The sequence below is a fragment of the Thermobia domestica genome, chromosome 1, assembly GCF_964235325.1.
Source record: "Thermobia domestica chromosome 1, izTheDome1.hap1.1, whole genome shotgun sequence".
NCBI lineage: Eukaryota > Metazoa > Arthropoda > Insecta > Zygentoma > Lepismatidae > Thermobia > Thermobia domestica.
The window spans coordinates 71,897,948-71,970,036 of NC_137454.1; the positions used below are offsets into that span (position 1 = coordinate 71,897,948).

Below are 72,089 nucleotides of genomic sequence, written 5' to 3' on the forward strand. Positions count from 1 at the left end.
CAGCATTGCTTGGAAACTATTATGTACATACTGTATGATATCGGTTCCTACGGGCGGTGCATTGAATTGAACTTCGAGCATTCTGCCCTCAATGTTAAATCGTCTATAATGACGAGTGATTTCATTGCGAACAATAAAACCCGATTCGGCCATGTTAATAAAAGGAGAAAACAAACAAACAGGTACAATTACGGTAAAACAAATATGTAATGTGGGAAAAAAAGGAATTGAGCAGCTTGAATTTACTACAAAAGAAAAGAAGAAAGAAAAATCTTAATCACCTGATAAACAGGAAATCATAACATTCATGATAAATTCTTAACTAAGCAATTCATGTAAAGGTCCTGAGTTTGATTCCCTGCCGGTGACGTTCAGAATCTCATTATGAAAGCACATGTACTAGAAATCAAAGTTTTTTTAAAAAATAATTATGTTACTGAAATGAGTGTTTTATTGCTGTCAAACTCGAGAGCATTACATCAGCATGTAACTGACCTACCATTCTATAGTGATAAAAAGAATGCATGAAATGAATGAATGTTTCATCAGTACTGAGATGTTAGAAAGCACGCGTAAGCATTTTTTTCCCCACTCACAACGACCTTTAAATGATGCGTTTGCAAGTTGAAGAGATTCATCAAGCATTAACGATACACATACGTAATTGTCGAAACAAAATCTGTATAGCGTATTTTTTATTATTATTATTGTGACTAAGCGGTTAGCGTACATGGTTCGGACGTGGAAGGTCCTGGTTCAAGCCTCGGTGGTTTGCTTTTCCACGTCGGGGCATGTCAAGCCTTTTCTGTAATTTAATATTCTCACGCGTTATCATACATTCTTTTCAAAACTAAGCTAAATGGTTGACGTACACCTCATAATACATAAACGTACATAAATCGTCTATAATGACGAGTGATTTCATTGGGAACAGTAAAACCCGATTCGGCCATGATTAAAAATGAAAACAACAAACAGGTACGGTAAAACAAATATGTAATGGGAAAAAAGGAATTGAGCAGTGTGAATTTGAGTTGATTTTTTGATTTTTTAGTTTAGCGTCCCTTTCAGTAGCGAGGCTATATGAGACGTGGACCTACTGATTAACGTGGAATCCGAACCACATGAGCTCCCCGCCGGGAATCGAACCCTGGTCTCCCACGCCAAAGGCGCGTATGCTAACCGCTTAGCCCAGGAAATCATAACATTCATGATAAATTCTTAACTAAGCAATTCATGTAAAGGTCCTGAGTTTGATTCCCCTGGCGGTGACGTTCAGAATCTCATTATGAAAACACATGTACTAGAAATCAAAGTTTTTTTTTTAAATAATTATGTTACTGAAATGTGTGTTTTATTGCTGTCAAACTCGAAACCATTACATCAGCATGTAACTGACCTACCATTCTATAGTGATAAAAAGAATGCATGAATGAATGAATGTTTCAACAGTACTGAGATGTGATAAAGCACGCGTAAGCATTTTTTTCCACTCACAACGACCTTTAAATGATGCGTTTGCAAGTTGAAGAGATTCATCAACCATTAACGTTACACATACGTAATTGTCAAAACAAAATCTGTATAGCGTAAAAACTTTTAACCACATATTCATACACTCGTGGCTAAGCGGTTAGCGTACATGCTTTTAACGTGAAAGGCCCTGGTTCAATCCTCGGTGGGGTTTGCTTTCCCACATCGGATCGCTGTCAAGCCTTTTCTGAAATTTAATATTCTCACGCGTTATCATACATTCTTTTCAAAACTAAGCTAAATGATTGACGTACACGCCTCTGGCCCTGGTTCAATCCCGGGCGGTTGCTCGAATATCACGTTAAACTGAAGGGACGCTAATGCTTTCAAAGGGTATCGAACCATATTATTCTCAGGCATAGTTTTAGAAATTTTGTAATGCATTCTTTTCAAAACTAAGCGCACACATTTTTCTGGCCATGGTTCAATTCCCGACGGGTGCTCGCTGAAGGGACGCTAAACCATATCATTTATCGTGCTTAGTTTTAATGTGTGGGGTTCCTGATTCGTACTCCCACTTTCCCATTCCACTAATTTCTTCATAGTCTAAATATTTCGTACTAAAAGTAAAACAGTGTATTCGTGATCCACCCCCACAAATATAAAATAAAAATGATTTTGGAATCTTGGGTGACAAATAAAATCTCACTGAACTTACCTCAAATTCAATGAACAAAAAGTCGGTGCAATGAAGCTTCTTAAATAAAGACACTTTTAAAAGGAGATCTTCTTCACACGATAGTTGAGAGCGATGTAGGATTTGAAAAATGAAATTTAGATTTTTATTTAGGTCGTTGTGAAAACGACGTCATCATCAACCAATCAGAAACGAGGAAATTTATAAAATGACATCACAACGAACCAATCAAAACGCTCGCTGCTCTTGTCATGAATCACGAACCAAAACGATGTGTAACAATCGATCGTGACGTCATTCACGTTTCTCAATAGTTACAACATCTAGTATCACAGTTCTGATCCCAAATGCTTTCTGTCAGGATCATGTCACTACTTGTCGTAACTGTGACGACATTTCATTTTCCTCATATTCCATACGAGAATGTCAATGTTTGCTTTTTTTCCATGAATCATGCTGACACGTTCGTAGTAAAACTAAAGTAATGCGATTCGCTGCCGTTTGCATTTTTTCAATCATATGTACTTCTATGTCGTCACACAAAGAAGTCTATCAGCATTTTATTTTAATCCACGAACGGAAGCGTTACACTGTCAGATTTATTTTCTTAAAGTATATGTGTATCCTTTTCAAGAACCATGGTTCGAAACCCACCAAGCACGATTAAAACCGAATTCATTCATAGCTAAGCGGTTAGGATACACATCTTTGGTTTGAAAGACCTGAGTTCGATTCCTGGAGAAACATTTCTTAGGATTTTTCTAAAACTTGGTTTCAATTTCTAGTTCGAAAATTTTAAAAGTTTAGTTCGATAAAAAGTTTGATTTGAGAAGCGTTACACTGTCAGATTTATTTTCTTAAAGTATATGTGTATCCTTTTCAAGGACCATGGTTCGAAACCCACCAAGATCGATTAAAACCGAATTCATTTAAGCGGTTAGCATACACATCTTTGGTTTGAAAGACCTGAGTTCGATTCCTGGAGAAACATTTCTTAGGATTTTTCTAAAACTTGGTTTCAATTTCTAGTTCGAAAATTTTAAAAGTTTAGTTCGATAAAAAGTTTGATTTGAGAAGCGTTACACTGTCAGATTTATTTTCTTAAAGTATATGTGTATCCTTTTCAAGGACCATGGTTCGAAACCCACCAAGATCGATTAAAACCGAATTCATTTAAGCGGTTAGCATACACATCTTTGGTTTGAAAGACCTGAGTTCGATTCCTGAAAAAAACATTTCTTAGGATTTTTTCTTAAACTTGGTTTAAATTTCTAGTTCGAAAATTTAAAAAGTTTAGTTCGATAAAAAGTTTGATTTGAAAATTTTTAGATGTGATTTACATCTTTAGTTCGAAACTTTTGTTTTTAAAAATGTTTTAGTTCGACAAAATTTTGTTTCAATTTTTTAGTTCGAAATTTTTTTGGGTTCGAAAATTTTTTGTTTGAAACTTTTTTGTTTCAAAATTTTTTAGTTCGAAATTTTTTTTTGGGTTCGAAAATTTTTTGTTTGAAACTTTTTTGTTTCAAAATTTTTTGTTTGAAAATTTTTGTTTAAAATTTTTTTAGTTACAAAATTTTTTTAGTTCGAAAAATTTTTTAGTTTAAAATTTCTTGTACTCTGCGGAACCGTTTCGAAAAGAATCGGAGCAGTTTAGGTAGAAAAAAATCTGGCAACACTGTTTCCATTAATGAAGCGCTTACTGAGCGTTTAAAAAATCGCTTAAACTCACAACAATGTGTTATAAGAAATCTACAAGCGACACCTCTCTTTCACCATTGTTACTTCCAGAGACATAGGCTACTAATTCAAGGACATGATCTCCACCAAGGTAAAAAAGCTGGTAATCATCTTATCTGTCAAAGAGAACGATAATATTTAATGTAAACTTCAGTACAATATCATGATACCAAAAAAGGGTTATTTAAGGAGGAGGTTGAACCCTTCATGGGAACTTTAAGGATAACCATAAAAGGGAACAAAATTCTAAAATCCAGGATCACCGACATATCGCTCTATATTTCACTCATGGGGTGTGTGGCGGATCTAAGATCACGTGACCTCTGTCGGCCAATCAGCATCGAGGTACCAAAGGACTCATCTTACTCGTAAAAAAAAGGAAACGAATTTCAAAAGTCACAGGGCTTAAGATCACGTGACCTCTAGCATCGTGGTACCAAAGAATTCATCTTACCCGTAAAAGGGAACGAATTTCAAATATCGCAGGGTCTAAGATCATGTGACATTTGTCAACCAATCAGAATCACACATCTTACCCGTAAAAGGGAACAAATTTCAAAAATCCCGGTCATAAAAGAGAATGAGGGATTTCCCCGCAGGGTGACTCATGACGTCATACCACGTGACCTGAAAATTTGAATTTCCCGCGTGGGCGGGGCCTAACGTCACGTGACCTCTCTCAGCCAATCAGAATCGAGAAAATTTTTGCTGACTCGGCCGGCCATAACGGGACCACTACTACTACAGCACATCTGACATCTTGAGAAAAAATCACTGCAAGTTCAGAATGCTGTTTTCCATTATAGAAGGGATTCTCGGAAAACTCGATTCCCACAACTCGAAAACGCAAACATTTTAAAAGAATTTAGACTTCATTGGCGGCAAGAGCCTGACGACTAGCTGTTTAGTGAGATTTTTTGTTTTCAAATACGTATGTGAAAATACATTTTTGTTTGTTCCAATGAAGTGAATATACTGGATCGAATGTAGCGTGTACCCGCGTACTTCCTAAATTTTAGATGGGTATACGATAGTTTCCAAAACTTAGAGGTAGGTACACGCCGTATACCTGCATATACCCTCCATTACATCCCTGCGTACAGGATAAAATAATAATATTTGTGTGTAATTTTAGTTGCGTTTTCCATTTGATAGAATCAGTGGGGTATTTACGATTTTGTTTCGGTGTCGGAGGGCTTTGCTTGTTTCAGGAGGGGCTTTGCTAACTTTATTCCTGGAAATGTGATATATATATATATATATATATATATATATATATATATATATATATATATATATATATATATATATATATAAAATTGCGATAAAATTTCAGTGAGTGCTTAAGCCCCGAAGCCATCCCCTTATATATGTTACTACATAGAATACATTATTAAATATCTTGCGTTGATTCAAATGAAGTTCCTTTTGAACATTAACATTTCTAGTGAAGACATTATCACGTGGTGCATTAATTAAATACAGTATTGTATTCTAAAGTAAGAGATGCAAGCAACAAAAGCTTATCCAAGAAATTTGACAGCTAACTGTAAAAATGTACTTATTTTTCTCTCCCTCTATTGTCAAATACACAGGAAATTAAACCAGCAAGTGAGGAGGAAATTCCTCTCATCCCCCTGAAAATCCCAGACAGAAGAAAATATGACCTGCGCTTTAAAATATTTGTTGTGGAGCTAAATGGGAATATTAGTTTATCGGGCCTATCCTACTTGTCGGATTACGCTTCGCCACTGCACCTTTACAGGAACTTGGACTCCTCTCTGCAAATACATGAAACTCCAAACAATGCTACCAATTTCCTTGCTTCCCACTTACGCAAGGTGTGTGAGTTTAAGCTTCGTCCTGCTCATATTAAACTGACTCCCTCTACTGTAACCAAACCCAAACTGCAACTTAACTCAGTATGATGTCCTTATTCCGTAAAAAAAAAAAAAAAAAAAAAAAAAAAAACTCGATTTAAGGATCATTCAAAATTTTTGTGGTCTGTACTCCAAAAAAATCAAATATTTTTCATTCAATTAAACAGTTTCCTGAACGCCTCATGTCTCGAGAACTACACATTGAGTGACCAAACCCAAGCAATCTATTAACTCTGTGTGATGTGCTTATTCCGTAAAAAAAAAAAAAAAAGAAAACTCGGTTTAAGAACCGTTCAATAATTTTATGCCCGTGATCCAAAAATCCAATATATTTCATTCAAAGACAAATTTTGTTTTACGCCTCATATCAAGAGAACTAGATATAGTGTAACCACACCCAAACTTCCACTTAACTCAGTATCATGTGCTTATTCCGTAAAAGATATAAATACTCGATTTAGGGGCATTCAATATTTTTTCAGCCCCTAATAAAAATAAAAAAAAAAAAACAGTATATTTCATTCAATGGAACATTTTCCTGTACGCTTCATATCACGAGAACTACCTATAGAATAGCTTAACCCAAACAATCAATTAACTCACGAGGAAACCTTTTCTGGTGTCACACGAAATGTGGAACGAAACTATGGTCAATCGATTTGTGTTATTGAACACGAAAATCCATAGGTGGGAAAAACCCTCGATCGCAACCGTTTCGTACTTACGGGGGAAGAGTAGGGGCACTGCCAACACAACACGTTGTGGATAATGGGACGAAATATGGCGCGAGTTCGATGAAACTATGCATAGAAGCACAGTTAAACATATACTACAATGTGACATTATATTTGACATTACTCTGACAAGTGAGGACAGAGGTGTAGCACATAACGACAGAAGAGGGTACGGATAAGCGCAAGTAAAAATGGTCATATAATTGAGGAAAACGAAGAAGCAAGACGTCAGGGGAATTGTACACTAATAATACATGGTCAGGTAATCAGTCACAAATATAGACAGCCTGTTGGTCCTGTATTTTATTCAATTTTGTTTCTGCATCACCAATCCTACGTTTGAGGTTGCACATAAGATAACTTTGTAGTTGTAGCACATATGCCTTTAATGCTGGTGCACCTACCTACCTACCTATATGACCGATAATGGTCTGAAGACATGACAAGCATGGCGTATCCTTTGTCTGTGGCGTAGATTGTATATGGTTTATTATGGAATGTAGTTATATGTTCTAAATTAGCTACAGCAGAATTGAGTGAGATATAGACTATCGTGTGGTATAATGTCAATGAAAATATATGTATTATTTTAAATAGGGCTGAACTTAATCTTTATACATTTCATTTTAAGTTACTTTCTTACAAGGACGTGAAGCACGTGGTTGTTTGAAGGAAGAGATGTAGGGGTATTCGCAACGCGACTGATGGTAAGGAGGCAATAATATTAATGCAAACGGCAGACCAATAGATGGAAAAGAGGTACATGTTAAGCTTAAATACACCACAGATGTAATTCACAGATGAAACAACATAGGATAACCTTCCTTAGTTGATACGACATCTAAATTGAATGTTCAAAGCTGCCATATGAGTAATGACATAGTGATGAGCTAATTGCATATTTAGAAAGAAATCACTGGTAATAAAAGCAGAAAATTTAAGAGTTCCAAAGTTGGTCGTCCGTTTCTAGCAAATTTTTGAAAATTTACCGGGAAGAAATGAATGATTTGTTTTTGTGCTTGATAATGTATAATAAGAGCGAAAGTTGTGTTTATTTTGTTATAATCGGTTCCAAACGTGAACTATTTGGCAAGCGGAGGGAATTACTTGGCGCCAGGCTACTTCATGGTGGGAGTATGGGAATATAATGAGCGTTTGTTTCGTAAACATGGATGGTGATAATCACGATAATCTATTGAAAGTAAGTAAAGTCATATCTTAATATATCTAAAATAAATTAAAGATGTAATAAGCAAATAACTAAAGAAACGGAGAAAATAATACTTTTTAATATAATGGTAACAACCAACATGGCGCCAAGGTTCTAGCACACAAGTTCCCCTTCCAATTTAGCTGTAAAAAGGACAGAAAAGAACGTGCTTTGAGGGGCTCTAACCCATCTTCACTCGCTAACACTCGTTAGGCAATGCTATGTGAATTGAATATTAAACTTTGGTACAGAAAGGAACCAACTATTACACTTTTTGCCAATAACTAGGCGAACGCCTAACCGGAATAAATTTCCAAATTTAAAAACTAGGAAGTAATTCAAAGTCGAAAATTAATCTAAGCTTGTAAAGAGTGTTTTCAGAAGAAAAAATGTTCTGGTGGGACACACTATTTTCACACTGTGATATATTGTTTATGATTATATTATATTCGTATGATTTTGGTCTCCTTCGGGGGCCACTCTCAGAGCTTCTGAGGGAAGGGCAGTGCCCCCAAAAGAAATATGTCTGGAAGAAACACTGGCTGTAACACGGCAATAAGTAATCGTTCCTGCTTTTCTTTGTCAGAGATTTCTCCTAAAAATCAATTGAAACGCCCCTATCACACGAATGGGAGAACCCATTTCAGGATAATTTTGGAACTTGGGGAAGAAAATCAGGTAAAACCACCATGTTTACAGGAGAAATAAGTTGATGTTACGTAAGTGTAATTGCTAAGTACTAACATAACATAAGTTAGGCTAATCTAATTTAGGTTAAACGATCAAAAAAAAAAAAAAAAAGGGAGTTCGATATACAAATATACTAACCTAACCTACGTAAACCATAAAAAAATACGGAAAGTAATGCAAGAAAGCACGAAATTTAAGCAAGATATCTGACCTCCCTAAGTTCCAAAAATAAGCCAACTAACCCAGCCTAATGTAACCTAACCATCAAAAAATACAGAAGATATAACAAGAAATTACGAATTTTAAGCAAAAAAGTCTGCTCCCCCATGTCCAAAAAATATGCCCCGATTTTGATATATGTACGTTAGAAATTTGGGATAAACTTTACTACATATACTCCAGTTCTTCATCCACATCGCAAAGTTGTTTATATACAGTATTTCCGATATGTACTGCCATTAGTGTTGGGTGTCGGTCCCGAGATGGCTGGCGTTCTTTTTAGTGTCTTCACTTGGTTAAGTGTGTTTTAATTACGTGTAGTGCGAGTTCGTTGTTTTTGGGTGGGTTTCCTAAGATGATGTTCTTTTGTGTTTACACGTAACTATGTATTACTAGTTCTTGTGTTGTGATATAACCTAACTTGATTTTTTTTAGAAATAAATTATACAATAACGAGAAGGAGTTGTTGGAGTTTTTGGAATGTGAATGGTTTTATCAAATCGGAAACAAATAACCGTAAATGTGGGACAAGTTTGAAGGTTTCCAAGAATAGAAGCCAGTTTTGCAGTCGGCGGGTGAATGTGTTAAAATGGTTTCGGCGTGTGTATTCTTTACGTGGATATTTTCTTTCTTTCTATTGAAAAGTCAGATTTACGTGTACAGGAGATTGGTACTTATCCATATGCTTCTTAGTGTGCAAGAGATTGTCGCTGATTTATATACTTCTGAATTTTATAATGGTGGTAAATAATATTGCATATTTTATTACAATAAAGTTTTGGGACACTAGGGGACATGCGTCACTTGAGTGTAAAGTATGTATTCTTTGGTTTTTTTAATTAATTGAATAGAGTTCAAATTTGATAATGTGACCTTCGTTTGAAAAATAGTGTAAGGATTCTTAGTTACAGCATTGGGCTATAGGTGGAGCGGGCTTTGTAAACTTCAGTTCTGCGAATAAACTATATATACATGCTCCAGTTTAATCTTCATACGTATCGAGATATAGTAATTTTGTTGCTTGACTCTTTTCAAATATGGGATTTGTGTTGTGATATTTTATTTATTTCTTACGTACTGTGTTATTGAGATTCTTCTTTTGCTTTAAATATGTCAGTGTGTTTGGCTCGAAAATAATGCTAAGGCGAAAGAATACCATCTACAGTTTATTAAACTGGAGCGGGCTTTGTAAAGTTTACCAAAAATATGACTATAAGTGCATTAAAAAAAAAAAAATCTACATAATTCCGGCAAACCACTCATGCATTCCGCAACAAGTGACGTACATTACCCCTTGCCCATAAGGTCCCTGGATCGATTCCAAGTGGTCATACTCAATGTGTATGGGTTTGCTGAGAGTTTTCTCGTTCCACTTATGTTATTCCATCATGATCATTAATCTCAATTTCACCACCTTCCTTAGCGTCGGTACATAGTGTCCAATACTAGTGCTACTACGCAGATTTATATACTGTGTAGTAGCAGGTGATAACGTACATTTCATACTATATCACGAAACAACCATAATGTCGAAAAGCGTATATTATTGCAGAAGTGTGGTAAAACTACTGATTACGTGTCGACTATAAGAAAACACACTGTCGGGAAGTCTGCAGTTACTGGGATCGAAACATTTGTAGGGAACGGGGATACTAAGGTTTAAAGGTATTGTAGTGCATTTTCGAGCATTGAATATATTGTCAGGACAAAATTTCTTGTTCAGTTAGTGAAACAACACTGAAGATATACTTCTAAACCTAACTAAAAGAATAACAGGAGGAACCATCATTTCTGACTGACTAAACGATCAGGGTTATAAATACTAAAACTAATCCTTATATCGATTTATTTCTAAAACAAAGAGGTTGCCAAATGTATTACTGAAACAATTTAAGATTATACATAGTGTAAAGACGAAGAACAAGAGAAAAAGCTCACTATTCCTAAAAAAAGAAGTATGCTTACAATCACATTAGTAATATTAAAGTGTTGTACTTTTTTAATTGTTTGACTGTAAAATAGTGAACATGGACACCAATCTCGCATAATTACTTTCTTCACGGAAGTAGACTCGAACATATTTCTGCAGGCTACTGAAATATGTAGATTAAGAGTAAAGAGTTGCTTTCTTTTTTTTATTATTTATAGTTAAAATCTGTAGTTTACTAGTAAAAAGTGATACGTACGGAACTTTTATTATGTCGGCAGAGAAAAAATATCTTTAGAAAACAAACATTAGAAGTTGTTGTTCATTAGTATGTCATTATAATGTAAAGGTAGCTTGTAGTGATCACCTAGCATAGGCTGATGCCTGTTTAGTCTCTTACTATTCTTTTTTAGCGCGCATAACCACCATGGCTAACTTGCCTGTTGTATGAAATGCCTTCGTTTGGAACCTCAAGGTTAAGAATGGAAAGTCGTTCAGTGAATGTTTCTGGTTACCACATATTTAATCATTCCCAAGTGAAATATTGCCATACTGCTAAATGCGTATGATGAATATCACTGAATAAAATTTAATGATTGAACAGTTATTACTAGTGGTGTCTTTAAACTTAACTCCATGACAATTAGATCTATCCTTGGAATCAATAAACCCGGGTTATAATTTAATTGTGGTTCTAGTATTATTTTCCTCGCCGCTTTAATTTAGATCCAGAGAAAGATAATGAGTATAATTCCAGTTTCTTGAGACAAATATACTCTTTTTCCTTAGAAAATCTCAATCTTCGATTTTTGTATTTGTAATTTCCGAAGTACATTTTCGTCGCCAGTTGGATTTGCTCTACTGAAAGAAAAAGCCCCAATTTACGTCTTTTTCGATAGTTGGCATTGCTGAACTTGATCAAAAATACATCATGAGTATTTAGCCAATCTTCAGTTACAGTCTCTTTCAACGTACGATAACGTCATGTTTATGTGAAAGTTGCGATATTACTTGCATTATTTTTATATAAATTGCGTTATGACGAGAATGTGATAAGTCTTTCAGGTTAGGTATCGTTAGTTATACAAGGTTTTTCAAATTGATTTTCACTTTTTCTAAAGAATTATACGCACATGCTGTAAGAAATAATTCCACACATCAAGGTAAAAAAATGTTTATATGGAATTGTGCGAAAATGTGCATAATTTCAAGTTACGGCTGTCCAAAATCGTGTAAAAGATCAGTTTTAATCAGGCTATTTCGAATTCGAAAAATCGAAGAGTGCCAAACCGTATCAACTTATAGAAAGTAATACATATGCAAGGCAGTCCTATAATGGATACTTAATCAGTATATGACAAATGTTCAAAGGATTTTGTATAAAGTATAATTCCGAGATATCCACTTATTAGAATTCTGAGATATCGTCCGATTTTAAGCTGGGTCAAAGTAGGCAAACGGTAAGCCTTGAGAACATTCCTTGGTTCTTCGAGTTCGGAACAATGTGTACTGCGATGTATTTTGCCACGGCACGTTTCACATTTTTAAGTATAAATTTTAAACAAAACATTGCATCATGCGTTATTCCAAACATACAACGCAACAGGAATGGTTATCGTTTTATATATTTTAAGCTTCATATTCCTCGACAGAATTCACGACGACAGAAGAGTTTAAACTGAATAACAACACGAAAGCTTTCAGTCGACATTTAATTTGTTCCTGGACATAATTCTGGTCTGTTAATATTGACCCTCAATATTTGAAGGTATTCACTTTGTCAAGAAGTATAATTTTGACACGCCTATAATTTGCACTATTGCGATCCCGGCAAACTTTCCATGTGTTTAGTTTTCACTTGATTTACTACTGAACTCATGTCCCTACAAGTGCTTTATAAGACCTCTGCATTTCTTTTTATTCTTCTATCATCCCTTATCAGATGTATTTCATCAGCATAGTCATAATCCGATAACTACTATTCAGCTCTAGGTCCTAGTTGTTATCTTTTATTTTCCGTATAGCGTGCTCCAGAACAAAGTTGAATAATAATCGCAACGCGTCTCTGTTTCACACCATTCTCGACGAAAACTCAATCAATATTTTAATTGTTTAACTTCATTTGGGATTCATTTAAACCAAGAATGCAAATAAACATTTTACTAGCCAAAAAAAGCTACTAGCCCACATCCCACAATAGAAATCATTTACTTACCTTCGGTATAATATTAAATACTCGCCGGCACCGGTGAATTATTATCCTCGAGTAATTTGCATCTCTGTTTTAAATATATCTTAATTACTTTACCTATCTTTTTTTTTATCAATAATTTGGCTAACTCTTATCGTCATTCCAGATTCTGTAAGAATGTTGTACAATATTTTCCTGCTAATCATATTCATAGGCTTTTCTAAAATCAACAAATAATTGATGTATTGCGGTATTCCTTTTTCTTTTCGTGTATCTTTCAAATGTTGATTGATTTCGCCTATTTTCGCACTGATAATTTCCAATTTCATCTGTGTGTGGGGCTAATCTTGCTAATAGAATGTTTGAGAGGATTGATTGGGATCGTGATTAAAGATGCCTCGATAATTATTAGAATCAGTTTTGTCGTCTTGTCAATTATAATAATAATTGATTCTTTCCATACTTGTGGCAAATCCTCGTTGTTCTAGATAAGTGAGTTCGTGTCCACAATTTTTCCACTCCAGCTTGAATAACTGCCGGAATTTTGTTAATATTTTTTTTTTTAAATTTCTTTAAAGCGATTTTCTATTTCTAGCCAGGTACGCTGTGGGATATACGGTTCTACTGTGAGCATTTCCCTTTCTGCGCGAGCATTAGTTTTTGGATGCATGTTACATATGGTTTGTTCCTAAATATTTCCGCGTTCCTTTTTTTAAAGTTGAAATATTAATGTTATACTTGATTTTAATCCAATTATCTTCAACACTACTGCAATCCAAACCTTCTGAAACCAGGAATCTATTCGACATTCCAATGTGGTATTCCATCTCGCCTTTTTCTCTTTTTTAATTAAATTAAACTTGTCCGTTTTCAGATGTTGAATATTTCCTTTATTCAACGATAATTTCTCTTTCATCTCTGCTCCAAGTGCTAAACAATGTCACAGTCAGCTCCTCTTAACGACCGAACATGAATTATGTTAGACTGTCTTCTATCTACTAAAACGTGGTCAATTTGGTTGTTTTTCCATCTGGTGAGGGTAAGTATATTTATAAATGTCGCGATCTTTGAATACTTTACCCATCACAATAAGCTTGTCTGGATGTTGCAAAGTTCAGAAATCTAACGCTGTTATCATTACTTTCTTTATCCAGATTTCCATTCTTTTTGTATAAGGATGGTTCGAAAATATCTTTGCGTCCTACCTTCTCATGAAAATCCCCTGATACAATTTTTATATGGTTTCGCGAATGTTGGTCCAATGCCCATGCTACTTCGTAAGATCTGTCCTTTATCATCCTTACCTTCTGATAGTGCAATTACAACAATGTTATCACATCACGACCATTAAGAGTAATGAAAGAAAGTCTTTCAATAACAAATTCAACCCAAGTGATTGCTGATACTCGTGTTTGGGTGAAAAGCCCTTTATCTAGTTGGTGATTTTTATTTCCTTTTCCGTAAAAAGAATGTAAAATGTCTAGACTTTACCGCGCCCTTACCTTCCTATCTAACTCCCAGAATTCCTACTAGGTCGTTTTTTCTTTAACTCACTGGTTACGGATTTAACGCAACTGCGCCAGAGGACTTATTACATTCCATGTTTCAAATCTTATGTCCAATTTACTATGCTGAGGTCGAGTTAAGTTATCAGTTCTGGTGTAAGGCTCTGAATGTTTCAAATCTCATGGCCAATTTACTATGCTGAGGTCGAGTTAAGTTATCAGTTCTGGTGTAAGGCTCTGAATCTTTCTGAACACGTTCCTTTTTATAATGAGGTTTTTGGCCTCACGCCAAACCTTAAAGCTGGAGGATTATCCCTTGTCTGTCCACAACTCTTATTCAATGTATTCGCAGCTAACCTATATATCTGGAGACCTTATCTTGAATCCTCAACCTGAGGATGAGCTGTGCCGTGGTGATAGCAACCCATGTTACAGGAATTAAGGCTATAGCACTAAACAAATAAATGTTTATATGTTGAGTTCACTTAGTTATATATAATTTCGACTACAGTGTCATTGATATAAAATTGTCCGATATGACAGTATTATGTATTTGCAGTTCCCCAACATGATACCTGCGTTAGAGTAAAACAGTAGTGGCTTTATATGAAGACTGTGACAAATGTCCACGGAGTGTACAGTGTACTTTGAAAAGAAGAGTCAATTGTTTTAATAATATTGGAGAAAGAAATATTAATTGGAGATATAAACAAAATGTTTACTGTTCATGATTCTTTTTGTACATTGCGTCGCGATTTTCTAAAGAAACCACCAAAGTATAGAAAGTGATTATTAAATGCTTGACAATGATTATTGTGCTTTACCATAAGTTTTACAGGGTGATCCATGCGGTTGGTGCAATATTTATATATTCCCAACTTTGGTTTTCTTAAATTAAATTCGTCCCCTACCATTTTTCGTTAAATATACATTGGAAAGATCTGGTTATTTGGGGGGGGGGGGGTTGTGAGGTTTTCTAATTCTTTAAAGTATCTTCAGATTTCTTGTTTCAGTTATGATCAAATACGGAAAATAACTTGAATAGATGGAAGGATATTTAGTAGAACTGTATCTGCAGGTGAATCATGATCCTAATTATAAGTTTGCTTACATATCGTAGATAATGTTATATTTAGATTGTTTGTTCATAAATTTATATTAAATGGAGTAAATATGAGATAGAATGTTACGTATACATTGTCATCTAATAACGTTATACAGCAATAACACTTGCTATAATGTTTTCATAATTTAATGAAATGGAACCGAATTTGTCCGATTACATCATAATGTTGCTTGTATTGTTGTAAATGTAGAATGTTGTTTATCTACAAGAAGTAGTAAAGAGGGAAATATCTAATTTTAAAGATTTAAAAGAAAAGGTATATGTATGTAAAGTAGTATTAAAATGACGGACAAATTCATTCCTCTACTTTACTGAATTTTTAGCGTTGAGTGATACGAGTATACATTGCGTATAGTTTATCATTTGGGGGGTACCAGAGTATCGCTTTGAGTATTGCCGTTTTATCTTCGTATTCTTTCTTGAATGATTTTCAGTGAGTGATTAGTGTTGAAGTTACGTTTGGGTAATTTGACTTTTTTTTAAGTTATAGTAAAATCAATTCCTTTGTATTTTTCGAGTTATTTTTACAATTCTTTCAATGTTTCAAGCGTATGTTTTTTTTTTTTTTTTATCGAATATCTTATTGAGATATCTTCTGCTACCAACATCTCGAGGGTAAACATCTTAATAATGTAAACAAATATGCAAATGTTCATATAAACGATGATCACTATGGTTTTAAATATATGTTTGCTGAAAGGAAAAATTGTAAATACAGTATAGTTATAAGATAACCTGATGTTGATCTTTTCTATTTGTCTGTTATGACAGTATAGAAGAACTTTATTCATTAGCGTAAACTTAGAATTATTCAAGTGAAAATAACAATTAAACAATGTATTTGAACAGCGAATCGACTTTTATTGTATCCCTACGTATAAGTGTAGAGCAAGGAAGCATATGTGGTGTGAGTGTGCTTATGAGATTTTATGGCATCATTAAAGCAAAATGATCTTGTATCATTGGTCACGCACCTTTAAAAGGAGGGAAGAAAGGGTCCACAGACTTTACGTTTGAGTAATTAGAGCCAGATGTTGTTCCGATATTTCTTGGAAATAAGCCATGAGCCATTCCTGTCCTGCCTCTGCCATTAGTACTTACAAGACCGCACTGCTTCTAAAGAGCAATTGGAATTGAGAACGAGGGCAGGGACTTTGAACTGGGAAGGAGATTTAAGATGTCGTTCTCTTGTTAAATATGGAGAAAAGTTAATTGAATTTCAGTTGCAAGGATTGATTCATCTTATTTTGGTTATTAGTATTCTCGTATCTTATAGCAATGAAATGTACAAAAAGCGATATGTGGAAATCAGGTTTATTTACTAATTTTTTAAAATTAATTTTAAAATTGGTGATAGTGAGTTACTTAAGGCAAGTATTCGTCAAACATGGTAAAATCTGATGAAATTCTTCCGCAGGATGAGCTGATAAGTGACGTTAAAAAAGAATGAACGATTATCTGAAATTTTTATGTAGTAAAATTTTCATATCTTGGTTATACTCATGAATCTTTAAGACAGTTGTAATGTTATATTTTGTTCAGTATTGTATGTAAAGTCTAGAGGTTTCCATACATGACTTACTTGTGTAATTAAGTATATCAGAAAAGAAGAAAACGTTTTTAGTGTTTACAGTAGAAACGGATTTTTAAATAGAAAATAATTTTGAAAAGTAGTAGCGGCTACACGACAGTTGAATATAAAAAGTCAGAAGGAAAGCTGGACACAACTTTTAAGGTGTTACATTCAGTATATGTCACAGCAAAAAATAGTTTACAGTAGTTTCCCTGACCATCCAAAACTAATAAACTTACATTTGCGAATGGGGTACAAACCATAAAACTCTATTCTCTGGCTAATTTTTTTACTGAACAATGTGTTCGCAATTAATAACTGTTCTCAAAGCAGATGCACTCTATTTCAGTCCTAGTACACGAATTTACAGATTTACGGACAAGCACAGTATTATCCGAGACGAATGCCAACAGGAAGGGCTATTCTTTTTTACGCGAGGTTGACAACACAGAACAAGTTGAACATGATTTAGTATTGTGTACTTGCAATAGAGAAAGAATCGTCCGAGTGGGGTTCACACGTGCACGTAGCAATAAGTTGAAATGGCTGCCGTAGTACAAAATCACGCTAAATGTGAAGTGACATCTACCATACTATTTCTGGACGCTAAAGAACAGAATGTAGCTAACATCCATCCGGACAGGACGTTTGGGCGCGGACGTTTCGGCGCTGCCGTTTGGGCGCGAGGTACATAGTAAAAATCACAATTTAAGAAATATAAAGTAAGCTAGGAACAGAAAACTAAGCGCGAATCAAGAAGCATACATTTCCTACACTTCTGTCTTTATCTCACCTCATTTATATATCTATCTTCTATCTTATTTATTCATCTAAATTAAGTAGTCTAATGCGTTTGTAGCATTTGTTGCCTAATCTCGTCCTGGATTGATTTTTCGCTTGTTCACGATTCTTGTACTTCTGGTCTAATATTGATCTAATTTTTGTATTATATAAGAAAGCTAGGAAATGAAGGAATCAGACGAACTGTTAATAATTTTCTTAATGTTAATTAAAACATATTGATTTAATTTTTGTATTTTTTTAAAAAAGTTAATAATTACATACTTATGAATATTAAAATTTGTTTTCTTTCGTATTACGTTTGCCAAACTCTTCTCTTCCTTAAGTCTAATAAAGAAGTACCAATAAAAGATTTCCGCGCACTCGATTTGAGAGACGTGGCTCCGCGTAGCGTAGTCGCTAGCGCTCTCGCCTTCGGTGCGAGCGGTCCCGGGTTCGATTCCCGGTAGGGGCACTCGGTGGAAAAAAATATAACACGCTCTTTCAGGCAAGCCACCCTGAAACGTGACGGGCTAAATGGCCTTAGATACCGAGAGCGCAGAATTCTAAAAATCAAATCCTAATCGAGTTGAGGGAAAGATGTTAATACAGGTTGTCTAAGAAATTGAGTTTAGGAACTGTAGTATGCCGTATTTCTGGTATCATTTTTTTAAATTAACATTCCAATATAAAAATCAAAACTTAACACACTTTTTTTCGTCCCATTGCAATGCATTGTAAGCATTTAATATACACTAAAGAAAGTGGCGAAAGGAAAAAAAAGAACGATTTCAAAGTGAAAAATAATAGTTAAGTGTACATATATTGGTCATTTAGCCACTAGAAATGTGTTTGACATTCACACTTTTTGCATAACTGCAGTAGATGTCCTGCTTTAAGTTTTTTAATGGAATAGGCTCACTATGTACGTAATCCAGTCAATCATATCTAGTCTGGTTTACTTACCTTTGGCTTGAAAAGTTATCAAATAAAAAGTACACTTAACTTTGGTTCAGTTTTTAGAATTTTCAAATTCCAGTATTTCTAGTATGTAAAACAAAATCCAGTATAATTCAAGGACTTCCACTACAGTAGACACCTTGTAATATCTTGATTCGAACTTAGTACTCAGCGCCTAACATAATGACTTTTTAATTTCACTCGCGCCCAAACGTCCAGTGCCCAAGCGGCGGGGCCCAAACGTCACGTACCGACATCCATCGGCGATTATATGCCATTTACGGACGACAATAATAAGTAAAGGGAAGGTCAGGCAATGATGCAGTGTTTCGGAATATTGGTGAAATGTTCGTAAGGTTGAAGTTGGAGGTGTAGTGTTCAGAGTGACGGTTTAGGGGAAAGCGTTAACGAGAAAGTTCTATCAATCACTGGTTCAATAACTGAATCTGCGAAAGAGTTTCCAGAAGTGTGCGGAAACAGTGCATCGAATTGTGACTGAGAAGCCAAGATATTACAAAGTGTGCGGGATGGGTACCAGAAATTTGGCAGACGCTTACAAAAAGCAGTGACAGCTGCAAGGATTTTCTGGCTCTTTTCTCACATATTGATGGGGGATGAAACCTGGATATCGTAGGGCAGTGGGGAATTGAAGCAGCGGTCAGTGCAATAGCGGTACTCTGGTTCTTCTAAAAGGAAGAAATTCAAAGAAACACCATCAGTTCACAAAATCATGGAAATTATATTTTGCTACCAAAAGGATGTGATTCTTGTGGAATATTTGTAACCAGGGCGAAGAATTACAGCAGGTGTGTATTGCCAAATACACAAGGATGTGAAACGTGCTATCGAAAATTGGTGGAGAGAGATTCTACACTCTGGAATTCTTCTGATCCATGACAACGCTCACCCACACAAATGTTCGTACTGTTGAAACAATTGAGTTTTTGATGGGAACTATTAAATCGTTCCTCCTTTCTTTTTTACTTTAAGCATTCCATCGAAACATTTCAACGACAGCGAATTGCTGAAGACCAATTCTGGACTGGCTGTATTCTCAGGCGACAGATTTTTGCATATAAGATATATGGAAGCTTGTGCCAAGTTTCCAAAAATGTCTGGAGGTTCATGGTGACTGCGTCGCAGATAGCCAAGATACGTACTTGTATATCAATCACAAATTTCTTCTGTCATTTTTTTTTTTGTTTTTTAAAAGAATATCGGCCATTTTCTGACATTCGGCTTGTATGTGATGTAGGCAAACAAAGAAAATAACCCTTATTAATTCTTTAAATGTATGGAATTAGTGGCTATAGGAAATGCCGATGCAAAATCGCTGTAAGTGCGCAAGCATTTTCAGAGTTGACATAGATATTCTGTCTTATACCGAGTTTGGTTCCCACGGTACAGAAGTGTTTACTGGAGAGAACGAAAGTCTCAAATTAGAAATATCAATTTGCACCATATTAATTCCCTCTTCATGGCAAGTCAGACGTGTCTTGTTTCAAAGTTTTGAAAAAGTGATTTCTGTTTACAACTTTGAATGCTTGTTAGATGGACAGTACAGAGCCGCAGCTGCAAAAATATTGCGAGAGTCAAAAGTATTAATTTTTAAGTAGCATGCTTTTATGAAAAACTTTCATTGTATATCTCCGTTAAAAGTAGTTTTAGGAAATATTGTAACGCATCAGGCAATGGCCCCCATTTGTTTTCAGTAATTTTCTACTTTGTTAAAACTGCAATATACGATCGGTACCCAAAATAAACCGGATTGGAAGCGCGCGGCTGTTTCTAGACGTAGTAAAGAGTTCTCTCGCTAGATGCATCTAGTAGACTTTCCCAGATCAGTTGCCTAAGCGACGTTAGCCTAGGAGGTTAACATTTGATCGTAGTGTTGCTTTTCTCAACTGTTCTTTGATGCCTTCAAAATCGTATATTTAAATAGCAGATTTAAAGATCAAAAATTGTTCTAATTTTGCTTCCTGCTTGAAAAATCGACAACGGAAGCTTACCAAATACTTGAGCAGGCTTGTTATGAGACGTTCAAGAGTTTTCAAGTGGTTTACGCGCTTTAATCGTGAGAGAAATTATTCTTATGCTCGTTCTGGGTATCCTTCACCAAACGACGAAAACATTGAAAAAATCAACGAGGATTGTCCTTTTACAATCGACAAAGTTTCAGAATATAATCTCGTACCAGCGGATTTTGCCTGATTTGAAAATGAGACTTGTTGACAATAATTTTGTTCCTTGCCTGCTCATACAGGATAAAAAACAACTTTTTTGGGAACCACATTTTGACTCTCAGCGATGGGCTTTCATTTTCCACCCTCCATATTCACCAGACCTAGTCCCGTGCGGTTATTTCTATTTCTGTGAATGAGAAGATCTAAAAGAAGTGCTTTTTGATATGGAAGTTGTAAAATAAGCTTCGTAGCAGGCACTAGACTATGTCAGTTGAAAACTTCCAGAGATACTTGAAACATCGGGAAAGAAGCCTGAAGATGTGCATCGTGTCTAATAGATAGTACTTTGAAGGAGACTGAATTTAACAAATTTCCGGTTTCTTTGGTCCCACCTCGTGAAGTTTTACCTATCTAAAGTCCAAAGTTACCGTATCGAAGTGCGCAACTGTTGACTTCAGCATCGGAAACATCCATCAGTTAAATGAACATTCTTTAAGTTTGTTCTATTGAAAGTCTCTTCAGCTCAATGTTTCGCGATGGGATACTGCAAAAATTACCTGTACTAGACTATACAAAGATATGCCTATGCTATATATTTGTGCCATAAAGAGATATATTATTTGCTCACTAAAAAAAGAAAGTCCGTCCAGACCAGGTCTGAAATGCTCATTAATGTTTACCCTAAATTGTAACCATGATACATGTGACTTACGTCTTCAGTGTGTGTATATATTTAGTTTAATCTCAAGTTAATGATATGCAAATTTCTGCAATACAGTTAATGATCTGGCTTAGGACTGTTCGTCCATTTCCATTTTTGTCTTTTACAAGTAATTTGCTTTTGGAGTAGTTTTTCACTAAGGTCCCTCTTCACTCACTTAAATAGGGATTAGATTTTAGAATGAATTATTGGTATATGCATTACAAATACTCTAATTACAAGTAAGCAAAAGACAATGCAATGATGTAGCAAGATTAAACATTACTTTAGACAAGTAGTAATAAATAGTAGCAAAGAAAGAAAGACAATAATCCAGAACGTAGTCCCATAGCACTCTAAAGATATATCTGAGAGGGCACTTTTAGGTTAAAAAGAAAGTTAAATTTATTTGTCTTATTGATTGTTCCTGTTACAGTGAAGTTCTTTGGTTACAACTGTAATTTGTACTGAATATTTATGAAATGTTGGGCAAAAGTAATGAATGAATAATACTTTGAGATTGTTTGGTGTGTTCCTCACAAACCGTCACCACAATTCAATGATACGAATTTACATTTCACCGGTGACTTCCTTGGTACTAAACACTACTTGAATTCGATACTAGAAAAAAGTTTATATATGTAGGAAGTAAAGGTTCTTCCCTATTCCTATGTATTAATACAACATCTAATTAGTTAAATATTTGTGGTAGCAATGTTGATGGTTACTTAACATTTTGTTTCTATGTTTAACTGTAAACGCCATTGCAATTATTAAACTATAAATAATATTTCAAATTACATAGTAATAGTCAACCCGATATTAAATAATTTATAGAAGTTAGAAACAGCACTACTTAAACATTTATTCATTTCTTTCAGGTAATAACAGCGCAAGTATCTGAAAGCGTATGTTGGTAGCTGTAATGGCTGTTGTTGAATTTGTAGCAGTGAATTCTGAGCCTGTTTTTGATAACATATTCATTAATGAAAATAAATATGAATGCAATACTGATGTGACTTCCAATATTATACAGAGTTGCAAGCTACCAACTCAAAATTCACATTTTGACAAAGGAAGGAAAGCAACTGTTAAAGAGGACCCCTTGTCATGTGATACTGTAACGCACTGGGAGAATAAAAAATATTTTAACGTAGAAAGTATATCTTACGAAACTAATCTGGAAGCGATAGTAAAGCAAGACACAAGCGAAAGAAAAAATTTTGATACTTTATCAGATGAAACTAATCTAGAAGTTAAATCAAAGGAAGAATTAAGTATTCAAGCTTTTCACACTGAAAAGGAATTTCGTTCACATATTTCAGAGTACGATGAACTTGATAATGCGTCCAGTGATGGTAAGTTTTTACCCCAAGTTTATTTTTATACTATGTGAAGAACTACAAAATACAGAAGATTGCCCATGTTAAAGATAGTCGATTTTCAGTGAACCTCCCAAACGACACATTTACCTGCTATGACCCGATACATTGCTGGCCACATTGACTACAGAGTATTGTTGAGCATGAGCCATGGATCAATGAAGGTAAGACTTCTAAGGAGGATTAATTTGTGGACTTTACGCCGTCCATTATAGTCACTTAGCAGTAGTGAAACGGTGTAACGGGTTTAATAATCAACAAGGCTGGTGTGAATCTCATCATCCGACAATGCACAACAGACCCCTGTAGTGCGTGGCCAGCCGGAAATTGTAAAAACACTTGCAGTTCCCTCTCTAAATCTCACTATATTATGCACAGTTGGAGAGCAGTAACAGAATAATCTTTTGTACGCAGAAAAGTTTAGTCTTACACGGAACCTCAAAGGGTACAATTTTCAACATCAGAAAAACCTTGCATTGGAATCGAAAGCACAAAGCACGCGAGGAAAGCTTCAGAGTACCACATCCACGAGATTCCACACGATAAAACACTATGAAACATCCTTACAGGAGACAAGTGGAAATGCATGTGTACCTTAAATGCTTGGTAGTCTACCTAGATGAGACCAATGAAGTTCGATCTACTTTTTACCGCCAAGCAGACAACGAGAGACGTTTTGATTTTGTGTACATAAAAGGTTTGCATGGTATTTATGAAGATAACGGGATATTATAGTCGGGGAACGCTGCCACTTGTCGAACTGGCTTCCAACACCAAGTAACGCAGCTTAGTTTCAGATCATGGGGGCGCGGTGGCTCAGTGGTAGAGCGTTCACCTCTGGTGCTTGGGGTCCCGGGTTCGATCCCAGCCCCCGCCAAGTGAACTTTGTGGTGGACAAACACCGTGTGCGTGGGTTTTCTCGGGGTTCTCCCGTTCCCTCCTACTTCATTCCACCATTTCATTCATTACTCATCATCACCGTCTCCTTTAGCCTAACCGGCATAAACGTGGGACGTAAAACAAAGATTTCATTTCATTTAGTTTCAGATCATGAACTTTCTTTATGGGACCTGTACGGCAACGAGACAATAAATGTACATATCAGCATGGTAAAGCCTCCAGCAATACCTCTCGATCATCTCAGTCGTTCTATACATGGAAGGCAAAGGAGACGGGAATTCGAGTAATCCTATATTCGTCCATTCATATTAAATTTTCGAACATCGGGCCAATAGACAACCGTTCGTTTGACTTCTCAAAAGGCACTTTCTGGAAGCCGTTGCCGTACTTTGGAGCGTCCTTGGAAAGTTGCTAAAGCGGTATTCATGACCTTTTGAGCAGAATTTGTTAAGGGAAAACAACGCTGCCAGATATTCGTTTGTGTCTGCCGCTGCAACACCGAATAAAATCAGTGGTTGAGAAATAGGTTTACTACTCAAATAAGTGGTTGAAAGTCGACTATCTTTTTTCTTTTTCTTTTTTTTTAATCTTGGGGACCAGTTTTAGTATTACAGATAGAAATTGACTTTGACTTTGCATAGAATTAAGTGGAATTTATAGAGCTTTTATGTTGTGAAATACTGAAATCAGGTATCAAGCAAAGAAAATAAACAGAGTGAAAATCCAAGTTTTGTTCAGGTCGTAACTTTTATTTCTCTACTTCAAGAGCATTGTCGAACCTCACTCTATGATTGGGATTGAGGTTTGCAAAGAAGGATTGGGATAAGACATTCTTTAAGGAGTTGAATCAAAATATTGCTAGTGTAAAACTAAATATTTATTCAGAGTAAGCGAGTATACAGCACAACAGGCATGATTATCGTTTTATATTTTTAAGCGTCAAATTTCTCGAAGGGTTCACGACGACAAAAGAGTTGGAAATGAATAACACGAATTCTCTAATTTTAGTCGAAAATTTATTTTTTCGTGGATAGAATTTTCTGTTAATATTGATCCTAGGAATTTCAGAGTACCTATTTGTCGAAAGTATTATTTGATATTTTGACATTCATAATTTGCAATATTATGATCACGTCGAACTTCCATGTATTTAGTTTTCTCTGCATTTGTTCCTAAACCTGTCCCTACAAACATTTAATAGAACCTCCGTACTTCTTTCTATTGTTCATTTATTATCCCCTATCAGATTTACATCATCAGCATACGCCATAAGTTGGTGAATACCATTCAGCTCTAGCCCTAGTTGCTACCTTTGATTTTATTTATTGCGTACTCCAGAACAATGTTAAATAATAATGACAAGAACGCATCACTTTGTTTCAGGTTATTTTTGACCTGAAAGTTCGTGGACAAGGAGTTTTCTCCTAGGATTTTACTTTGGATTTCATTTCAGCTTACCTTAATTAATCCATATAGCTTTCACGTTTTGCAAATTCTGTAAGGAGTCGTACAATACTTCTCTCCTAAAACTATTCTATCAGGCCTTGTTTCCATTTTGCACTAATACACAATAACACACTGAGCAAGGGTATGTGATAATATGTAAAAAAAACAGTATCACGTAACAGTTTCTTAGAGAAGGAGGGAAATCTGATGAAGACACAGTTATTGTGTTGAAACTGTTACGTGATACTGTTTTTTTTACATATTATCACATAGCCTTGCTCAGTGTATTATTGTGTATTAGTATTTCTCTCCTAACCGAGTCGTTAGCCTTTCTAAAACCGATAACTAATTCGAGAATTTGTCGAATGGTAAATATCTGATCGATAGTTGATCGATTTCTCCTAAATCCGCACTGATAGTCTCCAATAATTGTATCTATGTATGGGGCCAATCTTGCTAACAATGTTTAAGGGTATTGTATAGGATGCTGACAGAAGCGAGGCGCCTCAATAATTATTACAATCAGTTTTGTCGCCTTCCTTGTGAATTGGAACAATGATTAATTTAACATTTTCAAAAATATTGGAAACAACCGTTGATTTTCGCAAAAAAGATTCTTAAAGCAACAAATTTTTTAGTGAACTGTTATCTTAGAAGTGATTCCACTTCAAATCCGCTCTCACATAAACATGCATTCTTACAATAATCGCAACATGTGATTTTCTGAAGTGGAACTCTTCAATTATTGCTGTGTAGTATTAAGTCATGTTATCAGTGCATTTTATGGTTACGACATTCGTGGAAGATTTCTCCGTGTTTGTCGCTTCTTCTGAATCTCATCTAAATATAGTTTCTCACATTAACGGAAGGTGGAAGTTCTGCATTTGTATTAGTTTTGAATTAGATTGTGTTTTTATGGGCTACCAGATGACTAGAAAGTCGTAAGTGGAAATTATCCTACGCATTTTGTGAGAATCGTAGAATTTGCAGTGTTCGTGTGTACCTTTTGAGTATAGTTTTCTGCCTTGAACTGATGAATTTAGTTCAGAATGCACATTACTACTAAAAAGAAAGCATAAATAAAAAAATGATTGCAGCATGTTCAGTTCTTAGAGCACCAAGGAACTAATTTCCTTAAGTATACCGATATATGAGAGCATAAGTTTTTCACATGCGATGTGGCAATGTGTTTCAGAATTGCTAGTAAGGTAGCATTGCAAATCGTGGCAACACGGAAATGAGCACCATTCACAATAATATTTCATAATATATTCGTGCAAGCCACTTGTGACATTGCTCACTTACAACAGTGTCCCCATAGACATTTGTTGGTCTTGTATGGAATTCTTTAGGGGTAGAATATTCTTTTGTCAAGAACTCAATCACAGCTCTTGGTTTATGCCTCAAATCCATGGTTTCCTTCAGTCAATTTGAAATACTACACAAATGCACAAGTATTAATCAAGATCTAATATGTAACATAGTAATAACACATTAACAAAGTGGTACTCATTACGAAAAAAATAGATGAGAAGGCTTTATTTGTTCATACCTCTGGAAAAGAAAATCTTTAACTCAATATTTTCGCTTAGAACTCGATATTTTGACAAAAATCGATTATAAGATTGTAATGTTTTTGAAAATGCTATTTAGCTAAATGTTAAGAATCGGAGAAGGATAACTTCAGTGCATTGCTTGTGTTTATAATTCTTCCTTTAACAAAAATGTGGTAGGAGTGGCCTTGATAAATACTAAACTCCGAATATGTTAATGAAACGTGGGCAGAACCGATTTATTTTTATTTATTTATTTATTTATTTTACAGAACAAATGCTCTGTACGTGTGAATTCAATGTCACAAAGAATGAAAAACTGACTTGACCGGACAGGGACTGGAACCCGGAATCTGCGGTATACCATGCCTATGCGTAAACCACTACGCCACCCAGTCCCACCTAGTCCACTTCCCAGAACAGGCAAACATTCCCACTCCTGCAGTCGGTGCTCTCCACTCAGACCACATAGCTTGTGCCACAGCCCAGCTGCTGTGCTTGGACAATCCAGTGTCCATATATTGAGAACATCTTTTGACGGTTCTCCAAGGTTTTCGTGGTCGCTGAGGTGAATAGTGACAACCTGAGTGGGACCTCATGCGGTTCGGACCTCCAGGTTAAGCTGTGAGTCCTCAGTCATATACGCTCACTGCTCAATGGAACGCAAAACTCGTCAACCAGTCTACGTAATGTTATTCTATAATTAACCCGAATTTCAAATGAAACACACATATTTATTTCTAGCTTGCAGTTTGCTTCCACAGCAACTTGTCAAATGCAAATCAATTTAACATATAGCTCAGGAATGTTCATTCGTTCCTTAAATGTTTGGAAAAATATGTAAACATATATAAAATGTTCAGAAGTTCCGAAATTGTGAAAACTGCATTAAGGAACTTTTTATTCATAATAATTTTTGTACATGAAACGCAAAGCAAGCATAATTCTACGTAAATCTACTGCCGAGTTCTCTCGCTTATGAAAGGAAAATATATAAATCAGCCTCTTTGGAGCGAGAAGCAGAATGAATCCCTCCCTTCCAGTCATTCTCAACTTTCTCATGCAGAGTGCGTAATCAGCACAGTGGTTTGAGTTTCATCCTATTTCTTCCTTTCAGCCACAAGCGGGTACAGTAGTACAGAACAAAACTTTTCAATCGTAAGTGATAATGTGATGATGATAATATACAAACGGCCAGGCATTTAATGGGAGATACATGACTGTTCTGTATGAACTAACACTGGAGACTGATGCTAGATTCAAACAAGAACATATGAATAGAGAGTAACATCAACAAGTATTATGAAAACTTACGGTGTGTTGACACTTTACTCAAGGATAGTATTCAGAGTTCCAGACTGCATACTAGAAGTAGTAAGGCTTGTGTTCAGTCGTTCCTCATTCATGTACGCGAATAAATTTACATAATGGTTTTTTAGATATCCTTTTCTTCGTATTAATTGGAAAGGCACAGATTTTGTTGCTATATTATAGATCCCCTCGTACACCAAAAGTTTCCACATTTTTTTTTCTTCTGAGGAATGTGAAACGAAGTGAAAGTTAGAACGCTTTGTCATCGAAGCAGGCTCTTGGAGCAATGATGCATTTGTACCAATATGTTAAAAACTCTCAAGGCAGTTGATATTGCACATTATATGTAGCAAGTATGTTCCGTGTCCATATTGTCATTCTTTTCGCCCTTGATAAACCATTTCTGATGGAGAATAAAGCACTGGGTCATATCAATTGAGTACAACTGCCGTTAAGATACGTAATATTTTTTTTTTTCAAATAAGAACTAGCATTAATGACTCTGTATGAATTATTTAATTATAACTACGGTTTCTATGTATTATTTTTTTCTATGTATTATCACTTTTACAATATTGATTTTCTGAGTTTAACGTAAGACCAAAGGAGACATGTAAATATATATATATATATATATATATATATATATATATATATATATATATATATCTCCTGATTTCCTATTCGTAAAACCGAGAATGCGACCCGATCCGCCGTATTATTTAGCAGTAAAAGAGAAGCCAATCCAGTATTTTGTAAACATATTTAATAAGTACCTCACCGAGTCCTCAATTTCTCAAATGTTTCGATAAATAGTATTGTTAATGATATCTAAAATTGTAAAATGAAGTATGTATAGTTATTTAGGTATTGTTTTGTCCGTTTCCATTGAGATAAAATAATTTCTAATATACGTGTTTTGTTGCAGATAGCGTGGTGTGTTTGGAAAGGCAAGATGATGAATATGGAGAACACATAAGCAGATCTTCATGTAATATACCTGCTAAGTTAAAATTATATGCTGGAACAGAAGAATTTGATGATGGTCACTTCAAGGCCAAACCAAAAATATGTTCTACTTCTAGTAAATATAATTATTCCTGTAGAGCGTTGGGTGAGATTTCAAATTTAGAGAACCATATAAATATGACAGACACTAAGGAAAACTATGGTGTGGATAATACGTTTGAAATAGTTTTATCTTCAGATAGTGATGAGGATATTGACATCGAAACTGTTGATGAGAATATGGAAAGCGATATACGTATTCAACTAAGTTTTCAAAATTTGCGGCAGCTAATTCCTAACCTAGAAGACAATGAAAATGTATGTGAAATCGATATACTTAGGGAAGCAACATTATATTGCCACGAACTACAAGTTAATGAGGCAACATTGATTAATATAACGGAAAGTTTAAGGAAAACTCAAAGAAAACTTAAGGAGAAAGTGAGAACTTTGACTACGTATTCGAATCAATATAAAAAAGATTTGAAGTTTAATTCACAAAATAATGTTCATGAGAAAGATAACAATGCCGTAAGATTAGGAATCGTAAAAGCAGTGTCCAAACCGCAAACACAAGATATTGGAGGTATTAATAAAAGCCTAACTGTGAAGGAGGCATTTGCTAAAGACATAATAGTGAAGAAAAAACTTGCTAATGGTATAATAGTGAAGAGACTTTCTAAAGATGTGGACTATGTCCATTTCTTAGAAACTTCAGAAACCGATAGGGACAATTTTGTAACAGAAGCACTATTGAACGAATCTCAGTGTAAGGTAAAAAAAAATGTTAAAGGGAATTCCAGTATGCTGGATAAGGAACTTCATAATATAAGGGAAAGGAACCGACGTCAATACCTTCGTAATTTTGTGAACAATCTTCGCTTAGTAGTTCCGTCTGTTAGTAATGATGAGAAATCTCCGCTGAGTCGTGTGCTTTCCGAAGCGGAGAAGTATATAAGTGTTATTTCTGGCTGTGAAAAATTCCTCATTAAAGAGATTAAAACGTTGAAAAAGCAGCGTTCCCAACTGAGAGCAAAAAGATCAAAGTTGTTGAAAACTTTAGGTATTCGCAAAATCGTAAAGGTTTGTTCTTTGTAAAGTGAAATTTTGAGTTTTCGCCTTCATTTTTGTTAAGAACTTTCGAATGGAAATTCGGTATGACAAGTGTTTTCGTTGAACGTTTTCAGCGTACTTTCTGTTACTATAATTATTTTACAACAGATACTACTAACGGCATGTTTAAGAGCAGAGATATCTTCTTTGGTACGTGCCTTGTATGATATCTTCTTTGCATTTCTTGTACCGAATTTAGAAATAAAACCGAAAAAAACCGCCACTTCAATTTCCTTCATGAGTAGTCATTTAAAAGGAAGAATGTGAAAGTTTAGGTCTTCCTGAAATGTAAAAATTTACTGTTCCTGAAAAAAAAAAAAATAATAATAGAAAATCTGGAAAAATCAACTTCGGTCTAACAGTGTACTATGCACGGAAAAGTCAGTTTTCCATTGTCTGTTTTCCGATATCTCTGAATTTTCAGTATTTTTCTTGTTCAAATTTTTTTTTTGAAATTGCATCTAATTTCTTTATTACTGCTGAGAGAAAGTGAGAATACTTTATGAAAACTTTGTAGTGTATTGACATTTACTTCTTATTTTAATGTTAGTATGAGAGACCAACATTACCGGGGATGTACTATAAATGAATACAATTAAATGTGAAATTCATACCGCATTTAATGCCAGCAGGAAACAAAATTGTCTTGATTTCCGAGATGAGCTAACGAGTTAGGTACAAGTTTCTTCCACAATTTTATTGACATCTTAAGTTGAACCAAATATTAATCAAATGTCAGGATATTGTATCTCTCCTCCAGCTCTTTCGAAAAATGTTGCTGGTGTGGCATATTGTTCTACGTAAAGTGCACTGATAAATTTTTAACCAGTAATCATCTTTTAGATATTCATAACCCTTTACCAACAGAAAGTGAGCCGCCTTGATTTACCATTCAGAAGATAGTGCCTTCATTTTTAATAATATTAGAATTCCGAGAACAAGCATACCATATGCTGTTCGTTTTTACACAAGAAGTATTATGTACGAAATATCTCTGCACTTAGATGGCATCTACCGAGTTTCATACATTCGCGCACCCAGTTTATCACGCTTTTCTTCCTCTTAACTAGTTTCGTTTTCATATAAATACTTGACCCAATTTTCTTCATATTTAAACTGGTGGACCTATTTGAAAAACTCAGAAATAACCTCGAAAAAACATCAGAAGTTCACAGGATGGTGGTTGGAGCTGGCATAGGTACGAGAAACTTGTGTTGTTGAAGCACCGTTTGTAAAATGTACATAGACAGTCAAGCGTTATGTGATGTAACTTCATCTTATTGAAATTAAATCCTTGCAAGGACAACAATCCAGTCAAATTAGACATTTAAAATAATAAAAGGAAACCCACTGTAATACATTATGGAGCTATACAAACAGTACTGATTCGCGTACGGGTGGCGTTCAGATGCAATGTGATATGAGCTGTGAGTGCCACATATGTGCTCAGTTGTGTGTGGACTAGCGTAGTATGCAATTGGTGCGAAGATAATGTTGCTCACAACAGAGAAGGTACTTACTCTCGGGCAATATTTCCGCTCATACGGTGTGGGGCATCGCCTCACTGCAGGGGATTAGCGTGGACGTCTACTGTATTGCTCTGGAGTGTTAGCTATGGCATATAAAGATTAAGATTTATAGACTGAAACCGGTTACGAGACATTATACGGTTGAATACTGGGCGACTATCTTCAACACTTCACAGCTGGGTGACTTCTTAATTTTTTGGATTTGTAGACACCAATTAGAATCAACACTCCAACATATTTCTCAAATTCGTCCCCAATCAGAGCCATATACAATCTCCCCTTCTTTATACGTCCATTTGCAAATGCTGTCAATCAGAGAAGCACGAAAGAAAAGCCTAAAAGCAGAAAGTTCATCATCCTAATTTCTTAGTGTAAAACGAGTTGGTCCTTATTTTTCATAAATAACATTTGCTTTTTTAGCACGACCTTGACTTGTTTTCGGGAGATGCGATTGCCATACTTCCACACCATTTTTTTCGACACATACTCCAATCTTCCGGTGGGAGGGTCTAACATTTGGGCCAGTCTTACACACTGCGACAGGGGAACATCATCAAGCGATTCAGGTTCACTTACAATATCCTCTTCTGCTTCCACATAATCTAATACACCATCATCATCTGATGGCAGTACTCACTGTCAGACACATCATTGTCAGAACTCAACTCATGTAAATACTTTTCAATGTCTTCAGTGCTTAGGTTCTGTTTTGATGCTGCCCTTTTCACATAGAACACTTTGGTGTGAATAGATGGTACTAGTATGGGTTCTAATACACGAACTGCTGAGAGAAGTTACACCGTTTCAAAAAATGTGTGAGTGGATGGTACTAGTATGGATTCTAATTTACGAACTGCTGAGAGAAGTTACATCGTTTGAAAAAATGTGTAGCTTCAGCAGCACTAACTAAAACTACTGAAGAGAAATTACAACTAAAATGAGCTCTAGCATTTAGGAAAAATACTCTTCAATGTACATCTAGTGGCAATCACACTAATTAAATTCAGGTCTGTAAAGTGACAGCGCATTCCATCTATATTTCATGGTAGATACACAAAATAACCAAGTATATATAGCACATACATAATGCTATTTGGCAATGGGTCCATTGGACCCGAATGGTAGACAATAGGACAGTTGAGGAAATTTGGCAACCCATGAACACGAGTGAAGTCTTTCTTTTGTTTTATTCAGATTGATCAAAAAGTAAAAGTCATTAGATGAGACAGTCATTGCTTAAACAGGAAGAGAATAAAAATATTGAAAAGTATAATTGCTCGTTGTTCTCGAGTTAATGTTCTCGTGATTGGTTGTCAGAACTTAATATAGTGGTACCTCGGGCTACGTTCTTAACCCTTTCCATAACGTTCGCGAATCGAAGAATTTTTAGCATTACGATTAAAATGCAGATCCAATTAATCCGTTCCCACGACCCAAAACCATCATTTTTCTACTTATTTATAAATTTACTTGTGGTAAAAGTGTACAATAATATAAAATGTATACAGTGAAACTTGATCTTTGTAGTTGATATTTTCTGTTACATGAGAGGAGAAAGAGGAGCTACAATGTATGTTAATTTAATGAAAAGAAAAAGTATTAAGGACAACGCATCAACAACAAACACGTTCACAGCGTGCAAACTTCAGTACAACTGTTGGTGTTAGCGAGACCAAAACTTGGCGCCAAAGCCACGTGTGTATATTAGCAAGTCGGTTAAAATTTGTTCGGAAATTGTGTTGTGGGCTGATTTGTTAGTGACTCGATATACTACTGTATATAGGTTTTTGTACTGGAACTGTATAGTTTTCCATAATTATAATTAAAAGGTATAACCGAAGTACTAGTCTCCAATTTATGTATATATACACAGGTGTATACAGTACACACACATATATATATAGGGTAAACCGTTGTACCTTGAGCATAGTGCACCTTGGAACACTCGTATGTTTCTGAGCTCCTATACTATCTAGAGGTGATTCAATGAACTACATGATGCTTTGACATTGTCAGACAGTGCCATCGTGGCTTTCGTTGTGCTCAGAAGTGTATGTGATTTATGAAAGTGAAAAACTTTTGCAATGAAATTCAATTGAAAGTGAAATACAATTTCAGAAATAACTGTTCGTAATATTATATCTTGAAAAAAGCAAAAAGTGTTCCATGGTACAAGTTTCCCCTATATATCTATATCTATCTATATATATATATATATATATATATATATATATATATATATAGTAATTATATATATATATATATATATATATATATATATAGTATAGAAGTTTCTATATAAGTAAGCATAAACATACAATGAAATATAAGTTAGTTTAAAGGAAATTTTATGCAGAATGCAAATTAAGTTGCAGAAGTTATCTATATCTGCAACAATGAATAATACTTTACAAAATGGGACTTAAATGAAACACAAATCAGCCTTCACCAACCGAGTCTGGCTTACTGTGAGGTCGGCACTCGACTATTTAATCAATCCCTCAATCGTGCAATAGCATTCTTCTCTCCATTCTCGTTGTGCATGTGCTCAGGATTACGCAGATTAAGTTATCAAACGTGTGGTGAAATTTGTTGTCAGTTCTGAAATTAAAATTTATACCCTAAAAATTCTGTTATTCTTTCATAAATGTTTGTACTGAGTTCATTGTAGGAGAAAAGTCTTGCAGTTCATTTACATCGGACATAGAATAGGGATAAGTTTTGGCATAACATCCAAAAAGCCAGTAAAATTCGAACCTTAAGTGAGTGTGGCAAAACCAGTGCTGAAATTGCGCAGATCCTGGAAGTACATAAAAACAGAGTAGGCAGGCAGTTGGCTGAGATTTGGGAAGTGGGGTCCATAAAAAGTGGAAGAATTGACACGTGTGGTCGAAAAGTGAAATTCTCTTCTAGATAGAACAGTGCATTGCAGCGGTTCTTTTGCAGACAGATTTATCATCACAAGATCTTGCAACGAGTTGGCGGGAAACCTCTAGTGTCAATCTTTTTTCACGTACAGTGAAAAAACAAAAGCATTGAAATCTATTGCTCACACATGGTTGTCAATAAGCCATGTCTTGACACAATATCAACGCACAATGCGTGTTTAATGGACCAAGGCACACAAGGATTGCGCTAGTGAACAGTGGTGCAAAGTACTGTTCAGTGGTGAGACAAAAATCAACATTTATGAAATGATTCATGTGCCAAAGTATATCTAATGTCTGATGAAGTACTTAGTCCTACCTGTACGTAAAACCTCGAAATATCCTGCAAGTGTCATGATTTGAGGATATTTTTCTTTCAGTGGTGTCGGTAGAGTCCATATTTGTGATGGTATTGTTAATGCATAAACATACAAAATGACTTTTCAAACAAAAATGATACCTTCGAAAAGAGATTTATTCAACGGTGAAGCATTTATTTTTCAAGGCGATTCTGCCCTTTACCACTGTGCTAGAGTTTTAAAAGATTGTTATGTCGCTTCCTTGGCCCGGTAATTCGCCGGATTTAAACCCTGTTGAAAATTTATGACGTGATATGAAGGTTATGATTCGTACAAGGACACCTACTACAAGAAATCAGTTAATTGAAAGAATAAACGACATCTGGCAACTTTGCATTCAAGTAGCGACACTGCAAAATTTAGTGAACTCCATGCCAAAACGGTCCAATCAAATCGCGTGGATATCCAATTAAGTATTAGCTCAAGTCAAAGTTAGTTTTGTACAACCTAAATTTAACGTCCGTTAACAATGGCTGTCACATTTTGTAAAGTATCACCCATTGTTGCAGATATAGGTAACTTCTCTACCTTAATTTGCATTCTGCGTAAAATTTTCTTGAAGTTGATGTATGTATGTTCATGCCTTTTATGTAGAATTTCTTTTATTAAACCGTGTAAGCACACAAAATTACATGGAGTTGCTATTCATTTTTGAATTACTGTATGTATGTATGTGCGGTGATACTTGTTAAACATATGTGAAAGTAAACTGTTTAATATCAACTCAGTTTAATGAAGTTTATTGAAGTGATTTGGTTTTATTATTTGGGCATCTGCAGGATACTTTGCTCCTGTTCGCTGGAAGTGTCGAGCGGGAGTGCATTTCTGCTTCAGTACAGTCTGTGGATTTTTGAATGGTTACTAACAAAGATCAAATAATTAATGAGAAATATTGTAATTTACAGGGGGAAACATAGTCACTGCTCAAAAACGATGAAAATCTATTAGATTCTTTCGAAATGTGGGCGTAGAAAAGAAAAGATGAACTGGAAATGAAATGAAATGAAATCTTTGTTTTACGTCCCACGGTTATGCCGGCTAAGCAAAAGAAGACGGTGATGATGAGAAATGAATGAAATGGTGGAATGAAGAAAGTGGGAGGAAACGGGAGAACCCCAAGGAAACCCACGCACACGGTATTTGGCCACCACAAAGTTCACTTGGCGGGAGCAGGGTTTGAACCCGGGACCTCATGTACCAGAGGTTAACGCTCTACCACTGAGCCACTGCGGCCCCAAAAGATGAACTGGGTAGAAAAGGAAAGTAATGAGGAGCAGCTAGGATACTGAAGGAGAAAAGACCAGCACTGTAAGAAAAAAGTGATTGGGACATCGGTCGAGATGGAACTTTATCCCGAGTGACATGATAGAGGGTACAGTAGAAGGAAATAGAGAGAGGGGGTGAAAAACTGTAGTTGATGGATCTTATTAAAACGGATAGTTGGTAAAATACGAAGAGGTTACCTGAGGACCATGGGAATGGAAACTTTTCAGTTTGGGCATGAGGCCTTCCGATAACGGCCAATGATGATGGTTTGTTTAGTTTTCCGTTGGGAGGGAAGGGAAGAATTACATTGCACGGTTATGTCCATTAAGCTAAAGAAAACGGATGATTAATAAAAATGAATAATCGTGAAATTAAATTTTTGTACTTTCTCACCGGAAATCGAACCTAGGACCATATGTACCAAACGCAGATGACTAGCCACTAGACCAACGGCAAGAGCTATGACTTGTTCATATTCCCTGTTCCACTTAAGTTCACGTATGACGGGAATAAAGTAGTTGCTTTAAGCATCTTTTGTAATACATAAATAAATAACAAGTCGGTTGTTGGCTACAACCCTTTGGGGGAAGTAGTTTATATGTAGAAAGAAAGAAAGAAGAAATGATAAGTTAACTAGAAATAAGAAAATGAGTTTGTGTTTTTGTATTTTACTTCCTTTTTATGTAGCAGTGAGGTTATGGAAGCGGTAGGATGTATTTATTAACATGGGCTACGAACCACGACCGGCTTCAATTAGGTGAAATGGGCGTATACAGAGACCTAAGTGTAAGATCAACCCTAACAGAATATAGGTCATTCCCTACCACACAATTTCATCTCGAAAAGAGCTGGAGTGTAGAATCACGCCCACGCTCCCGGCATATAAATAAAACAAGATATGAAAATAATTTTTTCACGTTTGAAATCTGTCACTAATGTTCAATCTGTATGTCCATCGCTATTATAGTTTCGTATGTTAACAGACCAAACAAGACTGGTTCAGTTGTCTCAGTTACAAATTAAGTGTGATAAAAGCTTTAATAAAATTTTACGAAGTAACATATTTTGTTCAAATTGCGTGTGTCCAAATTGCTTTTTGGTTAAAATGAATTGAATGAAAAAAAAAAGTCGTAAAATCTTCATTATTAGGATTGTTAATTATTTTAACTATATGCTGATTTTCTTTTACCATGAGATAAATTCTTCAACAGCATGCTTTATATGTGCTTCAACAACAGTCATAGATCCCAGTTTCTTTGAAAATAAGATTTTTCGTATACATTCTGTAAATTGTTTTACACGGTTTCTAACGAGTTGGTATTATATTAATGAATAGAGGAAAAAACTTTTTTTTTTACACCAATTTTTCTATAGGTGCGAATTCAGTTGCTATTAGTTATAAAAATAAGACTGTGATACAATAATCATGAATACATTTTTCAAAATATTCGCCATTAGTTTCCAGACAGACTCATAATTTACACAACAGTCGGTTCTCAGTGGAAAGGCTACCACTATCACACGAAGGAATTCGTAAAACTGACTTTACCACTACTTTTCTTCTGTACAGACCACAGCTCATACTTCAGTGAATTGAGATATAGAATGCTAGAAGATCAGTCCGCTTGAGACAAAGCCCAATATTTTTAGCCGAGGCATTCCTAGTTGGCCTTAGCCTTACTGGCTGTGCATAATTTTGATCCCCGTTAAATCATAATCAGTCAATCTTGTTGGAAGCTCCACTTTTTCCTCTTTGAGTGGAAGTGTCAGATAACAGCTCAACTGCAAGTTTCGAAACTACTTCCTTGTAGACTTTACAAGAAGTTATAACTTTTTGTTTGTTTGTATGTTTACAGAAATGAATTTCAGTAGTGCATTCTTAGCACAGCCTCACCAAACCATGATTATAGAAGTAGGAATTTTTGGGATCTTCTCATGAGCATCTTATGGAACTTGTAATATAAGCTTTTCATTTCGGTTGACTCTCTTCAGTTGTTTTAATAATAATAATAATAATAATAACAATAATAATAATAACTGGAAAGTCGTAATAATGTGGTGATTGTATCCGTTAAAACGGATACTGTGCTTGTGTTTTCGTCATGCGCGTTGTTTGATGTATGGGTTATTTAAAGAGAAAAATTAACTAGTATCTGTATTTTACCGGTAAGTTCTCACCCTTAGCTCATTGATAAGAATGAGGACGACATCCTTTTAAGTGTTTCCTGGCAAGATTTTTCAGAATTTGAGTTGTTACCGCCTTTAACCAGGCATTTCATCGTAAATGTACGTCGCCGACCTTTTCATGTACGATTATCGACAGTTTATCTTGTTGAACATTTCGATTGTCTGGTTTACAAATATTAGTGTATTATTATTATTATTATTATTATTAAAGAGTGTTGAAATGTACAAAAATAATTATTCATACTTTGTGGAGCAGTATTTAAGACAGTCCGATTCTTGTAATTACCCCAATTCATGTAAACTTTTTAATAACTATTATAAACTTTTTAACAAGATCATTACTATTGTATATAATCATATTTGTTTATTTTGAGCGGAGGAAGCGCATTTCATGCGATGAGCAGTAACTTAGGATGGGCGAAATATCCTATGATTAACCGTATCGATTCATTGAAAAGTAATATCCCATTAACTGTTTTATACGGCTCTCGCTCGTGGGTTGACAGCTCGGCGGGTGACGCTATCAGAAAGAAGAGGAAAGGGTGGTATATGAACATTCAGGTAAACTTATTACTATATAATCATTAAAGATAAGACTAATTGAGATTTCTCTTTGATCTTGCCTTGGAAACGTGCATAGGATTTCATCGAACTCTATGGCTTTAAAAATCCGAAAAGGAAAAGGTCGCAGTAGAAACTAAAGCACTGTTGTATTCTTTACTTTATCAAGCTAATTTCATTGTTATCTTTACCCACCATAAGACCATACTTTGTAATTAGAACTCTTTTTTCGTATAATTCCCATGCGAGCGAATTGCTCCGCCCATCTTCAGGGTAGCGACAAACCTGGAAAATCGGTAAAAAATCAGACAATTTAAGAAGACCGGGAAAAGTCCTATTAACAGTCAAGGAATTTCGAGGAAATTATGAGCTATTCTTGGCTCAAAATTACTTTTAGCACAATATCTTAGTGAACATTTATTCTTTAGTATAATTTTTCTTTGTTATGAAAGACAAAAAATACAAGAACGTTAAAAATAGTGAATTTTCTTTTTACAAACGACAATTTCTCGTCAGAAACGATACAGACGTTTCTCCCACTTGCAATCGTCAGCCTGACTGATAAGAAGACAATATAGCTTTTGATAGTGTGAAGCGTGTGAGAAAGTCAGACAACGAATAACGTTCTAAATTGCCAAATATACTTTAATTACGAGCTGTTTTTTTTCTTATATGGACATAGGGACCTACAATAATTTTGTTCCTTTTTACCGTAAAGATTGTTGAAAATGTTGATTTCGGACTGTGCGAATACGCTGTCATCCCAAGAAAGACCGGGCAGTTATCTAGACTCACGCAGCCAGGGCTGTATAAGTTAACACAGTGCACTCGTCGTATATTAACATTCATCTACTTCATAGTAACATCTCATAAATTGTCTGAAAATCTTTTGAACAATTCCGCTTCTGGCAAGCCAAACCAAACGCAACGCGGAGAACGCTTCTTGTTCTCAAATTGGTACGTACATATTACTTTGTAGAAGCAACTTGTTAGAGTTACTTGCGCTCCTAGTTACTCAGTTTTCTATATTTTAGAGTTTGCATTGAATATTCATTTCTAAAGATAGAAAGCATTAAAGCAAAAGATAGAAGATTTTTAATAATAGCGTGAAGTCACTACAGACATTTTCGCTTACGCTACGTAATCAGTTGAAATTAGGTATAAAGTACCAATTACTTACTATTACGCCTCAATCTCTGCATGGAGCAATCAATATGCCAGCATTTCTTATAGTGATGTATCATCTTTGTGGGAGGAACATATGTTATGGAAGTCTTGCTTCTCTCATCTCCATTTCTCCCCAAATGTTACAGTGTTGTGTGTTTTCAAGAATGAAGTGTGAGAAAACCGTATATTAATAAGGGCATAAGAATTAAATGTTTTCATACCGCTATCAGTGCATATATCGTATGTGGAATGTGAAGTTATTTGTAAGTTTTTTTTAAAATTTATTTTTGTGGAAACTGTACAATAAATACACCATATTCAGGTACTATTTGTGTTTTCTTTTCTATGGATGATGCCATTCAACAGTTTATCGCGTACATGCGCATATATGTGGTATCCCGTGGAGAGAAGTTAAGTTTGGTATTCTGTGGAATTAAATCCTTGCAAGGACAACAATCCAGTCAAATTAGACATTTAAAATAATAAAACGAAACCCACTGTAATACATTATGCAGCTATACAAACAGTACTGAAATTCGCATACGGGTGGCGCTCAGATGCAATGTGATATGAGCTGTGAGTGCCACATATGTGCTTAGTTGTGTGTGGACTAGCGTAGTGTGCAGTTGGTGCGAAGATAATGTTGCTCACAACAGAGAAGGTACTTACTCTCGAACAATATTTCCGCTCATACGGTGTGGGGCAACGTCTCACTGCAGGAGATTAGCGTGGACGTCTACTGTTAGCTATAGCATATAAAGATGAAGATTTCATCAGTAACATATGGTTCAGTGATAAAAAGCCATGGGTACTTTGATCGCCACATCAATCGACAATTGATTATTGACCCTGTCTTGCATGATTTGTGTGGCTTCTACCGCACGAAAAATCTGTTATAACAACAATGGATGCAGCAAGACGAAGCTATTGCCCACACTGCAAGTGAGTCACGTACCCTTCTGCTTACAAGAGTTTGTACATCGCTGGATTTCCTCTGGAACGGATTTTCCATATCCTTCCCACTCCCCTCACCTCCTGACTCCAGATGCCTACATACGGGGTATGCTGAAGGAATCAATTTTCCGAACAGATAACTTCCTGCCACTATACCGGAGTTAAGAGAAAAGATTCGGTCATTTGCTTTGTCATTCCACCAAACCGTCAAAATGTTTAATCTGTGTTCACTAACTAATGTTCATTGATCTACAGGACCGCTATGAAGAATATGTGCGACATAATGTTCAACATTTTGAACACATGATGTACAGGAATGATTTCTTGTAAATTTACAATATGTGTTGAATAACATTTAGTTGACATCCATTTGCCAACCTTTCTTATGTTTCATTATGTTGTACAAAAAATAAATAAATGTCAACGATGTGATTTCAGTACTGTTTGTTTTGCCGCATACTATATGTATTACTACTTATGTCGTACTTCTCGAAAAAGTATCTCCAAGAATCCCCGTACGGGATTTCGAGATATGACAATGCTGCCGTCAAAATTCATGTTGAAATCTTTCAATGCATATAACTGTTTTGCTGTTATTTTAGTTCAAAATCATCCAAAATCCTTTTAATCTCGAGTAAATTCAGGATGATCGTAAATCCACTATTTAGTTTTTTTTTTATTCTTTATACTAGCTATCATGAAACTTTACAAGAATTTATATATCTCTTCACCATATATTTAAACTCGCTCAAGACTTTGCTCCACTAATTAACACAAATTAAAGAGTCTTAAATATTAATTACGAACTTCCATAATCTGTTTCTAGTACCAACGCAAATACTGAACTATTTGCACAGAATATTGAAACAGTTTTCTGTCAAAACTATAAAATGCATTTGAGCTCATCCACACACTTAACTAACAACTCCCAACAATAACTTTCCACATGATTAAGCCAAAAATTTCCCTTTGATGACAAAGTGAGAACAAACTGAAGATTTTGTAGAATAAGCTATAATATGTAAATAGAAAGTTGATTTCAAAAAATTTCCGAATAAACTGAAAAAAAATATCACGGTTTCTCATTATTTTAAAGTTTATACGTAAATATATTCAAAATTATAAAGTACTAGTAAATGTTCCTTCATTAATATTGTAGATCGTTCTAGACTCTTTAAATACATTTGTATTGGTACTCTATCGTAAACAATAAAGAGTTATTTGATTTCATGTGAAGTATACGGTCCGTAATGTGCGCTATATGAGGTATCGTTGTCCTCTGGTTTTGATTTCAAGATCAAAATTCTTTAGCACTTGTTGCAACTGTTAACAATAATGAATGAAAAATAATAATAGTAAAAGAAACCACTAAAACTGATAACAATAAATTAGCACAGATAAGTAATGCACTAAAAATGGCACATACGATATCTGTGCGACATTTGTTGTTTCATATTCAATTCGGTCACTTAAATTCGTCTTGCCATACTCACATTCTTTAGTCGTCATTGGGCTATTGCTACATCCATAGATTTTACATACAGAAGATGAATACTCAAGTTTATATATTCTTTACACTCATAATTTCTTTCAAATGACGTTTTATAGACAATTGTACATTACTATTTGATTCAACATATCTCTACTGCACTTGTAAATATACGTCACGTGTTGCACTTGAGGTTGGACTGAGTACTGTCAGGTTGAGGTTTCCACCGATTCCCTTCTTGGCAACGGTCTTGAAATAAGTACTATAGCTTTCAGTACAAATTTTGTTCTTCCGTCCTTTGGATAGCCACGAAACCTTTTTAACGGCAGCAGAAATCGCATCGGGGAAGGATTAAAGTCATGCATTTGGTGAGAAGCTCAATAACCGTTGGAAGTAATTTCTTAGCTATCTTTTATCCTATTGCGAAAAATGAAGTAAAATCTCACCAGAGAAATGCATGGAAAAAGTAACTACTCTTACGTATGTCCTAATTGGATTTGTATATGTCGAATTGTTTTATATGCGATCTTCTTCCCCAGTCGTAATATGCATTAACATGCATATTTTATCTGTGAAATGAGTAATCAACAGTACGGAATTGAATCGTCTGCAACAAATACTGATAGACCTGTTGCTGCTACTTCCATTGCTTCAACTGTAATAGAGTTGTTTGCATCATTAACTACTTGGTACACTTAGCATGCAGCAGGTCTCAGGAGACGTTTTAGATTTGTAAAGTTTGATTTGCTCGTGTAATTTGAAAGAAAATCATCTTGAGACATGGAAATTTCAACATCGTCTTGCACATTCATTTCAGTAGAAGTACGAGATTTCGATTTTTGCAACTCTATCCATCACGACTCTGGTACTCACTAAAGAAATAATAAACACTTCTGACCAGAGTATATACACTTGTTTATTAAAAACTAAATTCCAGTGTAACAGTTTCAACAACGTAACGTTGTCTTCATCAGACACTAACTCTTCGATTTTTGGTGCACATCTTTTATCCTATGTCCTCCATCATAGCCATCAAGTGCTATGTGGCAACTTACGTCGTGATCTATGAGATGTCACATATTGCAGGCCTATATTTCTGTGTGTTTGGTGGACGTTGCGAAGTAATTTGGTGTAAGAAATGATCACCGTTAATTTTATATGCTGCATTGCTTGGTGCAGATAATTTGATAATGTATTTAAAAATGTGAACGAGATATGATACACCCTTCCGAATCGGGTATCTCCAAACAATGATGATGGTTGTACTGTCAATTTATAAGAAAAAGATTGTCAGGTCTTCATCAGTCTGTACAATGCCCAATATTGTTTAATAAAGGTGGTTTAATTGTTTCCGGTGTTTATTGTACAATCTTGTTCATGGTATTTAAAGACCTGATCATATTCTCGTGCCAGAAGTGATTTTAACTGAAAATCTTACTGTATTTTTGGCAGAAGCAAATAAAATTTCTAAAGCACGAGTCGCAATTCACGGAGTTTTCACCAGTAATTACACTAAAAAAAGAAGTTCAATTGAAGTTTTCTTGAAAGTAGTGTGTACACGAAACTACCATAACTTTTTTTTTTGTTATGCGTCTCTCATGTCTTGACAATCCTACATCGACGTGTTATGAACTTCTGCAATGTCTTCAATAACGTCCAGTACTTAAGATTTTACTGGCATTTTGGATGGATGGGTATGATTGCATTTCTCCTACGTTCTGAAAAGACAACTTACAAACTACTTTCATCAGATAGAAGCCCTATTATCAAATGAATGTTTTCAATCTTTCATGTTCCCCCAATGCGTTGATTCTGCGGATAGAAAAAAAAAGTTCCTAGCTATGTATAAGATGAAAGAATAAACAAAAACTTTTGATATATTTATTCGACAACTATTGCCAAGGAGAGAGTCAGTGGAAATTTTGACCTTACTCCAACCTAAGGCGTAACATATCAGCTTTCATTTTGCAAACGTTAACAAATGTGGCAGCAGAGAAATGTTGAAGTCAGTGACGGGTCCTGAGGGTGGTCACGCCGGCAAACCTTTGAAATTTATAGCTGCAAGCTAACAAAAGGAAACTTAACGCAGCTCCAGAAAGCTGAATACGAGAATTAATACATTTAATTTGTAGCGATATTGTTTAAACTTTATCGACGTGACTTCCCTCACGCCACTTGTTAAACTAATTCGCATAAAATGAAACTACTGAACAACAAACGCATTAATTATTATGGACTGGAACCAACTATTATTATAATTGCTTCTGAAAACCTTCTGAAGATAGCATTGTACAGTTCTGTAAAACATCATATGAAAGAAATTGAGAGTATAAAAATAGACTTGACTGTTAATCTTCTGTAGAGTATAGTAATTAGGGTTGTTACGTGTCTCAATATAGGTGGGCATCACGAATTTTAACGAAGTTTTCTATAATCCAAATTACAACTAAGGACCGAAGATTTTATGAAACTATGTGAGAATTTTTTAGTGACACTAGTAAATTCGACCCAGCATATGCGTATCAAGATATCAAAATCATTCTACCACTTGCAGCATGGAAATCACCGCCAATGATGTTATTCTTTGCCCAATTAATTGGTTCATAACTTGTGTTCAATTAATCGTCAAGAAGAAAATACTACGAGTTTTGTTTCTTGTGTTTGTGTTAAAAATTTTCTTTGTAATTTTTATTCTTGAATGTATGTATTTAATTCTCAATAAATTGATTCATCTGCAAATTTGAATATGAGCAGCAGGTCATTTGTACATGTAAGAGTATCTCGCTTAGGCTTACTAAAAAGTAGCAATTCTAGTTGTGATAGCCGAATGACAAATGAAGAATGTAACTATGACAAGTCGAACTTATTGAGCTCATTAAATATGTTAAACATAAGTGAACTCTTATAAGGGGAATGGGGTTCGATACTCGTTTGTTCCAGTTCGAGAAGACCAACTAATAATAATATTGGGATCCGAACCTTGGATCTTCTTATGAGTCTTCCTTTTAGAACATCATTCAAATGCACAAATTAGTAAATTGACATAAGAGACTGGCAATAAACAAGTATCTTCACTCTTCCACGGTCCTAAGATTCGGGCGTTATACATATCAAAAGCATAAACCGCATACCCACCATCGCTTTTGCGTCAGCTCCAAGATACATTGGTCAATACCTGTAAAAAGTGCAAGGTAGGACAGCCATGCGTGATTAACACCAGACGGATAGTGGGAGACGAAAGTAATGTTTGACCTCCACTGCTTAGAAGTACCTTTCCTGTTCAATCATACTCTAAACCATATACACTATTAGATGGTAATATTCTCCATTTGCTGAGAAAGAGACAATATGAATCGCACACTTTGAAAACATTAAATATTATTTTCACTGTATATTGAAAAAAAAGATATTTACGAAACACTTATATTTAACTTTTCAGTTCAATGAATATAAAACATTTACAAATATATGAGAACACAAACACAAGATTTCACTTAAACGAAAAATGATGGCCCTATCACTGCGATATACGAATTGGTACGTAAGCGAAATAATACGCGAAATATCGATCGAACGACGTTTTAACGCGCACGACGATTACGGTGAATATACGAAATAAGATTCACTAGTGCACAATTAATGGTCGACTTTCATTGCTGGAAAGCGATGAGTTGAATGTCCCATTCCTTAACATACAACAGGGTTCTTCTACAAAATCGCTGTAAATGCGTAAGAACAATTCATATTAACACAGGTTCCTTTTTGTTATTGTAAAATTATTTACATACTTATCACTGCTTCCCGCTTTCATATTGCACTTTATACATATAAAATTCAAATACTATTCCTGTTTGTTTTAAGTTTTGAAATTAAACTTATTTTGAGCACATCTTGAATACGTCCGATTTACTCGATGGGAAGCGACGCTCACTTCTCTTCTGTTTTCGCGTCACATCGTTGCAAGTTCACAGCGCAAGAATACACTAACTAAACTAAAATATAGTTCGTAGAAAACATTGAGTTTTTGCATTATTATCTTCTTAATAATATATAATGAATGGTTCATAGGTTAATAGAAATCACACTAAAAACACTGATTATTCCAATAAATTATGGAACTGACGATTTTTCATAAATTTCACATTGTCACGTAGGAGTCTGTCATCGTTATGAGGACTTGTGCGTGGGCGTTTAAGACGAGAGTAGCAAAATTTTTCTTCCAAATATGGGCTGACGGGAGGAAGCAAAACTGTCTGGAGAAGTGAGGCACCTTTTGGGTGACAAATTCTTAAGCATTGTTCTCCTCCAACTGTTAGCTGATTGCGTTATATTTCTGAGAATTGACGCTGGGGAAATACGAGGGTTGATTTAAAATTTCAAGCCAATCCATACTGTTATACTCTCCATCTGCTTTTACTAGTATTTTCGATTTATAATTTGCTAACAGTATACAAGCGATAAATGATTTTGATCTTTAAAACCAAACAAAGATACCTCGTAGAGCACACATTACGGATCGTATCCTCTACATAAAATGAAATAACTTTTATTTTTGTGATGAAGGAGTAAAATAGAAGTCTTCTAAAGAGTCCAGAATGGTTTTCAATATTAATGAAGGAACTTGATAGTACATTATAGTTTGAGAGATGTTTACGTATAAACTTTGAAATATGTGTTCCAAAACGAGATTTTTTTGTGTGGGAATATTTCAAGGCAACGTTCTGTTTACTTATTATAGCTTATCTACAAAATATTTAATCCATTCTCATTTTATCGTCAAGCCAACTTCTTGGCTTAATTATGTGGAAAATTACACGCATTAAACATTTCAATGATTTTTATGGCAGTCATATTGATGACGTCATATTTCGAAAACCTGAATGAGATTCTTGGGATTTTTTGTAAGAAGTATGACAAATTAATATACCAGTAGGTGTCGTATATTGTTATTTTGACTGTGTTTACTCCTGAATATACTTAATTTGACTGTACTACGATGTCTATGTTGCTTAATGCTGGAAACACATAATATGTCCTCATCGTTTTGATATCAATAATTGTTAGGACATTTTTATTCGTAACTAAAATGAAAAGAAGACACTTCAGAAACGGCTGTAGCATCTCACATTCTGTTTATTTTCACAGCCTGACAGTACAAAATATGTTTGGTTTTAAGTTTTGTCGGACTAATGAGATAAAGAGTTCGTGTAACGAACTCATGGTCCAGGAGCTGTACCTAAATCCACGTTTCGATACACTGAATTCATCAGCAGTTTGCCAAAGTGTTGAGCTGTAATTGCCAACAGTTCTTATACGCTTTATATTTCTGCAAGGCCAAGAAATTTCACACTTCCTCCTGTTTGCTGTATACTGCAAAAGCTGTCTTTTGACATGTATGATAAGATAAATTCTCATATGTTCTAGTATTGATTGTAGTCTAAATATTTTGTGTCACAGCGCATTTATCATTTTTTGTAAATTATACAACTGTCAATATTGAAGCTGATGGATGTTCTGTGTTCACTGAAATGACCTTCGCCGGTCAGTTCTTTGCACATCGGGTGTCATACTTACTAGGAAGCCGTATTAATATTGCGGGATTAAGCTGATAGAACTAACGCTCTGATACTCGATATTACTTGTTTTCCATTTTTGTTTATAGTCTGTGTATTTTCCATAGTATCTCTGCCAACGCGTTACGGTTGCTGTTTTAAGAAGGAAAACTGGTGTCTTATGCTGGCCCTGATTATATTAACAAGGAAAGCTATCCAACTTCTCGACGAGTATCGCATTGAAACTTGCACAATTGGAAGGACATATTGAAAGATGAATATATGCTTACTCTTACGATTCGCAACGTCGTCGAACCGGAAGTAGAATTATCGTTCTCCCATAGCCTCTGAAAGTTATGTACTCTGGTCATACGTGCCAGAATGGGATACACTGGAACCTGTTTCCTCACGAAGACAAATATTGCAAACTCAAGATGATAAGTCAAACCAGCGATTCAAGGGTTCCGACTTTGAATCCCGGCGGGGTATGGTTGTTTGTGGATTTTAAAACCTTTATAGCAGTGCTAGAGGACACTCAAGACGGGCAGAAGTCCTTCGTTACTTAACGGGCCCAACAATATAGCCTATTTGTTGTTCTCTCATTATTATATTTACTTATCATAGTGCTCATATTAATAATGCTAACCATACTATTACTACTACTACTAATAATAATAATAATAATCACAGAAATCCATTTTTGCGTTGCGGTTTCAGTGTGTCCGTTTGGAACTTACGATCGGTGTATCATAATGTGTTCCATTTGACATCGGTTTGCATCAATGACATACTAGAGGTCCCAATCACCACCGACTGTTATCATCATGAGTTTGCAATATTTGTCTTCGTGAGAAAACAGGTTACAGTGTATCCCATTCTGGAATGTATGACCAGAGTACATAACTTTCAGGGGCTATGGGAGAACGATAATTCTACTTCCGGTTCGACGACGTTGCAAATCGTAAGAGTAAGCATATTTCCATCTTTCAGTATGTCCTTCCAGTTGTGCAAGATTCAATGCGATAGTCGTCGAGGAGTTGGATAGCTTTCCTTGTAAGAAAATTAGAAAGAAACTCATATTAAATGAGAAACTGAATATTTATAATATTTACATTTTTTTTACTGTATATTGTGGGCAGCAGCAACGGCGAGCGCTGGTGAGAAATTGACATTTGGGCTCGGTAATCTATTGATACCGGATTTGAATTCTAAGTCGACGTTGTAGAGTTACATTTTATCAGATTATTCCTCAATTCGTACTTGGCGAAGACCATTATAATAATATATAGTTCCTAGCTGACGTCCTTCCAAACTTAGTTTTACATATAAAATGGCCTTTCAGCTGTACAAATAATAAATGCAAAGCATATCTCTACTAACATTATAGAGTTCGTTTCTTTGTACTAATTCGGAGATAGTTCTCATCAACGACTGGAAAATATCTCTTTCAGACACTTTAAATTTCATATCATGTTTCTTAAGTCTAAGGAAGTAACATAGTGTGGAATAAGGTGAACTCGTTGAATTATTTCTCTATGCATTGTTTACTCTTTAATTGACCAATGCGACCGTTCATATCGATAACTATAAGACTAAAACAAATGAAGATCTCATAGGACAGAGAGATCTGCAATTGAAGATGGTTCGTTACAACATACTTCAGGTGAACCTTACGATTTGCATATTGCAAGCTTTAGGAAGTGGAGCATTTACTAATTCTTAATAATGTATTTTGCCTAATAGTTGGTGAAAATATTTAATATATTTTTTTAAAAAATGACTCACTATACTTCTCTGTTTTCTATTCATAAGTAACAGTTAATGTAAATTTGCAAAGAAGCGTTGCTCGATTTTTCTGGATAAAATTATAAAAAAAAAAAAAACCTCCCTAAGTAGCTCAAGAGCGTTGATTTATTAACAATATTATAATGCTCAATATCTGTATCCAGTTTCACTGTAAATTAGAGGCATTGGATTGAATTTAAGGTTATCAGTCTTCTCTGTAAAAATATATCAACTATGATATTAATTTTCTAAACCGACTTAAGGCGAAACCTGGAAGTACCTGTTATCTTTATGATGGGTAAGTTATTAAATAGAGCAGTTTAATAATTTTATGCCCGATTTGGAGTTATTTAAGAGACAGTTCCTATTTGTAAATACAAACCATTTATATACTTTGGCTTATGAAGCATTTATCAGAACTTACGGCTTTAATTTGCTATCAATAATAAACATGAACTCACAAAATATGCTGTATAAGGATATGCAACGCTCAGTTAAGTCAGGACAGTGCTTTGAATCCATGTCGCAACACTGCTCTGACTACAGTCTCAACACAAAAATGTCTTCTTTTTTGTTACTAAAATCTCTCTTGGTAGTGAAGGATAATAAATGCTTATTTTGAGTCTCAATTTCTCATATTTCGACCTAGTATAGCGGTAAATAGTCAATATTCTGAAATTTTTGTCCCACTATTTGACATATTCATGTAGAATGGAATACTCGAAGCGTCAATGGAATGAGCGAGCGTTTGGAATGGTCATTACTATTAGTCAGGATTGGGGAGTAACCTTGTGTATAGTGATCGTACTCTCGCTTTTATTCTTGCAATTAAAATGACTAATTTTTCCTGAGGTTTTTCTTTCTAGCTTCTACGTGCTTATTACGTTAGCCTCTTATTTTCTATTTTAATAATTAGAGCAGGCTTCTCACATGTTTTAATTTCTTTTAATAATTATTTGTTCTATTGCATTATCAATCTATATCAGATTTACACTTTTATATTACTTTTCTTCATATTTTATTTGTAGTGGTGCACTATACTTTCTGTTACTGTACAGTGGAGTATTTAGGATTTTGTTTCGGTGGGGGCTTGAGAACCAGTAAGAAGCATTTGTGTTATACGTATAATACAAAAAAATAATAATGAAATTATTTCCGAGCAAGAGGGGCTTGAGCCCTGTAGCCACTCCCTAAATACCCTACTGCTGCTGTAGAATATCTTATCACAACTAACTTGTTAACTGGTATTGGTATGAATGCATGAAGTTTTTGTGTTCCTTGTGCTGGTGTATCAAATCGTGCACTCAGAACTTTATCTGCAGCAGTAACTTCTAGGTGGGTAACATACGCAAAGTTCATGTTGTACACATTCTTGTTAGCAATCAAACTGCTGCTGTGGAGTAATTATTCGATCTGAAGATGTGTGCTGCAAACTTGCTCTAGGGGTTAGCCTCTTTATTGTCCCTTCCAGCTCATCACATACTCTTGCCATGGACGTGTGGCATGTTAAAATTGGGGACTGACAGGGGTGACTAGAATGCTAGTAAACCCCAACTAAAATTACGTCAAAATTTGAGTAAACTGGAACTTTACTAATGGCATCCGCTCTTTCTACCTTTAGCAACACAATTCATCATAATTTTCTTCCATCAGTGGTAGACTACTTACCGAAATAAAGTTAAGTTTATATATAATATGGTTCTTAGGTAATTTCCTCACCTTGATATTTTTACCGGTGAATTCCTGCTCAGTGTTCTTAAACGCATTTTCAGCAGTGTAGTTCTAGAGTCCTCATATGTTTCGATTTTTTAGAAGTCTTACGATGACACTTGATTTGATTGCGAATTTCGAATTTTTGATCTTCATTCTTCTATATTCGTAAAAAACTCAAAAGGTAAATTTACCTTTTTGTTCTTTATTTCGCTGTATGTTGAATGAACCATCCTTGATTACTTCTTTTTCCGTTTTAATGTCTAAAATGTTGTTTATTCTTGCTGTCATCCGGCTCCTCAGGGTATTCTTTCCATCTTCCTCGAACTCAATTCGCTCAATAAACACACATTGCTATCTTTGGTTTCTATATTTGTCATAGTAGTTGCCCTTCTACAGTATTCTCTTTCAGCATTGATCCATTTTTCTCGTACTCAAAATATTTGGGTGGACGCATCCCCCGTGGAAGTGGCAAAGAAGTACCACTTAGCATGGTTTCCAAACTAGTAGTGGTGCAGTAAAGTTGTCACGTTTTTCCTGTTCTTGTATTGTGCACCACTGCCATCAGAAAATATATCTTAGATACTGTGTTGATGTTTTCTTTGAAAAATGTAATCAATCTCTTCGGAAATATACGTACAGCAGTAATGTCATGTTGTATTCAGAGATAAGGTTAGTGTATGCGATTCCAACTGCAGACGTTTCACGGAAATAAACGGCAAATGGATGAACAGTGGCTTGTGCATTGTTCCAATGGAAACCTTGACCTCGTCTTGAAAAATGAAGGAATAATTTTCTGAAAAGTCATATGTAACAACAACAAAACCTACAGTTACCCTGTCTTTAGTGTCCTTCATATACCTTGCCTGTTTTGTTGCAATAAAAGCATGTGTCTGCAAGAGTGTTAATTTAGAAATAAATAGGTGAGAAAATTCGTTAGTTGACTTCACTAATGTCTCAAGGTCGCATGTATTGGATGTAAACCAGTTTGAAAGTAACATGCTCAATTGCATTCTGTTGAAGAACATTAGCCAGAATGCCCCTACCTTGTCAGCTCCTTGGCATTTAGTTCACTGCTGGAACAAGCTCTGCACTTGAGGTGGTTTGCACATAACTGACAGACAGTGATGGTAAGTTTATAAGCAGACCTCCACATTTTCCAACAACTTACCCAGTTTACATCCCAATCTCCTGATGTTCTATTCCAACCACTCATGTTCTTGCTTCAGTGGACCAGTGCACAGCTACTGGTCGCATATTTAATTTACCAGCTACAGACGTTATTACCACACAAGAGAGAATGGAAAGAATGAAGCAACATCTTAAGTTGTAATTGAGTACCATTTTGAAATGTGTAACATTTACTTGTTTCAAGGGTATTTATATCACACTTGAAAGATTCTTACATAGAGATGCAAGGGCTCGGAAAAAACCCGGCTTTTTGGGGAAAAAAACCTGTTTTTCCTGCTTCGCTTTTTGCCTTGGGAAATTTTGGGCTTTTTTCAAAATTTTGCTTTAAATTGATAAAGCATGCTTTGTTTCGCTTCTCTACAGCACAAGAACTCATTTGATTAGTGGTTGATGTAGACAATAATACAGAACCTCTAAAATAAACCATGAATTTCCAAAAAGATTTTTTTTTTAAATTCTTAACATATTTGCATTATGAATTCCAAAGGATTAACCAATATATATATATATATATATATATATATATATATATATATAGATATATAGATATATATATATATATAATTTTTCAACTTTTTATACACAAAAATTAGTACTTTTTTTAAAAAAAAAGACAGACAAATACCTAGCAAAATGTATGTAGTATTTTTACTTCAAAATATAAAACACCCTCTTTTTGAAACAAAAAACAAAATATGAGAGAAATAAATTTATATTATGATCTTAAAAGTTGCACATCAAGAGCTTGGTTTCGGGTGGTTCTGTACATTCTTGAAAGTTTTAGCTTCCATAGGGCTATATTTCGAACAACTTTTTCATTCATTGATCACGTACGTAATAATGTTACCAATTATCAAGTGCTTGGAATCAGTAAAATTCCGAATTCTATAATGCACTGACTGTTTCTTAAGCTTGTTCAGAATCGGGAAAGTACCAAATTTTTTTGTTAATGGATCATATGTGTAATAGACTGTTCATCTGGTCGTGCGGTTTCGTAGACTTATAACCACCATCATGGTTTACCCAGTCCTGAATTTTTAACGACAGAAATTCAACATATTACGAAACGTTTTTTTTTTAAATTATGGAATACATTTAAGAAGAGGGGAAAGAATCAATCACTGTTTCAATTCACAAGAAAGGTGACAAAACTAAATGTAATAATTATCGAGGCATTTCTCTCAACTTTCTATTAACAAGATTGATTCCATACGCAGATGAAATTATTGGAGATTATCAGTGTGGATTTAGGGAAATCGACCTACTATCGACCAGATATTTACTATTCGATAAATACTCAAAAAGAAATGGGAATATATTACCCAGTACATCAGCTGTTTATTGGTTTTAAAAAGGCTTACGACTCGGATAGGAGGGAAACACTGTACAATATTCTTACAGAATTCGAAATACCGAAAAAGCTAGTGAGATTAATTCAAATGTGTTTAAATGAATCCCAAAGTAAAATCCGAGCAGAAAAATTCTTGTCCATGAGCTTCCACTTCGAGAATGGCCCGAAACAAGGAGATGCGTTATCGCCATTATTGTTCAGCTTTGTTCCGGAGTACGCTATGAGGTAAATTAAAGATAGCAACCAGCCCCTAGAGCTGAATTATATTCACCAGATTACGGCGTATGCTGATCTAAATTTAATAGGGGGTGATAGGAGAACAATAGACAGAAATGCAGTCCTTATTAAACGCTTGCAACGACATTGGTTTAGAAGTAAATGCGGAGAAAACTAAATACATGGAAGTTCACCGGGATCGTAATATGGCAAATTATGGATGCGTTAAAATATCAAATAATACTTTCGACAAAGTGGGTACTTTCAAATATCTGAGATCAATAGCACCAGCCCAAAATCATATCCACAAAGAAATTAAATGTCGACTAAAATCAGGAAATTCGTGTTATTATTCACTTCAAAGTATTTTGTCGTCGCGAGTTCTGTCAGGGAACTTAAAATATATGAAACGATAATCATGCCTATTGTGTTTTATGGTTGTGAAACATGGTCGCTTGAGGGAAGAACGCAGACTGAACGTATTTGAAAATAAAATCCTGAGACGAATATTCGGACCCGAGAGGAACGGGAATGAGAGAAACTTCATAGCGAAGAACGGCATAATTTATACGGTTTACCAAACATCGTTACGGTCATCAATTCTAGGAAGCTCAGGTGGGCAGGTCATGCAGCCAGAATGGAAGAAGGTAGGAAAGCTTACAAAGTTTTAACTGGAAATCCAATCGGAAAACTCCATTAGGAAGGCTTAGGCGCAGATGGGAGGACAATATTAAAATGGATGTCGCAGAAATAGGAATACAAAGTAAAAACTGGATCCAGTTGGCTAAGGATTGAAGTCAGTGGAGAGCTTTTGTGAACGCGGCACTGAACCTTCGGATTCCATAGGCCATAGAGAGAGAGAATATATTTAAGTTAAGCACAGCTTCAAAACAACCATGAGTGAGTGGTTAGCTTTTGCGCTTCTATCGGGAAGTCCGGGACTCAACCCCGCATTCGACCATTTTAACAAGAGTTTTTCTTAACCCTTATCCGGGCAACCGGGGCCTCCCAGGCCCAGTAGATTCATTTTTCTAAAATTTCTCAATAACCATACATATTTCGAAGACATAAAATACTGAATTCTTCTATCTTTCGTCGAAGTTAAAATCATGAACATATCGAGTTGGTAAATTTTTTTTTTTAATTTGAAAATCTTTTCCTGACGTAACCGGGGCCTAGGAGGCCCCGTATAACTTTAGTGAAATTCCTGTGAAATATTAGATCAAATTGTCACATAATTATATACTGAACACGTGACTATTGTAACCTTTAGTCGGAACAGTATGCGGCAACAGACATTGAATTTTGAGGTTCTGCACTTAAAATATATACTGGACCTGACAGGCCCCGGTTGCCCGTTTACGTTACAAAAATGTCTGGACCGGATTTGCTATTCTGCTTGGTCGGCTTAGAAAAGCGTGACACGAAGTTTCGCTACTTGAAAAAAAAATATATATATACCGGTACATTCTAGACTAGTCTGAACAGTAAGTGACAATAGGCATTGATTTTATGTATTCTGCACTTAAAATATATACTGGGCCTCACAGGCCCCGGTTTCCCGTTTACGTTACAAAAATGTCTTGCCCGGATACGGGTTAATTATATCTGTGAATATAGAGATAGTGCGTGTACTGCGAGTTCTGGCCGACTTCCTTTCTTATCGTTGTTATTAATTACCAGCAATGACGGATTTGGTAAGGGGTTTTGTGTAGAGATGTTTTACGGCTGAAGCTTGTACCCCGAAATCACGGAATTTGTAAAACAAAAAAATATTTGTTATGCGTTTACTCAAACTTCATGTCCTTCTCAAATAAAAATAAGGTATTTTTAGAAAAACTAAACATTCATAAGAAATACCCCCCCCCCCAAAATACTTTTCTAAATCTACCACTGATTATCAGTATAAAATGGTCTTCAAGGTTGTATCCGGAAGGTTATTGCTGAATATATAAACAATACGAAATATTAGTTATGCTTGTACTCATAAACTTTCAAATAAAAATTAGGAAATTTTAGAAAAACCAAACACTAAGCAGAGAAACATCTCTCAAAATAATTTTCTGAATCCGTATTGATTATTTGTATAAAATGGTATTCAAGTTTGTATCCGGAAAATTATTGCTAAATCATTGCACAGCTACAGTATAACAAGAATGTGGAAGTACGCTTTGACAAATATACTGACAAACGAACGCTCTGACGGATATATTGAAAAACAAAAGTTTAACTTATGTGCTAGAAGCTAGAGTAGGCCTACCAATCTCTAGGAAATGAAACACGGATGACTAAAAAGAAATGATGTAGAGAAGGAAAAAATGTCGATAACGCAGAAGTTAAAATAAATATCTTCTACAGTTGCCCTCAAATACTACGTACTTTATGTTTACTTTAATTCATAAACACGTGTTCCATCCATCATGATGGTGAATTTAAGAGCGAAATATATCATTTAGGTATAACTTTAGAGTATACTATAAGAAAGCTATTTAAATAGAGAAAACATGAAAATGAAAAAAGCTAATTTCCAAAATTCTCGTTTTTTCGCAAAAAAGCCGGCCTTTTATGCGCAAAAAAAAAAAAAAACATCCATTCAAAAAAAGCCGGCTTTTTTTGCATCTCTACCCTTACATTATTTTTATTGAGGTCTGCTAGGTTCATTACTTTGTAACTCGTGTTTCCGTAGTCATCCCAACATAAAATTTACACAACAGCTGGACGCCATTACACTACACATGTTTTCTTGACAAAATCAAAAATGCATTTTTTCAGATATTTTGAGGTCAAAAGTTAGTGTGTGAACTTGATCTCCCAAAAATTATAAATGGTTCACACCTATTTTTTGATGAAAGGGCATTTATTCAATGAGTTTTTTTTTCACTTAATGTTTGCGAAAATTGGCACTTTTCTTGTGAGGTTGGCAACACTGCTATCTGACAACTAATTGTCACTGGAGCATATAGCTTAGCAAATGTATATTTCACAAGCTCTTGCTTTTCACCAACTTTCATCACAATCTGAGATGGTGAGGTTAAAAATCCTTTATTTTGTGATTTGGCGTGGATTGACTCAGTATCAATACCAGAAGAAAAGACAAGATTGACGATTGTTGTGAACGAAATGAATTATAATCCTTTTTGAAACGGTAGATTGCTATTATTAATTTCGCCGGGCTCGCACTTTTACTTGGGCTCTTAATAAAGATACACCCAAGAAAAAAATGTTTAACACCTTTTCCCATACACTAGTAATATCCCAAAAGTCACTTAGGGTTTTATTATCACCATGGTGTAGACCTAGTCAGATATTCATGTGATAGGGCTTTTTCCTTCCTACATGCTGTACGTTGCGAAATAAGGCATTACATACAATGACCTATACTATCATTTATATATGGTGCTTTTTCGCAACACGCTTCAAATAGATACAGCTCAGAATGGAGAATGCATTACCCATTCTACAGCATAGTTCTCGTTCATTCCTGACGACTGCTTTTGTTGAGTTTTTTTGTTGGTTTGGTTGCATCTGTCCAGGCGTATTTTCAATCAAATATAATGAAATTACAGCATTCAAGGATCCATATTCTTTTTGTGCGACTCTATAGAATTGTAAAATAAGTGTAAAAATCTATTAACGTAGTCATAATTGTGTAAAAATCTCTTAGGTAGTTGATATATGTCAAAGAAAGCTCCTTTTGTACTTTTCGGGTCATTAAGCCCAATGGAGACCCTTATCCTATATAGGCGAAATACCTTTAAAACGAGGTTTGAATTTTAGCGAGCACAAGATTGTTAGAACTAATCTATTCTTTTGCAATATGAGAGAAAAATAATTTAAGAGTACATTTCTTGTAAGGTTTCAATGCGAATGGACTGATGGTAGTGTCCCCTAGAATATTTTGGTACTAATCTTTGACAGCGATCCCATTCTTAATGGCACTGATCGTAGGTATCTGATTTACAGAGAAAAATATTGTATGTAGTCAGTTGTGCCTATGAAATTCTTATACGCGGAAATTACATGAACATCTTAACGGAAAAAAATAAATATCCTTTAAATTCCCTATAATCTGTACTGAAAATAATTTACCTTTGTTCTTGGTATATTTTATTGTTAAAAAATTTGTGCTTATAGTTCTTTCAATTATTTGTTTCTAATATTGGTAATTAGTTAAGAGTAAAAGAAGCTAATCCCCTTAAGGTATTTTCCATCCAGCTTCCATTAATTACCAAATATCACTCATCACTTTTGACCCATTTATTCAATGAAATACACATAATCAATTGACGTTAGCTGTAACACATTAAATATTTACGAAACGAAAATAAATTTAATCTGACATTATAATAACAGTTTTAAAATTAACTGGAAGAAACAAAGCTTTTTTGGAAATAAAAGGGATCCGACATTCAAATATTTCTGTCCTGAATATAATTTAATTACACTAATGATACTTCATATGGTGTTTTAAACTAATTTTGTGAGAAAACGATTTTCCACACTCATTACAACTATAGGGTTTCTCATTTGTGTGAATTCTTCTGTGCTTTGTGAGGTTAGTGCTTGCTGGGAAACCTTTCCCACAATATTCACAAACAAAAGGAAATTCACCTGTATGTATCCTCATGTGCTTAATGAGCTCTTGTTTCCACGAAAATGATTTTCCACAAAAACTACAACAGAAGAGTCGTTCTTGAGAGTGCGTTCTCTTGTGGCTATGCAGAGCACCTCTTTGTGCAAAGGTATTTCCACACAATTCACATCGATATGGTCGCTCTCCACTGTGGATACGTATATGATTTATCAGACCCCAACTACGAGTAAAAGTTTTACCACATTCACTACAACTGAACGGCTTTTCCGCGGTGTGGATCTTTATATGAGATAAAAGATTAGCCTTATGTCGAAATGATCTACCACAATGTTCACAGCTGCACCAACTGTCTTCACGATGAACATTCAAATGCTGGGTTAAGTAGTCTTGACACGTAAAGGCTTTGTTACAAATTTGACAGTTAAAAGGCTTTTCGTATGAATGAATTGCACTGTGCCTGGTGAGAGCGTAATTATTGGAAAAGGTTTTACCACAGAAAACACATGAGAGGTCTTTTCCACACGTTAATCTCTTATGTTGTCTAGTACGGTTCATTAAGGGGATATGTTCATAGTTTAAATCGCAAATAGGTTCCAGGAAATCTTTAGGAATTTTTTCTTCAATAGTTGCCTCTAGGAAGAAAGCAGAATCTTTTTCAGTGATATGGCTTACTCCACAATTATCATTATCAAATTGTTCATAATTTATTTCACATTCTTCAAGCTTTATTTCCACTGAAGATTTATCAGCCTCACCAATGTTATTTTCTAATTTAAGTTGCACTTCTTCCATTGTTTTGAAAGTAAATTTAATGTTTAGCAACTTCACTATTTATATCTGGTTCAAAATTATGAAATTATATACATATGCATGTCTTCTTAGCACGGCAAACTCAACTTCATTACATTCTCTTCCTGTAATAAAATCAGATATTAATAACTTGTTAGTTATTTTTTATTAAATAGAATATTATACAGAAGCATTTCACACATATCATAACGCCAACAGATATTGGCACCATTTAGACAGACAAGAAATGTAACATGTTATGGGTGAATGAAATGTCATAAATGGTGTGAAAAGGGGTTCACTGCTTATTCTACATTCAACGTTTTCCCCTATATTTGACTTATGGAGAAATTGCCTTTATGTTATTTCATTGGTGATTATAACAATTCTGCTATTAACACATTCGTATCGTATGTCGAGCTGTTGTCACACGAAGTACTTGAAGGTTTAAATCATATGATAACTAAATTTGCAAAGTGCAACAGGTCAATATCACCGGAAAAGTGTTTTTCTATGCAGTTCTCTTGCGTTTTTTTTATCTAGATGGTTAGGTCGGATATGCTGTGTTGTGCTTAGAATAGTATATTTGAATCTAATTTGCGCGGGTTAATACAGCCAAACAATTTACTGGGGAGATATTAATTAGAAAGTTCTATCTGGATCTACTCTGATGGAAACCATGTTAACGGAAACAATTGATGCATTGGGCGAGAATTGAGTACTAGCGAAAAATATAGACCCAAGTAGGAAATAGATAACTACGATAGCGGTCACTAAAACATATTTTTCTAAACGGAGTGGCAAACTGTCTAACAATAACACGGAAGCACTTTTTCCAATGGATTCTGCTAGTCACTGGTATGACAACTTGGCATGGATTACAGGTGTGTTCTGAGTGATGATAACGTCTGAAATACAGCAGTCGGAATCCAACTACAAGATTTCGTAATTTACCGAACATCAAGCAGAATATCATTGGGAGATTAAGAGGACCATTGAAAAGGCCAAACATTTCGAAAGTCAAATAAATTGTTCGCTGTTTTGGAAGTGATTTTGCAGTTTAACGTCCTCAGTTTGTGAATCGAGGTTTAGAGAGACAATAGTGTTGATAATGAATATAATGGTGGAATGAAGGAAGTGGGGTGAGAAAACCTGAAAAAATACGCACAAATTGTTTATCCACCACATTTCCATAACCCATTAAACCCTAGCTGGGATCGAATCAGAACCTCACGCAGCACAGTTTTAGTGCTCTACTACTGAGCTACCAGGGTCACGGCGATGTTTTCTCAGACTATTCGGCGAAAGCAAACGAGTCACACGGTGACTGTTTTGTCAAATAATAATAAGATTGATAAGGACATGGAATGTTGTAACAATGAAACAAGAGAAAAAAATGAAAATTGAAACGATATTTTAGATCTGGTACGAATATTTGATGTTAGATGGAAAGGTAGTATAAAACAATGAAGCTGTACAATCCAGATAATGAAAGGTAGTTTTATTCAGCTGTGATGCGACAGAAATACAAACTAAAGCTCGTAGATTTACAGGAAAAAAATTAGCTCGTTTCATCAGGTTTGCATAACGTACGTGATGAAAAAAAAAGTTCACTCACAGGCACTCACGCAGTCTGTGAGTGTACTAATAGGACCCATCGAATAGCAGGAAATTGGGAACCACAGCTTTTCTGAGCCGCCGTCATGTTTCATGACAGAGAGAATACACGTCACACCATGTGCTTTTGCTATCAGACATTGAGATATATCGTAGGGGCCGTTGTTGGAAGCATGGTTACAGAGACCTCATGCAACAATTATAGCCTTTTCCTATAATTGATGGTCGATTTTGGACTTTTTCTTTGTGTTGATATTTGTTGGAGGTGATCAACTGTTTGAATATTGACACCCGTCTGCAGATGTTCAGATTTATGCAACCGAACGTTCAGTGATGCCTATCTTTGGGACTTTTCTTGCGACCACTATTATTATTCGCCGATCTTTTTAACATGAGTTCCGTAATTTTTTTCTCTGAACGCTATTACTAGTGATATATCTAACTTATTGAAAACCTTAAATGTATCTGCTACAATTAACGGCACATTCACAATTAAACTTCTCTGGAACAAAAGCTTTCTGATTTTCCATTAACATTGTGTCCTCGCTTCAATACATGCTGTTTTACTTGGTCTAGTACGCTTATGATAACGCAGAGATAGTCACCACCGTCATATATCCTGTGTCATTATTTTACACATCTTATGTATTGTGAACTGCAAACTACACGCTTTCTTATCAATATATACATCAGGTATTTCAAACTAACACCGACAACGTATAGGAATTGATCCGAACACTACGATACGATAAAAAGTATAGGGAAATCTAAGCGTAGAAACACTTCCATTTGGCGTTATTTCCAGTCAAAAATAAGTCGGCAAAAAACATGAACAGTTACAACTTGAGAACAAATTTCAGATTGTAGTCGGGTATGTCCATTTGAGGCATGGATTCAAGTAAAGCATAATGGGACGAGGTGTAAGAATGGTCGGTGATCCTGAAAGAACTGACAAAAGTACATTTATCTTTATTTACATGTAGTAATTGAAAGCACTTCGGGTGGATTATTAAGAATTTGTTACCATTTAGTCTTTATTGATAAATTCACATTAGTATAATGGAAGTTACACGGGTTCTCATTAGTTAAATGATATTTGATAGCAAATGAAAGCAGTCGTTGCAACAGTGGTAAACTTTATGTAATTTGGCCAAAAATTTAGAACATGACAATCAGTAAAAGAATATGGAATAAGGAAGCTAAACAATATTAGGCGTTATGTAAAAACATATTAAACAGTGTATGAATTAATAAGAAATTTTGAAGATGAAATATTAAATAATTGCGTACTTATTATTCTTAAGACTGAGAGGGTAAATTGGACAAATCTATCAATCAAAAACTAATAGAGAACTTTATCAGTCCCTTTGAAACGTAGACTGGTCAGATGTTCCAAACAATCAAAAATTTTGGAAGGTTTTTAGAAAATTTGAACATAAATTCTTCACTATATAGACTTTGTAGATTACGCGAGAAAATATGGCCTTCTTTCTCTGGGACAAGTGCGGTGCCATTTTCATATATTTCTTGGAATATGACTCCACAATTAAGGGGAAACTTTATTTTATTATTTGTCACTGGACAAAGTACGATGTTTCTGCAAACCAAGTGACCGAAGCTGCAAGATAAGATCAAACTTCAACATGACAGTGCCAAGCCTCACGGAGCCATGATGACATAGCAGAAAATTATGAAAGTGGGATGGAAAGTCATCCCTCAGTCGCCTTATAGCCCAGATTTGTCCACTTCGGGTTTCTTCCTGTTTGGTCATCATGCGACGAAAACATTCGACAGTGACAAGGCCCACTTTTCTTGTGTGAAACAATCGTGTAAAAGTTAGCCAGCTGAATTTTAAGAAATTGCATTCAAGGCATGGAAACAATTTTGGACGAGATGCGTCACAGCAGATGGAAGGCTACATTGAGTGGCATGGTCTTCTAGCCAAAGGATCAAAGTATAATTCATGTAAAATTTCATATTTATATTGCAAATAATAACAATATTATAATCAACTCTGAAATTTTATTGTGCGCCCTATGTAACTTACAAACATTACCTAAGAAAAATTTATTTATGAATGTACTACACTTCCTACTACAATTGTAAATTAGATAGAAGAAAGAATATAACTATGAACTAGTCCTTCGTGCAATAAGCCCATGAAAGTAACTGAGAAATATCATCTCCCCGCATGGTTAGTTTTATAGCCAGAGTATAATAATCTATTAGTAAGAGATCTGCTATTTCTTAAATAGTTGTTTTGAGCTATATCTCATTGTGTAACCGCACACGAAGCTTTAAATTTGATTAGCAAAATCCTTCGCCAGAACAGTTAGTACGTAGAAAACAAGGGAACTGCTTTACTATCTAATTCTTTATCTGATATAGGAGACAGAAACAGAGAAGTCAACATAGTGAATATTTAAGTCACTGCTTCTTTTTTCGTTCCAAATTTGATAAGAATTTGGTTAATAATGATATCTGGCGTATTGTCAAAAGCAGCTACTTGGAAATGACTTTGCGGGTTTGTAAAGCGCTTGTCCTGCACTAGCTCCGACATGTTATGCCAGAACCCGATTGTTTTACAAGTTCAGTGGCAGACACCATTGTATCTTAAAAATTATTTATGTAATTATACAATGTATTAGTAGCACCCTGAACAAGAGTTGAAGTTAGGGAGAGTTTTGAAGAAGAGTTGATGTCTGTAGACATCAACATCATTGGTCAGAAGGAATATTGAAATCAACTTAATAGTTTGAAGGATCGTATGAAGGAGAATTTGGAAAACAAATTCAAACTCTTTTAACTGTTTCTAAAGATCGCCTTCGCATCTCGTTAGTGCTTTCTGATTGTAACGCAATTTTCTTGAAAACTTTATACTATCTAAACATGTGTAACGTAAATTTCTCAATGAATCAAACCTCTAATGCCCAACACGAAGTTATTTTCTTTCTTTAATGAACATGAAGTTCTTCTAAGCAATTCCCACCTTTTAGTGCTTTTACTTAAAAGCACATATTCCCTCTATTGTCAACATAAAATAAAAATGTTCTTGCACATATGATACAGCCTCATTCAGGACTAAGCTGAAATTATGTACAGCGCAGGGAATATACTTAGTGCATTTTTGCTAGTCTTCAATTCTTGTTTTTACGCCCTTATAAATACCAGATATACTTGCTGCTTCATCACATTTCTTCTAACATCTTGACAATGAAAGTTTAATTTCCTAAAAAAATTTTCACAATTTATGTTTCTAACCCGACAGCAGTACGATTTGTAATATTTTTGAATCATAAAGAAACTCTCCTTAATTTTGATTTCAAACGGCTCTCCCGATGAATCCTACTCGGTAGTAACATATCGTCATACAGCAGAACAGCTTTAACCCGTCACCTTTGGGACCGAAGCTGTGGTCAAAACGAAAAAAAAGTCGAATTATCAGAAAATACAGATTTACAGTAAAATAAACAATCTCTGAACTCAAAAATGACTCTATTGTTCTCTACAAACGAACAGTAAGCACTGAAAACTGCACAGTACACACACAACGAAAGAACCGATATGAGATGACGCAGCACTAAACCTGATATGCGGTAACAGCAAGTAAACAACAATGCCGCGACGACAGTAAAGAATGGGTCTCATGAGTCACTGACGAGTCGGGACAAATTCGGCTCGAGCATGGTCGGATGAACCGCAGTGGCGGACCAGCCGAGGGCGGACGGGAGGAGTTCTACCGTATTTGACGTCATGGGTTCTTTCTAGTAATATCTTGAGAAGCGGCCATAATTATAGAGAAAAACAGCAATTTTATCTAATTTTCATATATTGTTCTTTTCCTTTATTGACAGAAGTTCGATCAATTCATTTTGACTATACTTCTCAAATGAATTTGGCTTTGTGAGAAGACGCTCCGGAACAGGGTTATATTTAGCTAAAATTCTGACAGAAAAAATGTTACTATATGCTTTTCGTACATCTTCCTTACGACCTCGAAATGTTATATTAGAAACTACAAATGTTAAGAATAACACTAACAATAACATCAAGGATTTCTTTCCATTTGTTTATTTCGTTCTTTACTTCACATTTCATATATCCATCTATTGTTTTTGTTTTCCACATATTGAGTACTACGAATGCACGTAAGTGAGAATTGCAACAGTAATGCTTTACTATTTTTATATTTTCTTTGATAATACTTGCCAATTCGGAACTCAATGAATACCCGGTAATAAGAAGCAGCACTAGAAGAAGAGTCAGTATCGATGCGGGTGGGGCCTACATTTCTGAAAATAAAACTAAATCAATTTTGAACAATTTTGATTTTCCTTCCCTTTTTTCCTTTTCTGAGCACCATTCACATGTTCATACTTCGATTTTAAACTGTTTCATGTTTTATAAATACAAAATATTCATTTCAGTAAAGGCAAAGAGAATAACGAAACTATGAAATGTCTGATGTAATTACGTATGTGCTTACTGAAGTTCAATCAACAGAAAAATAATAATAATGTGAAAAAGCGCGTTGTTATATATATGAATTGTTTTGCAGCAACCATGGGAAATTAAACACCACAGCAAGCTGTACAAATGCCAATATTTAGCTGGGTCTGTCGCCCTCTGATTACACGAACATGAACAGAGGACGTCATATTTTAAATTGTTTATGGTTATATTAATATGTCTCACTCACAATAAAAACTATTTCATTTCTCTACTTCAGATTTCATGCTCTTTTTATTCACTAAACAACTGTGCATCTATATTGTATTACTGCGCAAAACACTACGTTTCAAAGAAATAAAGGAAACAATGTTTCAATAGAATTATTATTATCTTGTTTCCATATTTTATTACGGTCAGAGAGGATTTAACCATCACTAGCTTTGCAGCATCCAAACTTACGCCATAAAAACTATTGTAGAAAAGATATAAACCAACTTGCACTAGATTGGCAGGAAAAATCACGTATGCAACAAATTCGCAAAGTGAAGCCGTAAAGGAGCGATTATCGAACTGATGGCCGCATTAACACAATACGTCATAATACGGTGTTAGTCACTATCACTCCACAGATATCCACCATTTTTTCAATTTAGTTACTAACACATTGAGTTTGAAACACTGATATATATAATCTGTTTTAAGTTTAGCTAATATGATCTCACTATGTGCCTACATCTGGTTTAAGATCAAATTTCATCTTTTATCTAATTAGCTAACCAACAATGATGACATTCATAACTTTTTTTTTCTGTCGGACGCTTACATTTCATATCATTATCTTAATTTCCCATAAATTTGGAATCTTGGAGGGCCATATGCAGAAATTAACCCATAACTTCACTCAGAATAAGTGCTAGACATTGAGATGGTTTTATGTAAGTGGTGTCTGGTCTAAGAATTCAACTCACTATACGATGCCACACTACTCTCAATTTGCATGTATTTTAGTGCTTGTGTAGTTTGGGGCACCACATTTTGGAAGATTTACAGATAAAATTCAATACTTTGCTTAAAAAAGGCATATTTATAAGGAATAAATTCATGCAGGCGACAGAATTAAACAAAAAGCAATGCAGCTGTATTTAAGATTTACAAGGATACGGTTACTAGTGCAAAATCATTACAAGTTCTTTACGAGGATAAAATAAGTGAATGCATATGAACGATGACTCTATTAAGTGTTATCTTCCACCGGCGGTATCTACATTTGATGTTTAGAAGTGGAGCGTTCCTAGTATGAAACAATTACAAGTGCCGCTGAAACTCGTATCATTAACGAAATCCACTTCTTTTCACTACTCTAGCCTACACGCATACCCACCCTCGATAACGCACCTGCTTCTTTCACTCCCGCATGAAAGCACTAGCTTCGCCCTCTTCTGACCCGGTTAGATTGCATTCGTGTTAAGTGGCCACTTAGCACAGGTTGATTTGTTCTTTTGTACTAGTTTTTATAGCATAGAGCCGAAAGCCTATTTATGCGTATATTGTAGAAGAATTATAAATTTTCAACAATTACTCGTTGCCCCACTTGAATTTTATGCAAAGTGAGATATTTGCATGTTGCCCAGGGGAAACCTTTGAGAGAACACTCGGAAGGAAGTTAGTGAAAGAATTATAGTTTTTCAAGGGTGCAGTTTTACTATACGGATCCACAGATTTATAAAATTTACAGAAGAAATTTCTAATAATATTTTAATAGAGTAGTGTATAAGTAATGGAAAAATTGTGTGCACTTACCTCTGAGATGCGTTTTACGTGGAAATATGGAAACTAAAGCTGAGATGCACGAATTCTTCCATAAGCTGCCATAAAATTTTGGCAAGTCTGTAATTTCCCTATCTTATATCAAGAACAGAACTCAATCAACCTCTGCGGGACTTCTAACTCGTTCCTAGTACTACTACCCGTTCCTACTCCTACTACTACTTAGTCCTATTCCTACTACTACTTCTCCTCCTCCTATTCTTACTACTACTTACTCCTATAACTACTACTACTACTACTACTACCACTATTTATACTATGGATCCGGATAGTAAAACTAAACGTTGCTTGATGTTTTGCATAAGACCTGTTAAAGTGAACAAACACCGGAAAAGCACACCTCGAAAATGATTGCTGAATGTGCAAGAAATGAAACCAGAGACAAGGAAGTATTATTTAAAAATGAATTTCTGTGCGGACACGCATAGTAAAACTGTACGTTTTCAAGAATTCTTTCTAGTGGTGCACGAGTAAACTAGTACGCTAATCTTTATATTTACGAAGAACAATATGCGTAAAATATGTACTTACTGAACTTTGGACACCAAAATATAGGTTAAGTTTAAGCACACCACAATTTGCAACGTTTACACGTAAAATTCAATATTGCGTGGAAAAACATATAAGGAATGTCTGTAATTTCTAGAGGAGGCTGAAATAAATAGTTACACAGCTGTATTATATATTTCAAGTGTAGAAACCAAACCATTACTAGTGTGAAATCATTACAAATGCTACAAGAACTCGTATCATAACTAAAAAAGGCAAATTTTTACTTTGACTCCAACTGTGACTTCTGTTAAGAATTATACTATAAGTACAAGGGCCACAATGTTACTATACGATGTTAAGAATTATACTATAAGTACAAGGGCCACAATGTTACTATACGAAGTTAAAAATTATACTATAAGTACAAGGGCCACAATGTTACTAAACCTATAAGAACCGATTAAAGTCACAGTTGGAGTCAAAGTAAAGACTTGCCCTAAAGATAACTAAACTCGTAAGATAACTAAAGTGTTTTCACTACCCTCACTAACACACACATTCCTACTATCCTACACATCCTTAAAGCTTAACCCCAATGTAGGCCGTGAGTGGGTTACATACCATTCGTGATTTTACTGATCCACTAGTTTTGGGGGTTGTTTCGTGTTTCTTGTATTGCAGTTTTTGTGGCATATGTTCGGGAGCTGTATCTATACGGTAATTATGAAAGAGCTAACAATTACTTCTTGTGAAATCCTTTTTAATTCCATCTATGCTACGTGGGGAATTGTCATGTCGTTCAGTGCAAACCTTTTGGAAGGTAATAAGTAGAAAATCAGTAAAAGAATTGCTATTTGTCAACTATTTCTAGTGCTGTGCCTAAACTTGACTTGGACGCCCGAAAATTATTAGAAGGAAGAAATGAAGATTGTGTAAAATATAAAACTATACTCTCTTACTTGCTGATCTTTTAGACACCTTAATAATAGGAGTAATACTGGTAAACAATTTAGATTTTCCTGCAAATAAAGTTCAACTGCTTTTCTTGGTTAGACATAATGACGTCACATTTCTAGTACATTAACCTGAAATCAGGGGTGCCCAATCATGATTTGAAATATTGTTCATTTCACTTTCGTCAATCATGAATGTTTCCAAAAGGCAAGCACAGTATGCGTCAGAATCATCAATATATTAAATTATAGGCAAGAAGATTCCAAGTGCTGTGAAAAGAAATTAATTTTCACAGAAGAGCCATAATAATAATAATAATAATAATAATAATAATAATAATAATAATAATAATAATAATAATAATAATAATAATAACTTTTTCACAGGGTCCGGACTACTTAGTCATGTAACTCAACACACATTCTTACTCTTTCTCAATAAAACTATACTTGTTTTAGCAGAACAATGATAATGTAACATAAAGATTTGATCATGTACTTCATCTGTGCATTTCTTTCCTATAAAAATGATCTAGTTCCATTGGGCCTTATGCAGAGTCATTTTGATACTTGTTTAGTACAATACTAAACAGTTCGACTAACGTATATTTCTTGCAGTAGTCAGGTTTTTAGTATGATGCTAATCGTATTTCAAAACAACTCTGCATACGGCGGATTATTATTATTATTATTATTATTATTATTATTATTATTATTATTATTATTATTATTATTTTGTGAAGTACTTAACAACTTATCGTCTTTTCGAGTGGAGAATAACACCGGTTCAATACTATATACTATCTTGTAGTATTGAAACCTTCCCAATAATAATAATAATAAAAAATAGGCGCGGGCCTGTTTACACAAAAAGTGAATGATTATTTTCAAGAAAATGATTAAATGCTACGAACTTTATGAAAGTAATACTAACAATGAAATATAGCAACAAGAATAATAGCAATAACAGCATTGATAATAACTAATTGATACAGGAACATTTTGTTGACTTCACCCCGATGAATGGATTTTAAATCCTTGGGCTTTAGGCATTACAGTCATACTAAAGGCGTGACTACTGCAGGAAACATATGTTAGTCAAACTCTTTAGTATGGCATTAATTACGCGTCAGAAAGATTCTGCATAAGGCTCCTTTTATCTACCAACTATCCAGGTAACACATCGGCACATTACTAGTACTGGCAATCCAATACGACCATTTCTTAAACCAGCCATTAACCACCCTGTAGATCCGACTCAACCACTCACAGCTCTAATCATGAGTACAGATATTGTCGATGCTCTCCGTAATCGCCGAAATACAGCTCCTGGTTCCGAAACTATCATTTAGAACCAACTTTGTCAGGCACTAACAAGTTTTCATGTTATCCTTGCTGTGTTATATACACACTAGCGGATTTTTTCCTACTTACGGAAGCTTGTCAAAATTGTCGTTTTCTTAAAACCTCATAAGTATCCTACTAACATCGGTTCTTATCGGCCAATCAGAGTTACCAATGTATTCAACAAAACATTTGAACAAATCCTGGTTAAGTGTCAATCTATCTGAAGTGGTCCAAAAATGGGGAAATGGTTGCTCGACCATCTCCGAAAATTATAGAAATTGCAGTGTGATGAACTTTCTGTATGAGAAGGTCAATAACATCATACACGTTGTCGATGTACAAGTGCTCCTGAATGGCGGCCATCATTGTTGTCGGTGGAGTGCCATTTTTTGCATTTGCAAGCGTTTACGAAAACTACAGTTCCTCAAGACGTACGTATGAGACAAACTCCAAACAAAAACGAATGTTTAGAAGAGAGACTAAGGTACAGGAAGAGCATACACTCTTCCTTCTAAATAAATATGCAGAGCTGCAAACCAATCCATGAAATCACTAGAAAAATACAGAAAATTACAGGGCCTTTATTTTGGAATGGCATTAAGTGGGGGTTCATAAGTTTTGTGCTGAATACTATTACACGTAAAGAGTGTGCAGAAATACCCACAGCTATGATACTAGTAGCACTATAGATTTATGGTGGGTCCGAATGTTGAAGTTTGTGATTTTGATGCCATTTTTGGGGCGTAATATCTCAGGAAGGTAAAGTGCTAAAAATTTCTGCTTAGGCCACAAAGAAATTATGATTGTGCATAAATTATTGCAAAAAATCAAGACTGATATTACATGGAGAAAAATAAGACATGTTAAAAAAAAGCGAAGAAAACACGCGCGTAACAATAGTCGTAGCCCGGACAAAATTAAATGTTTTGATATGTTTCATGCTAGATCTCACAAACAAGCCTATGCATGATTCAGCAATTAGGCCCGCTTTTGTTTGTGTTCAGTTGTGCAAAAGCTTGCGAGTGGCGATTTTTTCATCTTTCTAGCTCCATGGTCATTACCACGTTTATATGGTAAGGGGGTTAGCTCCCCCTTGGACCCACGATACCCATCGTCCAACTGGACTGCGGTATTAAGGCACTTAATGTATCAACAAAGTATCATTGGAATCCCATTCCAGTTACGAAAGTTAATGTGGTCACAATGTTGCGTTACACCTTTCTACAGTATCTTATCCTACTGAAAATGGTGTATGTGTGGAAAATAATTAAAATGATTGTTGTTTCCCTTCTCTTCTATAGCATTAGCAATAGCTTCTAGTAGCTGTAATTACAACAAGTTCTCACCATTACACGATTTAAGCAGTATTACAAACTTCATCAACGTCTATCATATCTCCGGAACGGTTTGAGATATCGAAGTGTTGTAAACGATAAAATAATTTACACATGCATTAGAAACCATACAAGCAACTAC

The 72,089-nt window shown here is 35.1% G+C and overlaps 2 protein-coding genes across 6 annotated transcripts; one reads left to right on the forward strand and one right to left on the reverse strand.

Annotated features, from left to right (window-relative positions):
- Positions 1–6,948: 6,948 nt before the first annotated feature.
- Positions 6,949–40,619, forward strand: LOC145685985 (uncharacterized). Of its 3 annotated transcripts, none has more exons than XM_081758805.1 (3): positions 6,949–7,280; positions 22,467–22,943; positions 29,106–40,619. In XM_081758805.1, exons 2-3 carry the CDS (start codon positions 22,496–22,498, stop codon positions 30,281–30,283), a joined length of 1,626 nt encoding a protein of 541 aa, XP_081614931.1. In that variant the 5' UTR covers positions 6,949–7,280; positions 22,467–22,495; the 3' UTR covers positions 30,284–40,619. The 3 variants fall into 3 exon arrangements, with proteins under 3 accessions (XP_081614931.1, XP_081614922.1, XP_081614938.1); XM_081758796.1 differs by having other exon boundaries at positions 6,949–7,228; XM_081758812.1 differs by lacking the exon at positions 6,949–7,280 and adding an exon at positions 7,341–7,722.
- Positions 40,620–58,784: 18,165 nt separating this feature from the next.
- LOC145686001 (uncharacterized) lies at positions 58,785–69,429 on the reverse strand. 3 transcript variants are annotated; one of them, XM_081758827.1, is made up of 2 exons: positions 69,273–69,429; positions 58,785–60,050 (listed from the first exon to the last, which is right to left on the reverse strand). In XM_081758827.1, exon 2 carries the CDS (start codon positions 59,926–59,928, stop codon positions 58,987–58,989), a length of 942 nt encoding a protein of 313 aa, XP_081614953.1. In that variant the 5' UTR covers positions 59,929–60,050; positions 69,273–69,429; the 3' UTR covers positions 58,785–58,986. The 3 variants fall into 3 exon arrangements, with proteins under 3 accessions (XP_081614953.1, XP_081614962.1, XP_081614971.1); XM_081758836.1 differs by lacking the exon at positions 69,273–69,429 and adding an exon at positions 68,935–69,266; XM_081758845.1 differs by lacking the exon at positions 69,273–69,429 and adding an exon at positions 67,795–68,786.
- Positions 69,430–72,089: the final 2,660 nt, after the last annotated feature.

Coding starts and splice junctions, on each gene's coding strand:
- LOC145685985 (XM_081758805.1), top strand. CDS start 22,496: ATGTTGGTAGCTGTAATGGCTGTTGTTGAATTTGTAGCAGTGAATTCT. Junction 22,944..29,105: donor TGATAATGCGTCCAGTGATG/GTAAGTTTTTAC, acceptor GTTTTGTTGCAG/ATAGCGTGGTGTGTTTGGAA.
- LOC145686001 (XM_081758827.1), bottom strand. CDS start 59,928: ATGGAAGAAGTGCAACTTAAATTAGAAAATAACATTGGTGAGGCTGAT.